General features: G+C 34.9%; 2 protein-coding genes and 1 long non-coding RNA gene across 3 annotated transcripts; 2 read left to right on the plus strand and 1 right to left on the minus strand.

Moving 5' to 3' along the window:
- Positions 1 to 6,639: 6,639 nt before the first annotated feature.
- On the plus strand, positions 6,640 to 7,363 carry LOC127096292 (major latex allergen Hev b 5-like). The gene is made up of 2 exons (XM_051034881.1): positions 6,640 to 6,914; positions 7,084 to 7,363. The coding sequence occupies exons 1-2, from the start codon at positions 6,640 to 6,642 to the stop codon at positions 7,361 to 7,363; spliced, it is 555 nt and encodes a 184-aa protein (XP_050890838.1).
- A 9,627-nt stretch (positions 7,364 to 16,990) lies between these two features.
- LOC127122882 (uncharacterized) lies at positions 16,991 to 22,288 on the plus strand. The gene is made up of 3 exons (XR_007803548.1): positions 16,991 to 17,271; positions 21,445 to 21,671; positions 21,755 to 22,288. It is a non-coding gene; the product is annotated as an uncharacterized LOC127122882 (long non-coding RNA).
- On the minus strand, positions 17,859 to 29,996 carry LOC127122872 (ABC transporter B family member 15). The gene is made up of 7 exons (XM_051053151.1): positions 29,546 to 29,996; positions 24,084 to 24,138; positions 23,822 to 24,000; positions 23,248 to 23,705; positions 22,593 to 23,133; positions 19,569 to 20,537; positions 17,859 to 19,441 (listed from the first exon to the last, which is right to left on the minus strand). The coding sequence occupies exons 1-7, from the start codon at positions 29,789 to 29,791 to the stop codon at positions 18,047 to 18,049; spliced, it is 3,843 nt and encodes a 1,280-aa protein (XP_050909108.1). The 5' UTR covers positions 29,792 to 29,996; the 3' UTR covers positions 17,859 to 18,046.
- Between the last annotated feature and the right edge of the window lie 42,093 nt (positions 29,997 to 72,089).

Genomic DNA, 72,089 nt, shown 5'->3' on the forward strand with positions numbered 1-72,089 from the left:
CTGACAATAATCAAACTCAATCAATTAAGAACAATATCCAAGTGGTCTCATGTCCATATCATCAACCAAATTTATTTCACAAGTCCCATAAGGCAAAGCATGCAAGTTCAAAGCTCATTGAAGCAAACAGAATGAACCAATCCACATCAACTCCAAAATGACTCAATAAATCTCAATAAAAATCATGGCTAAACAGAACACATAACATGATCATCATACCAAAAATCAAGTCATTTGGACAAGTGGAAGCATGGCAAATAAATTCCATAAGGCAAGGCAAGCACAAACAAGCTCAATTAGGGCACAATTTCATACATCAACTTCACACAAGCCTAAAACAGAATCTAAACATGATAAATGTCTCAAACCAAAGCCACAATAAACTTAAAAGTGTCTAGAATCAATGTGCAAAATTTCAAGTTCATATGATAAACATCAAGCATTTCAAAAATCATCTAAATTCATGATTATCCAAAAGTCCAAACATTACCAATCAGAAAGGAAAATCCCAAACAAATCAGAAATGAATCTAAAAATTCCATAAAAATTCACAAGCAATCCTAACATCCAGAAGTAGCATCATGCAAAAATTCACATCAATTGGCATTTGAATGGCATGGTAAAGAAATTCCTCAAGTCAAGCAAGCAAAGGTGTGACACACATTGTCACACCTACATTAACCAGATCATAACTCAACAACCAGAAATGAGAAAAATGCAAACTCTATACCAAAATGACCATTAGGATGTCTATTTTAAGCACACAAAATTTCAAGAGCATAGGATCAAAACTCATCATTTCATGAAGCAAATGGCAAGGCAGGTACAAGAAAGCATACATATGAACAATCCCTAAGCCAAAATAAATTCCAACCGTGCACAATTTCTGGAAAAAATCTCATAAAATACTAGAGATCATGAGGAACATCATGCAAAAAATCCCAGGTCAATTGGATTAATAATCATGGAGATATGATTTTTGAAATGGAGAAAAAATTAAAAATCACATGGAAGCATGTACATGAACATGGATGAAATAATGGAATGAAAATGCAAAGCAATATTTGGAACAGCCAGAGCCAGGAATCGAACTGGCTGCGCTTTTGAATTGAAGCGCCCTTAAGTGAAACGCACCGTTTCACTTAAGGCTATGTGGCAAAGGCGAGCAACCTGGACCAACCAATGCGCCACGCTGGATATAGCTGGACCAATGCATGAAGGAAAAACACGAAACACATGCATATTGGCGCTGGACGGATCAAACATATTTCTGGAAAAAAACCCTAGGATCTTCAACAGCCTTCATACGTGTTCATCATCTCAAGAACACTTTTGATCAGAAATTCATAAAACCTATACCATTGGAATCATCTTTCAGTGTACAACACGAATCTAAGCTTGGATTAACCTAATTCTCATTATATCACAGGATTCGATCAAAAGAAAGTTCATGCCTCAAACTTAGATTCAACATATCTCGCTCAGTTCTTGATGAAATTCCACGATACAAAGCTCAGTGCACTCTACATTCAAAGATCTACCACATGCATATCCTAATTTCAAGAATTGTTACATTCGAAATCTGACCTTAATTGGAGTGCAGAAACGAAATTGCAGCTTTCAAGCTTTGTAAGGTCCAAACAGATGTTCTTCAGCTCTTGTACAATGGAATGGATGAAGATTTAGAGGTTAAGCATGCACGATTTGGCTTGAATCTTCAACTGCCATTGATGAACCAAACTTCAACAGTTCCAAAAACAGCTCGAAAATGATGGATTCTTGCTTCCTACACACTCAATTATGCTTGTAGATCAAGGATTGATCAAGAACAAAGCAAGGTTTATGCAGATTTTTTGATGAAAAAGTGAGAGGAAAAATTGTGAAGATTTTGGAAACTAGATCTAGATATGAGAATTATGCAATGTTAACCACATTTTCTGTTATGATTTGCAATATATATGGTCTGCTAATCAAACTCTTAATCCCAATTAAGCCAAATGCAAGTGATTAATGAAAATGAAGGTGTAATGCCAAATTTGAACCATGCACCTCATGCATGCATGCCAAAGCTACAGTGCACGTTTCATGAGCTTACTTCAATTGAAATATGGTTTGGAGGCAAATGCAAGTGGTAGCAAGTGAATACAATGCTTATTTTTCAAATTGTAATTTTCCCTCCAAATTTCAAATGAAAAATGCCAAAATTTTGTAATGGAAATGCATGGTTCATGATGCATGAATTGGATAGTACACATCAAAACAAGAACGTTGCAAAAAGAACCACTTCATTTGGCCTTTTGGTTCAAAAGTTATGCACTTGTGAAGTTCAAATTTGCTTGACAATGATTGATCCATAATTTCTCAACCACACATGGGAAATTCATGTTCTTGGACTTTTTGGAAATGGGAGAACAAGATCTACAACTTTCATGTTGGACAAAATTTCATTTGAAGCATTTTTGGTCATGTAAACTTGAGGAGAAAACCTTTCCAGTTTTGGCAAATTTGAATTACAAGTCACTTTCTATTTTTGGAAAGTTTTGTCCTGACTTTATTTTCTTCAATGTTGATGTTTGAAATGCCAAATGGAACTTGTTTGAACATGAAGGAAGTGTTTCTAACACTCTCCCACCTCCAAATCCATCAGTTGAATGCACAGTTGACTTTGGTTGACTTTTTCAGTTGATAGATGACTTGGCCATGCACAGATGAATTTGAGCCTCAATCTCCTGATGAAATGGCTCCAAAATGAAACCCTAACTTTCACAAGCTCAATAAAACCATATGATGATCCCCATCTCCATTAAAGACCCCAACTCCTTGACAAGCCCTGACTGGCATAATGCAACTGATTAGGGTTAACCAGAGGTCAAAACCCTAATCCCAAGGAACCTGATCAAGCACAATGAATCTCTTGGTGATGATAAGGCCAATGATGATGATGATGTACCATTTCAACCAAGATAATGATCAATCTCCCTGAAGAACCAAGAAACCCTAATTGAAGCACAAACCCTCAGATGGCTAGTGATCAATTCAATGAAACCCTCAGGCTTGAATCTTTTAACCTCTTCATCTTCTGAGCAAGACTTAGGAGGATGAATTGCTCAATGCTTCCACATGATATGCAAATATGCAATGACTAATGCCCTAAAAGAGGAAATGCAATATGCTAAGCTAGTCCCAAGAGAGGAGGGCAAATTTTGAGGTGTTACACACGGTTGGTGGCATAAGGTTATAGTCAACAAGAAGAGATTGACTATAATGAAACCTTTACTTCAGTCGCGAGGTTAGAATCTATTAGTTTCCTTGTATCTTTTATTGTAAATTATTCCATTAAATTATATCAAATGGACGTCAAAAGCGCGTTTCTGAATGGTTACATTTCTGAAGAAGTGTATGTCCATCAACCTCCTGACTTTTAAAATTCAAAACTTCCATAACATGTTTTCAAACTTAAGAAATCTCTTTACAATCTGAAATAAGCTCCCAGAGCTTGGTATGAAAGACTTAGTTCATTTCTTCTAGAAACTGATTTTATCATAGGCAAAGTGGACTCCACTCTCTTCTGCAAAAACATCAAAAATGATCTTATGATTTGTCAAATTTATGTTGATGATATAATATTTGGTTCTACTAACCCCTCTGTTTGACAAGAATTTTCTGAGTTAATGCAGGTAGAATTTGAAATGAGCTTAATGCAAGAACTAAAGTTCTTTCTGGGCATTCAAATAAACTAAACATCAGAAGCCACGTATGTCTATTAAAGAAAATACATAAACGATCTTCTGAAGAAATTTGACATGTCATAAAGCAAGCCATCCAAGACTCTCATGCATCCTACTTGCATTATGGAGAAGGAAAATGTGAGTCAAAAGGTCTGTCAGAAACTCTATCGTGGTATGATAGGCTCTTTCCTTTATCTGATTGCTTCTCGTCCTGATATATCATTTAATGTATGTTTGTATGCTAGATTTCAGTCAGATCCAAGGGAATCTCACTTAACTGATGTTAAGAGAATCCTTAGGTATTTGAAAGGAACACCTAACTTCGACTTGATGTATAAGAAAACATAAGAGTACAAGATTTTTGGGTATTGTGATGCAGATTACGCTGGAGATAGGTTAAAACGTAAAAGCACATCTGGGAACTGTCAGTTTCTGGGAGGAAATCTCATCTCATGGGAAAGCAAAAGACAATCAACCATTGCATTGTCAACTGCAAAAGTAGAGTACATCTCAGCATCACTTTGTAGCACTCAGATGCTATGGATGAAGAATCAACTTGAGGACTTTCAGATCTATCAGAGTAACATTCCTATCTTTTCCGATAATACTGCTGCTTTTTCTTTAAGTAAGAATCCGATTTTATATTCCAGAGTGAAGCACATAGAAATTAAACACCATTTTATTATAGATTATGTTCAGAAAGGGACAATTATTTTAAAATTTATAGATATAGACCATCAATAGGCTGATATCTTTATAAAACCCTTAATTGAAGATAGATTTCAAGTCATTCTGAAAAATTTAAATACGGCAGATTGCCCAGAATGACTCTGAACTTGTGCTTCTCATCTCTAAAGTAAAATTAGATTTTGACTCAACCTTATGATGTTTATCTGATTCTAATTCTTATATTTCTACAAGTTAAAAGATATCCCTATCAAAAACCTCTCTAGTCATAAGCCTTTTGATATTCTTAACTCCAGAAACATCAACACGTGGTCCCTTAAACACGTGGCTCTGGATCTTCTAGACACATGTCTAGATCAGAACTTAAGCGACAAACTGTTGAGATCCTATCGAGCAGTGTGCAAGTATTAAGATTAGACACCCATCATTAGTTACATTTACTTCTTCTCACGTTTGTCAAAACTCAGTTTTAGCAATAATAAAATTTTCTATTCCCTCTCAACTAACACTGTCGTTTGTGCATTATTTGAACTTGTGTTTATATACTCCCACGACTACCATATTCACACTTTCACTACTTACAACTTACACAAACCCAAAAACCTCTAACCTTATATGCAACTTCTCTTCATCTCCTTCACAACAACATCATGAATCCTCAATAACAATAAGTCTTTGAATTCTCTCAATAGATGAACGTCACTGAGAAACAAGTTGAATCCCCTCTACAAGCTGCATCCACTGTTGCTACTCCAACAACAACTTCCTATCAAGAACCCCATGTTCTTGATCGTCCTCCCCACATAAAAATTTCAACTCCCTTTGAACAACTTGAGCTTCTTTGTGAGTTACTGGTGGATTTTGATAACCTCAAGGAAAATGGCATGGATTTAACACTAGAACTGAAGAATAAAGGTGGCTCACTTACTTCAACCGTCTCTATGGCCCCATCTACACAAACCTGGTGAAGGAATTATGGAGATTTGCTGACTGCGATTATCAATATATTGTGTCTCACGTTATGGGAATCAAGATGGTTATCGCCGAGAAATCCATAGTTGTGCTCTTGAATATGGAAAAGGTTGGGGGAAGAAGAATTTACAACATAAACCCTAGGGCTAAGTACATGTCACATGAAGTTATCCCCACCATCTTCTCTCAGAACCCAAAAGGGAAAACATCAAAGAATCAAAAGCTTTAGAAGCATTTGAGAGTGTGGCTCAAGATCATTCTGGGATGCATTCACCGTCGTCCTTCATCCAACTCCTCTGATTACGTCAACACAGATCAAAAGTGCATTCTTTATTTTCTACATAAAGGTCTGAAGCTGAACCTTCCTTCTCTCCTCTTTAAATGTCTTAGAGATTCTGTCAGAGACACAAGGAACAACATGAAGCCAAGGAACTACATCCCTCTGGGCAGATTAATCTAAAATGTTCTGATTGAGAGTGGTCTGGTGGATCACCTTATCTCTCTGAATCTAATGGAAGACATCACTGTGGACGTGAGGAAACCTCTCAAAGGGAGGAATTTGAAGAGCGAGGGTATGATTGACAAGGTCAAAGTCAAACCCACCTGAATTACCTCTTGGGCAGCTCTGAAGGACCAGAGAGAGAGAGAGAGAGAGAGAGAGAGAGAGAGAGAGAGAGAGAGCGAATAAGGTGTATCTCTTCTCAAAGATTGATCCTCAAGAAGTCATTGCTTGTTACTTGAAAGATATAGAAGCTCAAGGCTTCAACATCTCTGGTTTCAGCTTGGACTGGCTCCTAGATCAGCCTCCTAACTTCCTGAAGAGAAAGAGGGAACCTTCTCAGAAGAAGAAGAAGAAGAAGAATCTCAAGCTGGGAGAGTCTTCAGTAACTCAGAAGAAGCCAATGCCTCTAAGTTCTTCAGCACCTTCAAGTAAGTCACCTATCTCAGAAGCTCCACTTCCTTCTGGTTCTAAGCAACTTGCCTCATCACTCCCTCTACCACCCTCACACTCTAAACCACTGTTAATACTTCATCCACCTCACTTTCCACACATACTATAGCTCCCAAAGCAAAATCCAAATCTAAACACCCAACAACCTCACTCCCTTCCTCATCTGAACCAACACCTTCCATACCAATCCTTTCTGAACCAAACCCATCTGAACCCTTAACCTCTGACCCCATCATATTTTCACCTCCATTACCTCTATTCAACCTCCACACAACATTCATCCCCCTCTCTAAAGCCATTATGTTCAATGAACCTTTATCATCATCCCTCTCCTCTAACCCCAGTTCCCCTCCTTATTATGATCTTACTTCTAACACTAAACATTCTGGTTTAGATAACCCTGACCCAACCTCCCCAAACCATGAAGAACTTCAGGCCACAACTGACTCTGAAAAGACTCAGTCTGTACCAGAACCCTCTAAAACCATACCTGAACCATCTGAACAAATTCCAGAACCCTCTGAACCCATTCCCGAACCTTCTGAACCTGACCTCACTATACCTACCTTTGATGAGTAACTAGACAAGTTCTTAGAGATTTATACTTCCAGATTCAAGAAGCTCTCTGTTGAATCCAACGTTAGTGACAATCCTTCTGAAGTAAGGACTCACTGGAACATGTTCATCAGATGGATGCCTTCTTAAAGACTGCTTATCTGAACAAGTCATAAATGAGTTTATCAGAGGTACTGAGGAGAAGCTGGAGGCTCGTATGGAAAAGGAAGCTTTTAAGAAGGCAGAAAGGGAAGCTACTGCCAAGAAGGCAGCTGAGAAAGCCGCTGCAGAAGCTGCAACCAGAGAGCAAGCTGAAGCTAAAGCAGCATTGGCCACTGAAGCTGCTCAAAAAGCTGCTGAAGATGCTGAGAAGACAACTGAGGTTGCTCTGACTCAAGGAGAGTCATCAACAAATGACCTTGCTCATCTAGTCATCAAGATTTTGGAAGAGCTGCAGAAGGAACAATAATTGGTCAGAGCCAGACTCGACAAACATGACTAAATCAACTCCAGCATTCAAAGTCTGTTAGCTGAGCTACTTTAGAGGATGCCTCATCCACCAAACCCTTAGACACTATAGGATTTCTTTGTATTTTTTTCTATGTGTTTTTGGCTCTAATGTTTTGCTTCTCTTGCTTCTTTTCTTCTGTACTATGTAAAAATTTTCTCTTATCAATGAATTTCTGAATTATTTACTTTTTGAGTCTAACAAAAAAGGGGAGAATTAAATAGAAGTCTTTTGATGAATTAATTTATCTAACTCTCAGAAATGCACTGCTTATATTCTGACATAAAATTATTACGAGTCTAAGTCATTTTTCAGGATATATCTGAACCAAGGGAACCTAAATCTTTATCTGAGAAACTACTAAATCAAGTCAAGCAACCTAAGAAAATCTGGTAAGAAATGCTCTACCACAGAAACCCATATCTGATACTAAATATCTTAAAAAAAATTCCAAGTATCAGACATAGGGGGAGATTGCTAATCTCAGGGGGAGTCACTTTCTATTTGACTCTGATTATTTTCAATTTAGTATCTCTGAAAGTACTTATTGTTTCATCAAAATTCTAAGTTTTATCATCATAAAAAAGGGAGATATTGTTAGAACAAGATTTTGATTCTGCAATACATCTCTAAGTTTTGATGATAACAAAGAATGAAACAATTTGATACCCTAATAATTTTTCTTAAGTGTGCAGGATTCTAAGTTAAAATGATTATGATGAAATGAATATCGGGAATTTTTATTAGTCCAGAAACGCTAATCAAACACAAAGAGAAATCAGATATGACTCTGAACAAAATACATATGAAAAGCAATCTACTAAAGAATCTGACTCTGTAGTTCAAGCTCTGATTCTGAAGACTCTGCGAGAAGATATCCGGAGACTCTGACTCTGAAGACTCTGATCATGCTCACTTTGACACATGCTCAGAAACATGCCATCAGATATCACATGATCAGAAACTTAGGCTGGAAGTATAAAAATTGTAGTATAATTCCTTTTAAGGAAACAATTGATTATGTTCCAAGATTGATAGGAAAATGACAAGAAATTTACTACCTTTAACTCCAACAGTTGGCACGAAATCTCTATTGATTTCCCCAAACGATATCATCTCAAGTGCTATATAAATGACTCCTTATAATTTGCTGAATACACTACTTTGACACAACTTTGATACAACAACATTCTCATACTCGAAATATTTTCACCTTCATTGTTGTAAGAAATAAGTTCCATACAAGAGTTGTTGCTCAATATTGTGTGGTTGTCTCTTCTTGTTCTTAAAGTGTGTTTATACTGCTTATCTAGAAGCATCTAAGTGAAACACTTGTAATTCTTAAATTTGGTTGTAATTTCTCAAGTGACTTGTTTAGGTCTGTAGACTTGAGAGGGCTAAAAGATTGTTAAACTCTTAGACGAATTTTGTAATCTATTGAGATTAGTGGACTAAGTCCTTATTGAAGGTGAAATCAGCTTGGCCGAGTGGACTGGAGTAGCTTTGAATTTCAAGCGAACCAAGATATATTCTTTGTGTTGTTAGTTCTTATTTTGTGTGTGTGGTGTTGCAAAAAGTTTTTAATTCTTGTGAAAACAATTCAAACCCCCCTTTCTTGTTTTTCTCCACCTTCAAAACATAATAGTATCCAGAGGTGGTTCTCTGGAATTTAACCGATAAGATCACCTTAGAGAAAAAAAAAAAAGTAAAATATACAAGTGAAATAACATGGTTAACAATCTCATTTTTGAAAAATAATACATAAACTCTAATTTTTTTCTTCAAACTAGGAACCTCAAACTCTCCCCATACCATCTCATTAAGTCTTCAAATCACCTATTGTCTACGCCTTACTGAACTACTAATGATAATATACTTAACTTCCATACAACCACTTCACAAGGCCCTTGAAAATGACTTACGATTGTTCTAAGCTTAACTATATGAGGTATACCATGGAATCCTATTTTAATTTGAGATTGTTGGTTAACTTAATACTTATATTTTAGATAATTGAATGTGAGGATAATTCAAGAATCTAAATCTATCTAACATATGAACAAAAGGGAGCCTAATAATTAGAATTACCTTTACAAGTCTCTTTTGGGTTCGTAATAATGTGTTCGCCATCATAAATTGGATACACATTCTATTTTGATAAGATTATAGATATATTATCTCCGCAAGAGGTGACTAACTTATCATGTATTACTCCTTCAGCCGTATAAACAAAAAATCCACTTAACTATGATGATCCTTTATTCTCACTTAGCCTTTATTCAACGTCTAATAATATATATATATATATATATATATATATATATATATATATATATATATATATATATATATATATATATATATATATATATATATATATATATATATATATATATATATATATATATATATATATATATATATATATATATATATATATATATATATATATATATATATATATATATATATATATATATATATATATATATATCCTCACTTAATAAAAAGAGTACAACAAAACAATTGAGAATAGTTTTTACTTTAATTTTTTTATTTAGTTTCATTAACATATTGAAAAAGGAAGAAGAAAATTAAACCAAATAACATTTTGATTTAAAACGAAATCCTTTATCATATTTTTTATAAATCAAACGCAAAATCTGATATGACCTTAAAAGTCGTATGAATATTCAATTTTTTGATTTTTGATTGGTTTTCGATTTAAATCTATTTTTTTTTTTGCATGTGGTAGATTTCGATTCCAAATTTAACCAATTGAACCGACCTGATTATCGTATTTTCAACTATCAATACATTAAAAAAAAAAAAATAGTGTTCCACTTTTCAATTTTATACAAAACACTTAGTAGTTAATTTAAACATTACAACATCAGAATATATATACAAGCAACCATCACTTGACTATGTTCAGCTCATCTAAATATAATACATAATACATATATGTCATTCATTAATATAAAATGATAATATTAGTATTGTTAGTCGGATACTTTGTCCTCAATTTAATCTGAACCTTACGATTGTGAGTGAATTTCTGATAGTTATTATAATTTTATTTACCAACCAAAATATTACAATAAAAATGATAATATGTATAATAAATTAACTGTAATTTATAATAAAAATTATACACGGGACATGTATTTGTAATTAAATAGTTAGCATCTTTTAACAGTATCAAAGAATGACTATATTATATTAACGATTATTTATACTTTTTCAATCTATTTTTTTTTCATAAACAATCATATGTGTTGGTGCAAAGGTAGAATAAAAGATGAATATTCTATTAAGAGAATGACGGCTACAAAACATGATAAAAGTTACAATGATTGTCACCCTATTTATAAGCTAAAACTAGGGTTACTAGAATATAATAAAATACTAAAATACCCTCTAACAAACTTAGGGGCTAAGAAAATAGTAAAACTAATAAATATGAATTACTTCTAATACCATCCCTTAATTCATATTCCATCAAAACTTGTAACACCAATTCCATCCCTTAATCTGAGGAATTGATCAGTCTTGATAGCTTTCGTCAGAACATCTGCCAACTGTTTCTGAGTGTTGCAGTGTACAACTTCTAACACTCCCCTCTGAACTTGATGTCTCAGAAAATGATACTTGGTCTCAATGTGCTTGCTTCTCCCATGCAACACTGGGTTTCTAGCAAGATTGATTGCAGACTTGTTGTCAATCATCAGCTTCAGAGGTTTGTTTACTTTAATCTTCAGATCCTGCAATAGATTCAGAATCCACACAGCTTGGCATGCAGTAACAGCACCTGCAATGTATTCAGCTTCACAAGTTGACAATGCCACAACAGGTTGCTTCTTGGAACACCAAGAAATGGGACCTCCCAGAAATTTGAATAAGTACCCAGACGTACTTCTTCTGTCAACTCTGTCTCCACACCAATCAGAATCTGAATAACTCAGAAGTTCTGACTCATCCTTTCTTCCAGAAGGAAATAATACTCCATACTTCAGAGTTCCCTTGATATACCTCAGAATCCTGACAGCAGCTTGGTAATGGGACCACTTAGGTTTACTCATGAACCTACTAACCATCCCAATTGAATAGCAAATATCAGGTCTGGTATTGCACAAATACCTCAGAGAACCAACCAACTGTTTGAAGGTTGTAGCATCCACATCCTTTCCATCAGAGTCAGAATCCAGTTTCTGATTTGTATCAGAAGGTGTGACAGCAATCTTACAATTCTCCAGTTCAAATCTCTTCAGAAGTTCTAATTCATACTTGAGCTGATGCAAAATAATACCTTTCTCAGAGTATCTGAATTCCATCCCTAGAAAGTATGTCATTTTGCCTAGATCAGTCATTTCGAATTCATTCATCAGAACTTTCTTGAACTTGGCTATCTCCTGTTCAGAACTTCCAGTCAGTAGTATATCATCAACATATAAACATACCAGAGTCATATTTCCTTCAGAAGTATGCTGAACATAGACACCGTACTCCATCTCACATTTCTGAAAGCCTTGCCTCTTGAAAAATGAATCAATCTTCAGATTCCAAGCTCTGGGCGCTTGTTTCAATCCATATAGAGCTTTGTATAATCTGTACACTATCCCTTCCTAATTCTTTTTCACAAATCCAGGAGGTTGTGACACGTAAACTTCTTCTTCTAATGGACCGTTCAGAAATGCAGATTTTACATCTAAATGCATCAGAGGCCAATTCCTGTTAGCAGCTATTGCAATCACCATTCTGATTGTTTCATGTCTTGCTACAGGTGCAAACACTTCAGAGTAATCCAGCCCAGGTTTCTGTAGAAATCCTCTGGCTACCAACCTTGCTTTATGTTTGCCAATTGAACCATCTGGCTTTAACTTCTGTTTGAAAACCCATCTGACGCTGATGGCTTTCTTGTCTTTTGGAAGTTCTGTCAGCTTCCAAGTCTTGTTTCTCTCTATAGCATCAAGTTCTTCTTTCATGGCCTTCAACCAGAGCTTCTGCTTAAGAGCCTCTTCTGTACTTATGGGTTCAGAGTCTACTAACATGGCACACTGAATAACTTCTCCTTCAGAGTCTACTTCAGTGTCTTGCAGCATGTCAAATTCTGCATATCTTCTGGGGATGTTTCTGATTCTTTGTGGTCTCTGAACTTGTTCAGAGTCTTGAGCTTTAGAGTTTCTAGCTTCAGATGGTTGACTTCCTCCAGAGCTTTGACCATCTTCAGAGGCTGGCATATTTCCAGAGTCTGAATTGCCACCAGAATCTGGATTACCATCAGAGTCTGGGTCATCAGAGTCTGGATCATCAGAGTTTGGATCATCAGAGTCACCTTCATCTTCTGAGTCTTCTCCAGAGTCAGAATCACTATCAGAATCAACGTCAGAGTTTACTCCAACTTCAGAAATTCTTAATTCTGACCTTTCTTCAGAAGTTCTAACATCAGAATCAGATTGAGACTTATCCCAATTCCAAACTTCTGATTCCTTCACAATCACATCTCTGCTGAATTCAATTTTGTTGGTTTCTGGACAATAGAGCTTGTATGCACCTGTACTGTGGTACCCTATCAGAATCATCACTTTACTTCTATCATCCAGCTTCTGTCTTCTGGCTTCTGGAACATGTTTATAGCAAACAGAACCAAACACCTTCAGATGACTAACACTTTGCTTATCTCCAGTCCACTTCTGTATTGGAACTATTTCCTTCAACTTCTTCGTAGGACATCGGTTGAGTACATACGTTGCAGTGGCAACAGCTTCTCCCCAGAGCTTCTGAGGAAGCTTCTTCTCCTTTAGCATGCTTCTTACCATATCAAGCAAAGTGCGGTTTCTCCTTTCAGCAAGACCATTGTGTTGAGGGGTATAAGGAGCAGTAACCTCATGCTCAATTCCATTCTCCTCACAAAACTTCTGGAACTCTTTGGAGTTATACTCACCTCCACCGTCAGTTCTAAGAATCTTCAACTTCTGACCACTCTGATTCTCAGCCTTCATTCTGAACTTCTTGAATTCATCAAACACCTCGTGTTTAAACTTAATAAGGGATACCCATGTCATTCTTGTGAATTCATCAACAAATAACACAAAGTATTTATTCTCTCCAATCGATGCTACTGGAAATGGACCACACACATCAGAATGTACAACTCCCAAGGCATGTTTTGCTCTTGGAGCAGTTTCTGACGCAAATGGCAATCGTGGTTGTTTTCCTTCCATACAAACTTTGCATGACTTTTCAGGCTTCTTAATTGCAGGAATTCCATGTACCAACTTCTTTGAATTCAGATGTTTTAAGCTTCTGAAATTCAAGTGACCAAATCTTCTGTGCCACAGCTCACTCTCCTTCTCAGCACTTGTTGCACTAAGACATTCTGAGTCTGCAGTTCTGACATTCACCTTGAATGTTCTATTCCTTCCCTGTTCTGACTCCATAATCAACTTCTGATTGCAGTCATACAGCTTCAGAAGATTGTCCTTCATGGTAACTGAGAAACCTTTCTCAATTAATTGTCCCACACTCATCAGATTGCTTCTGATGCCAGGTACATACCACACGTTCTGAATCAATGTTGTTTTCCCATTGTTCAGAATCACTCTGACATTTCCCATACCTTCTGCATTAAGATATTTGTCATCAGCACATCTGATCTTTGTCCTCTTTTCAGAGTCAAAGTCAATCAGCCATTTCTTGTTTCCAGTAAGATGATTTGAACAGCCAGTGTCCATATACCACCAGTCTATCAGATCCATATCATCAGATTCAGAGGCCATCAATAGCACAGATTCGTCATCAGAACTTCTGGCTATATTTGCTTCTTCTGATTTTCTCTCCTTGTTTGACCAACAGTCTCTAGCAAAATGACCGAACTTCTTACAGCAGTAACATTGGATTTTCTTCTTGTCATACTTCTCTTTTCCCTTCTGAGCATTCTTTTGTCTATCAGAGGTTGAGCTTTCTGACTTCTGACCACCATCAGATCTTCTCCTGGCTTCTGACTGCTTCTGATACCTCCTATCAGAAGTTGCTTTCAGAGCCTGCTGCTCTACTTCCCTTTCAGAAGTTCTCTCAGTTAAACGCAACTCTTGCGCTTCTAGACTGCTCTGCAGCTCTTCAATTCTCATGGTGCTCAGATCTTTGGAATGTTCTATTGCTACCACAATGTAATCAAATTGACAGGTAAGGGATCTCAATACCTTCTCCATGATTGTTTCTTCAGAAAGAGTTTCTCCACACGCTGTCATTTCATTAGTGATCAGAATCACTCTGGAGATGTATTCAGAAACTTTCTCATTATTCTTCATGTTGAGATTTTCATATTGCTTTCTCAAGGACTGAAGCTTCACCTTCTTCACTGATGCGTCACCACCATAACATCTAACCAGTGTGTCCCACGCAGCCTTTGCTGTCGTTGAATCTGCAATCTTCTCAAACACATTTACATCAACACATTGATGAATGAAGAACAATGCCTTCTGATCCTTCTTCCTTACTTCCTTCTGCGCGTTTTTCTGTTCATCCGTCGCATCTGCTGCTACCGGAACATAACCATCAGTGACAAGATCTAGAACATCTTGAGCACCGAACAGTACACGCATTTGGATCATCCAACGATTCTAGTTTTTACCGTCAAATACTGGAAGTTTGGTGTTCATGTTGCCGTTTCCGTTCATCTTTCTACCTTGCACAGTACACTCAGATTTCTCACACAGTGTTTCCCAACCCACAGAATTAAAATTCTGATCAAATTTTGTTCAAGATTCAACACGAATCTAAGAATCAAAATCAAACACACACAAGACCTCACGTTCACTCGTGTTTCCCGTGTTTCCCTATGAATCCGAACCGGAGCTCTAGATACCAATTGTTGGTGCAAAGGTAGAATAAAAGATGAATATTCTATTAAGAGAATGACGGCTACAAAACATGATAAAAGTTACAATGATTGTCACCCTATTTATAAGCTAAAACTAGGGTTACTAGAATATAATAAAATACTAAAATACCCTCTAACAAACTTAGGGGCTAAGAAAATAGTAAAACTAATAAATATGAATTACTTCTAATAATATGAAAAAATACCTTATCACTAATCAACTAATTAAACTAAGTTTTTTCTAATATTTTTGAAAAATATTAGTTAATATTAAAAAAAAGAGATGTGTATTTATTACTAATATTTGAGACTGATAGATTGAAATAATATGTAGCAAATATTTGTTATTAAAATAGTAAACAAATATTTACTAATAAAAATATAAAAAAATGTAAAACAAATATTTGTTATTGATAATAAAACATGGGATACAAAAATTTCATTGATAAATCTGTAAAAGAAATATAGACACATATTTATATTTTATAATATTAAAAGAAATAAAATTTTGTTATTACGAAACAAATATTTGAATAGCAAATCAATTTTTTAATTGGTAAAAATTAATTTTATAAAGTTGATGCATATTTTTAAAAATGAAACTATAATAACTATAACTATTTTATTAAATCATGCTTAAAGTGTCTGACTATTTAATTAAATTTTTTATTTATATTATTTAATTTTTATTATATTAACTAAATTTTAAGATATTTAATTTAATCAATCAAATAAATTATCCATTTTATAATTAACAAACATTTACCTGAGAATGATATTATAGTATTTGTAACCGTTGAGATCCTCTCTATTTCTCAAAATAAAAAATAGTGAGGACAACTACTAAAGTATTAACACATAAATATATATATATATATATTTTGTATAATTTAACTGGTATACAATTAAAACTTTAGTAATATGTTTTTCATTTTTTTAGAAAAATGAAGACAGTTAGTAATAATCCTACATGTGTATCGCACGAGGATTTTGCACTCCTTCTGTTTCTTTTTAAGTGTTATTTTTTAGAAAAAAATTTATTTTTTAAGTGTCATTTTAAAGTTCAATGTAGTATTGATTGAAGTATTATCGAAATTATCCCTAATCATTTATTATATAAAGAGAAAAAAGTTAAATAAATTACTAAAAAATTAAGAGTATTATAGAAAAAAAAATAATCATTGTTTAAAAAGTAATAATAATTACTCCCTCCGTTCCTTTTTAAATTTCATTTTTAAGAAAAAAATTTGTTTCTTTTTAGGTGTCATTCCAAAGTTTAAAGTAATATTGAATGTTCTTTTGTCAAAAGTATCCCTAGGTAATTATTATAAAGAGAAAGAAAAGTCAAATAAATTAGTAAAAAGTTAAGGGTAAAATAGGAAAAAAGATGATGATGGTTAAAAAAAAAACGACACTTAAAAAGGAACAGAGGGAGTAGTTCCTAAGGCTATGTTTGAATAACGTAAAACAAAAACAAAGAAATGAAATAAAGTGGAGTGGAATGAATATATCATTCAATTGTTTGAATATTTCATGACTTTCACGAGGGAAGAGAATAATTTTATCATTCCACATAAATTAAAAAATACAAAAAATGATGAAAAATGATAGAATAAGATAAAATGCATTCCATCAGACCATTTTTAATTAATCTAAATAACAAAATTTAAATTTATTCCATTTCATCTGATCGAATCCAATTTCATTCTATGGGTACAAACATACCCTAAAATCCATAAACTCTTTTAAACAATAACAAAGAAAAAGAAAATAAGAACACAAATCCCTGTTTCCCGCGCACTGCCTCCACTGCGATTGCTGGCTATCACCATCTTAATCTGCGTCGGCTGTGTTGTCACCGCCGCGACGGAACCTACGATTACCACTGCGACCTGCGGCGGCGGATCTGCGAGACCACTGCAATCCGTTGCGCGGAAACTTTTCCTGCTCGTGACTGACTCAAAGGCGCCAAAAAAACTGTTTGAAGGTAAACACTGTGTTTGTTCTTATTTGAATTTGTATGAATGTTTCTGGTTGTTATCATTGGGAAATCCTACATTCGAATTTTGAAAAATATGAAAAAAAATTGAATTATTCTGAGTTTGTGATCTTGATATTTTGAGTTCTGAGTTTGATATAATTAGATTGTTTTGAACATCTACAACTATATTTTGGCTTGGATTGTTTATGCTTATTTTCCAAGTATAAACTCTTATATGTTTACGTTAGCTAGTGATCTATTTCATACAACCAACACCTCTGGAAAAAGGTGTGGCCGTGTCTGAAACCAATATCAAGACTTGTGATTATATTTAATTTATTTATTTTTTCAAATTATTATCGGTGTCGACGTGTCGACGTGCAACGTCGGTGTCGTGTTTTTGGGTGTCTGTGCTTCGTAGACCAAAATTGATAACTTATATGCTAGTGATAAAAGAAATCACTAATGATAATTTTGAAGAAGATTTGATGTAAACATCAGTAATCATAGGAGAAATAAAATTTTACACCAAGTTGTTAGGAAACATGCTACTTCAATTGTTCTACATCCATAGGTAATTACTTATAGATGCATTTAACCAAAATTGACATTAACCATATATCAATATAACTTCCAAACAAGAGGTAGAACGGGACTTATCTTTATGTAAGTGTCATCTCCTTAACTCACTTTATTTTCAAGGTACAACTATATTGCTATATAATAATCAACATAGGAATTGGGCTTATGTTTGAGAAACCACCAATTTTAATGATTGTTTTCATGGAGAATCAACAATTGTGTTGGTTGGTCTTCTTTGTAAACTCACCAAAGAGTAATAAGCTCCACTTGGTCCCTTAGCCAACAAAGATGAATGTGTTCCTTTCTCAACGACACTTCCCTTATCCAAAACAGCAATCAAATCACAGTTTTGTATAGTACTCAACCTATGAGCCACAACCACACTTGTCCTTCCAACCATAACCCTTTCTAAAGCATCTTGCACTAATTTCTCTGATTGACTATCAAGTGCACTTGTTGCTTCATCCAAAAGTAATACCTCTGGATTCTTCAATATAGCTCTAGCTATCGCAATTCTTTGTTTTTGACCACCACTAAGTTGAACACCTCTGTCACCACACAATGTCTCATAACCATCTTTTAAGCTTGATATGAAATCATGAGCATTTGCAGCCTTTGCAGCCTCAATGATCTCACTCTCATCAACTTTATCATCGTATGCTCCATATGCTATATTGTCCCTTATGGTACCACCAAACAATGTTGGTTCTTGACTCACAAGTGCAATGTGTTTCCTTAATGATCTTAGATTATAAGACTTTATGTCTCTACCATCTATTGTCACCATCCCTTCAAAAGGATCGTAGAATCTCTCAATTAGTCCTATGATTGTTGATTTTCCTGAACCACTTTCCCCGACCAAAGCTGTTGATTTTCCAGCGTCAATTTTAATCGAGAATCCTTGAAAGATCATCACATTAGGTCTAGCCGGATATGCAAAATGCACATCAAGAAATTCAATTTTTCCTATTAATTTTTCAACCTTGTAACCTTCTAAATCATTTGGCTCAATTTTTGTATACCTATCGAGGACGGCGAAAACCGATCCAACGGCACTAGAACCTTTAGCAAAATCATTGGTCATACTACTAGCAGCATCAGCAATAACTTTTCCAGTGCTTATCCAAATCATAGTAGTCTCAAAAAATGCATTCTTTGTTATATATCCTTGCGACACAAGTTTTCCTCCATACCAAAAGTTTAAGGCTCTAGTGCAAAAAATGAGGCTTTGTGAACATGCAAGCCCAATACCCGCAAACCATGATTGTCTAATATTTTCATGACTTGGGCCTTGTTGGGATTTTTCAAGCATTTTAAGGATTCTATTTTGTGATGAAAAAGATGTGATGGTTCTTAGATTTGAAACAGCTTCAGCAGCTATTTTGCTACTTTCATCTTGGGCCTTAATGGCTTTGCTTGACATGTTATTAAGAAGGACACGCCTTATGTAGAAACAAATTATGGTAATTGGCTGAACTGCTATCATAACAATGGATAGTCTCCAAGTAATGATTAGGCCCATTGCGAATGTTACTGCGACTGCTGATATAGTTTGTATTATTACTGACAATCTATCCCCCACCAACGACCTTACCTGTATTATTAATTTGAAAAGAAAATTAAAACATTTTATGTTTGTCTTCTTAATATATAGTTTTTATATCATATATTATATATCTCTAACATAACATGCAATTTTTTAAAAATGATTGAGAACATACCACATTGGCTTCTTTGGCAAGTCTAGAGCAAACAGCACCTGTAGAATTTTGATCCTCATCAAACCAACCAACTTCAAAAGTGAGTATCTTGGAAAACATTCTTTCTCTAACCCTCTTAGTCAAGTACTCTCCCATGTAAGCAAAGCTATAATGTTGAAGCACATTAAAAAGCATTGTGGACAAAGCCAACCCTAGAAAACAAAGTGCATAGATCCTAATTTGTTTCTTGATCTCATCATGGTCCTCCAGAAAATAAACTGATGCAAGTGACCCTGTTGCAAATGCTGACACAGGTTGAACCGCACTAAATAAAACCGCGTTCAAACACCCCAAACAGACTTGCTTCCATTCTGGAAGATTCATTGCCAACAACCTTCGAAACGAAGGAACCTCTACCTTCTCCTTCTTCTTCCTCTCCTCCTCGTCCTCATTATTATTATTATATATATTATTATTATCATCAAATACCACAACATTATTAGCGATATCTCCAACGACATTTTTATCATTAACAATATCACCACCACGACCACATGTCATTGAGTCGAAAGAGCTAGAATGAGTCGCGAGTCTACAACTACTCGTGTTTTGCATGTGATCTATATTAGTGGTAGGTGGAGTATCGTCGTTTTGGTCATTTTTGGTTTGTTGGAGACGTATGAGGGAAGTATAAAGAGAACTGTCATTTTGAATGAGGCTCCCGTGAGATCCCGTTTCCACGATCTTACCATTTTGAACGAATGCAATGATGTCTGCATTTTGGATGGTGGATAAGCGGTGAGCGATGATGATGGTGGTGCGTCCAACCACGGCTTTGTCTAGAGCTTGTTGGACAACTCGCTCGGATTCAGAATCGAGTGCACTTGTTGCTTCGTCTAGCAATAGAATTCTTGGCTTTTTTATTATAGCTCTTGCAATGGCAATCCTTTGCTTTTGTCCTCCTGACATTTGTATTCCCCTCTCCCCAACCTGTAGTAGTAAAGCATACAATTAACATCTTAGGTTTAACCTAACATTATTCTCTAATTTAGTGGAATTAGTTTGATTCATGCAATTTGAAAGAGAAAGATAAGGTGCTTCATGTAGGTGGACCACCATATTAGTGGGTTTTTTATTTTATGAAATTATTGTAACAGATTTCACATGATTAGAATAACATTAAAACAGAATTATTCATGTTCTCCATGATATCTTTGTCATTGATTCTGTTAGCAATATCTAATATACTATAAGGAATATAAACTATTGTTTAAGTAATTGAAAATAAATTTTAAGTGAGAATGTCTAAAAACCATTTTGGGTTATTATATAGTGGCATATTATCATTATTGGAGTAGACACATGATTGAATAACACGTTTCTACTTGTTTGTGCTGATTAAGTTGCTTAAAGTGGATGAATATGATATGAAGCACTTACCAAAAGTTGAACATTACGTGATAATATTTGAATAATCATGTTATCTATAGCCATCTTGTTTGTGTTGATTAAGTTGGTTAAAGTGGAGATATGATAGCACTTACCAAAAGTTGAACATTAATAATATTTGAATAATCATGTTATCTATATGCATAATATTTTTGGCTTAAATGCATTTATTCCCCCTATTTACTTGAAATTAGATTTTAGTCCCCTGATAGTAGTAAGTCTTAAATTTTAGTTCTTCAAGTTTCACAAATTTTAGAGTTTTCCTTCACAACCTAATTTTGGACTTACTTTTCATGACATGTCGTTTTTTTAGTGAGAAATTATACTTGATGATGTTATATTGCTAATTTGGACTGAAAAGTCCTATTACAACCTTTTTATTTTACAGTTTGATTGATCAAATATAAACTAATTATTTTGAAATTAATTGGTTTCTGATCCAAATCAGTAGTGTTAGATGATCAAATATACTTCCACACTAGGTTGTTGATAGCGAGCTATAGCGGCATAGCGCAGCAGTACAGGACCTCGGCGCCACACTTTTGGGCTGCTAACCACTATCCACGATAGTGGAAATAGCAGCCGCTATTTGTGGAGTCATGGCGGCACAATAGCAGCACAATAGTGATTTTGTAGCGGTTTATAGACCGCCATTGTGAAGATGAGGGCAATATTGTAAGTTTGAGTATTTTTAACAGCAAATTGGTACTTTTTCCCCTTTTATTTGCCTAATATAAAAGCTGTTAGTGGTGTTTTAGGTCATTTCCAGTTCTCTCTTCACTCAAATCAGCAAGCAGTGATTCTTTTGACTTAAAAGTTTATAGTTCTCTCTCTTCACAAATTTTCTTCTTCCACATTCTTCTCAAATCAGGAAGCATCCATCTTTCTCATCCATTTTTCTTCTCAAATTAGAAAGCATCCATCTTTCTCATCCATTCTTCCTCGTTTATCTTCACCTATTCATCTTTTTCTTCACTTTCTCATCCATTCACATCTATTTTCCCCCTGATTTGCTGATTTCTCATCTATTAGCAACTATGGCATAATCTTCTGCATGTTTAACACAAACTTCCAACACAAACTTCCAACACAAAAGTTTTTTTAAACCTATTGGTGACAATATTGACATAGGGTGACAATATTTGTTTAGGTTTGTTTACATTTAGAATATTGTTTAGTCATTTTGAGTTCATTTATAATTTGATTTTGACGGGAATTTTATTGTGGTGCTGTTGGAATGTATGCATGTTGTTACTTCTGTTATTAAGGCATTATATATGTTGTTGGAATTTATTTTAAATATTTATGTATTAATGTTAAATGTTTACCTTAGTTTTTAAAGCTCACAATAACGTTCATCCCAGGATCCGCTATGCTGCTATAGCATTTTGGAGGTCCGGCGCTACGCGCTGCTATCCGAGATTAAGAACCTAACTTCCACATTAATAAGGAATATGACAAGTAAAAAAATAAACTTTATAACTAGTGTTATAATTTAGAATCATATCTTTAATCTTTCATTATTTTATTAGAATAGGAAAGTTCCACTTAATTATATTTGGTTCATAGCATAATGACTAAGCAATTAGCACTAACCTGAGTATCATATCCTTGTGGCAACATTGAAATGAAATTATGAGCATTGGAAGCTTTAGCAGCATCAACAACATCTTCATAGGTAGCATCCTCTCTTCCAAAAAGTATATTCTCTTTAATACTTGTTGCAAACAAAGCAGGTTCTTGACTCACCAATCCCATTTGAGACCTAAGCCATTTCAGTTGCAACTTATGAATAGCAACTCCATCAAAAAGAATCTCTCCACCAATTGGATCATAAAACCTTTGCAAAAGCGATATCACAGTCGATTTTCCCGAACCACTTCCTCCTACTAATGCAACTGTTTTACCTGATGGAACCTTTAGACAAAAATCATTTAAGATCACACTTTCCGGCCTTGATGGATACACAAATTCAACATGGTTGAATTCAACTTCCCCTAACACTTTCTCTAGAACTTCACCTTCCATGTTTTCTGAATCAATCTTTGGAACTCTTTTTATCACCTCCATTATTCTTTCTCCTGCAGCACTTGCATCTGTGAAGTATCTCACATTTGCTAAACTAGATCCTAAAGCCCTGTCACACAAGAAAAATAAATCAACAAACAAAAATAACTTACTCCTACCACTTAAGCAGAGTTTTATTAATAAAAATTAACTGAATGGAGATAAAGGGTATTTGGGTAATTACGATCCACCGGTTCCGATTAATGTTCCAACTGCAAATACATCACCACCTTTAGCACCATGATACATGACCAATATGCTACCATAATAGGCAATTAAAGACCATACAGCATAATTAACACCACTGATTCCAATGGCTAAGCCTTTAGCTAAACCTTGTTTCAATCCCAACTTCACAGATCCTTCTAAAGCGTCAGAGAAAGCAGCTATGGTTTTGGTTTCTCCTACAAAAGAATAAACAGTTCTGATAGAAGATATTGTTTGTTCTACTATTGTACCAGCTTGATTATACTCTTGTCTGATTTTTCTAGCCAACCCCATCAAAGTCCTCTTATACATGAAACCAGGAACAACAAGTAGAATTGTAAAAGGGAATCCAACAAGGGTCAATCTCCATAATGATATAAATGCCACTATATAGCTCCCAATGAATTGAGACACATTCTTCAAAAAATCTGGAACCTATAGGTTTCAAGTTAGAAGAAATGAACTAATTGTTAATGTCACAATTATAGTTAAAAAAAAACATAGAACTTTAACATATAACTTGCTAGACCTGTTTATTTTGTTTTTGATACCTTGTCACTTAGAACATCTTGAATTACTAGACTGTCTGTAGAGACACTAGTGATGACTTCTGATGTACTTGTAACATGCAAATCAAAGTATGCTACTTCTTGTCTTAGAATTGCTTTTATGTACCTAGCTCTCATTCTTGCAGCTTGTCTTTCACCTGTTCTTGTCCAACAATAACCCTCTAAAGAGGATATGATGTTAGTACTTGTGTATCATATACTAAACAAGTTAAAACTAAAATTAGCAACAAAATTGAAAACCCACCTAGGAAGCAAGCAACAAAAGAGGCACAAGCCACATATAACACAACAACTGCATTCTGCATCACAAAGTTAATAAAGTCAAACCAAATAAGTTATATGTGAAAGGAAAGTCTTGAAGAAACACTTATGGATTTTATCTTCATTGAACCAGTCATACCAATGTATCATATGCATTTCCTCCCTTCTCTTTTACCAACAAATTAGTATCATTACTCCTATTCTAGGTATTCTAGGAAGACATTATTGTTGAGATACTTATAACTATATAAGCATAAAGGCTTGCTCATTGATCTCATTTTTTGGTCACATCAACTCATATCATTATTTTTCATTTCAATTAAGTGTATACGATTAATCAATCCTACAATCTTGGTATGTAAATTGATGACTATTCACGACTTATAAACATACATTCAAACTATATTTTATATAATGAGGGACTTCTCAACACACTCTCTCACACCTAAAATTTGACATCTAGAGTGTGACTTGAGTGGATTGATAAAAGGTAGTCGAATGAGTATTTATTAAAGTTTAGTTCAATTTTACAAAATTGGTTTGTAAGGTAAGAATTATCCCACTTGTAAACACATATTCATGACATTTAATGCGAGACTTCTCAACACATCCACGTATTTAAGATTAAACATTGAAATCATAAATCGAATTGCTTGATAATAGTCAGGCTAAGAGATCTTTGCATAGACTTTAATACAATTTTATAATTAGAATTTCACAAAAAATAGTTTACTTGTTAACAACTATTCACCACTTATAAACATATATTTAAGACACATTCATCTAATCTCCTAACTCTTTATAAATTTTTATACTCACATTAATAAAAAATTGGATTAATTGAATGTAGAATGTTTTAGAGTATTTATTGGTTTTGACTAAATGTAATTAGTTTTAGGGTAATGCTAACTTGTGCCCTAAGGGCAAAGAGATAAATATAGTAAAAAAGTTATTGGCAATTGTGCCTTAAATTTAATAAAATTTAATAATTAATGCTTTTATTGTTTTTTTCAATATGAATTTTATATTTATGTGTTTCTTAACATGTACTCTTGGGGCACAAGTTAACATTACCTTTAGTTTTATTAACATGTCATTACTATAAGCCACTATTGGATTTGAAGTGTGAGCGATTAGTTCCCCCATTGACTATAATTAAAAGAAATATTAAATATAATGTCTTAAGATTTTGAGTAGAAATATGATTTCAAGGTCTCGAATGGGTCTTGAACATTTAATTTATTGCAACTTCTGGTCTCTCAAAAAATTCTCAAGTGATATTAGAATTATGATTCGGCTTTGACGGGAAGTAGATGTGAGGTTCTAGTGTAAATCAAGTCTAGTAAAATGGAAGATTCACACTTGAGGGGTGAGAGAGATTATTGGAGTTAAGGGTAAGTGATTAGTCTCACATCGACTAAAAATGAAAGAAATGTTGCATACATAAGAGATATGACTCATATAAATAATAAATGATTACAATTAAGACTTTGAGTTAAGATGTGATGTCAAATTCTCTTATGGGTCCTAGACATTTAATCCATTAAAGTTTTTGGAACTCTTTGACAAATGGTATCACATGTATGCTTCAATTTGGTTAGAAAGTAGGAGTGAGGTTCTAGTGTGGACCAATTTTAGTGATGTGAGTCTTAAGATTCTATACACCACTTGCTCAATCAAAGAAGTTAAACCCAAGCTTTTAAAATGGGTCGTGGTCAAGTTACGAATTTCACGATTTCGGTCGGTACAAGGGTTACGTTGCAAATAACGACCATCGTAGTGTGAATTTCTCACACCATTGTACAAAAATAGAATTCTTATAAAAACAATAGGATTCCTATGAAAATAGTGTGATTCGAATTTTATAATATTCTAATTCATGTAAAAGTCATTTGATTTATACTTTTAAAATAAAAAAATTCGTAAATATTGGTGTATAAAACGGTGGTAACGGTGTTTTGCGGGTGAAACGACATTTTGTTGCAACCGCAACAACTTTTCGTAATAATTTTTTTCTCATTTTTAAAATGGTGAATAACACTATCGAGAAACTCCAATACCGTCTTGTTACGGCAGTCGTTGTCCATTTTTTAAAACTTTAGTTAACCCTTTAAAAATCACCATATTAAGAACATTTCAAATATATAACTCTACCAAATACGAAATCTTATCAATCCCATTGAATCACACTTACACAACTATTGCAGACGATTTAAATATATAAGACTATTGAATGCCAAATAATTTTCAGCACCGGCAAATCACACTCATCTTCCCCTTCACACAACAACTCAAAATCTTCAAAATGAGTGAAAATAGAAAAAAAAATCATCTTCTTTAACCCCTAAAAACCTCTCTCTCTCTCTCTCTATATATATATATATATATATATATATATATATATATATATATATATATATATATATATATATATATATATATATATATATATATATATATATATATATATATATATATATATATATATATATATATATATATTCTGTTTATTGCGAATGCAAGTTCGATCCTACAAGACAACAAGTTAAAAAATTTGTACTTTTCTATTTTTTTTATTTAGATTACATTATAGCCTATGATATTGTTTTTCAGTTATTACATTTTATTTTTCTATTGATAATAAATTTCTACATTAATTTATTTTTATACATTTGAAAATTTCCTAACAAAAGTATAGTTAGTTTTCTGATATCTTTTATTTTTATATATTAATCTTTTTGTTTATATAAAAATTTAATATTAACGTTTGTTTTAAATCTCATTATAATCTAATATTTTGAAATGCGAAAGCTTTTAAGGTTAAAATTCAGTCTCCTAATGTCTCCAAAATTTTGGAGATGATTTGAAAGCCGTCTCTTATGATTGGATTAAAATCAAATGTGATGGAGCGTCTATAATTAATCCAGAGTATTCTGTTTGCGGTTGCATTGTTAGAGATTTCAAATTTAATAAATAAGAGATTTTGAGTTACAAAAAATTGATTTGTGACGGCATTTGCTTATTTTTTATCTCTTATTGCCAAACTGTCTGATGTTATGTCAGTAATTGAGTTCGATAATGAGAAGGATTTGCATAATTTATAGTTGGAATTGGATTACGTCGAAGTGATATAGGCTTTCAAACCTCCTTTCAAGATGCCTTAGGTTACATATTGTAGATATTTGATATAGGTTTAAATAATTTTTTTGGTTTCTATGAGTTAATGATTTTTTGATTTTCTAACCATTGATTTTCTTTTGGGATTAGTCCATGACGTTACCGTTTAAAAATAATGATGTGACCAATGTTGTAGACATTTTTTTATTTATTTTTCATTTATTTGCAATAAAATAACTATCATTCCACTTTACCAACAATTGCATTTGGAATATATGTTTCATAAGTGATTTAGTATTTAATAAATTCCTTAATATTTCAATTATTTATCATTAATTAATTTATTTCAACTATAAATTATTTAATATTCCATTGAGCATTATAATTTTATATTATTTAATTAATTAATTTTTATTTCATATTAATATTTATGGTTAAAATAACTGTTTAACTAACTATTTTTTTCATATTATTTAATAATTATTTAATATTATATTTTACTTTTACTTTTACAGATATTATGAAATAATATTAATCTTATTAAAAAGTTTATTAAATATTTCAACGATTATATATTAAATAATTATGTCATATTATTTCAACTAATAATATTCTAGCTATTAATATTTCAACTATTTAGTTTATTAAATATATATTATATTAAATAATTAATTTATTAAATATTAAATATTTAGTCTATTAATGATTATTTTATTAAATATTAAATATTTAGTCCATTAAATATTTAGTCTATTAATAATTGTTTTATTAAATATTTAGTCTATTAAATATTTAGTCTATTAATATTTAATTTATTAAATATTAAATATTTAATCTATTTCAACAATTTAGTTTATTAAATAATTATTTTATTAAATATTTTAATTATTTAATATTTCAACCATTTAAACTATTTAATATTTTAATCATAAATATATTATTTAAAGTTTTAATTATAATTGTAATATTTCAAATATTTCAATTATATAATATTTCAACCATAAATATATTATTTAAAGTTTCAATTATATTTAATATTTATTTAATATTTAATAATTATTTAATATTTATTATTAAATATTATTTATTAATACATATAAAAATATATTTCAAAAATAGAGGAAAGAATATGAAATAATTCTTTACAGTAATATTTTTAACAATACATTTGCTGCAAAATTAAATATGAATGAATTGACTGAACTAGTGGTTAAGGATGACTTCAGTAATGTTAAGGTCATGGGTAACTTTTTCTTTTAAGATTATAAGAGAACAAAATCAAAAACTTACTAACTTAACTTAAAAAGATCAACAGATTATTTAAGCCCTCCATATATTACCTTTCTTCCTTTATATAAAAATCTAAAATTAATTATTTTGTTATTATGAGATATGCATGACATCATTTTGATGCATCATTTTCTAACCTTTTCACGTGTTTGGAAAATTTATAACTTTTAATATTTTAAAATTTTAATGAAAAATAACCACACTTTTAAAAATTAATAAATAAATTTAGATTTTTTTAAAATTTATTGACACTACAAAATAATTAATTTTATTATTTTCTTAAAAACCATGAATAAATAAATAATTTAATTATAAATGATGTGAATGAAAAAATTACTATTACAAAATTATATTTAAATTAACATTTTCATTTTTAAGTTATAATTTTAAAAAATAATAATAAATTAGTTATTAAAATTTTAATTTAATATCAAATTTATTTTTAAATTATATAGGGATAAAACAATAATCTATTTTCTTAGTTTTTAATCTAACTCTTTTTTTACGAAAAATTATACACAACATTCAAGTTGGAAAATATCTTTTTGTCATCTCAAATATTTTTATATACAACATTTTTGATATATCATATATTACATAAGTATATGAAATCTGTATCTATAATATTGTGTTAAATTCTTCATTTTGTTTAATGCAATAACACACTATCAATTACAAAACTTTGATTATATAAAAAGAATAGATATATTCAGATTCTCATACCAATTGAAAGATTCTGTAGATGTTTGATAAGCAAAATATTCTTCGATAAAATCTCCACAATTGAATTAAATTAATCCAACTACTGAGAAGTACTCTCAACCATCAATTGAACTAATTTAGATGTTGATATTTGAGTAGAGAAAGAATTTATAACCTCTTTCTATTTTTGTCTTTATAATAACTAAATGTATAAAAACTTCATATATATGCTACTAGTTTTAAATATGATTTTATACATAAAAACCAAAAAAATAAATAATATGATTTTATCCCCTTAAATTATTATGTTAAGCTAGAGAGAGAAAGAGTGATAACCTCATTGATGCTATGAACAAAGCTGTTGCTTGTTGAGGCAGAAAAACCACCAATAGAGTTCATAATTTTGCTTGTGATATACAACACCAAAGGTATCATTATGCCATCACAAATTGCCCCCAAAATACCAAAAACCATGAAGAACCAATCTAGAATATCAGCATGCATGAAAATTGACCTAAAAGAAACCTTTTTCGTTTTCTTCTTTTTAACAATGGAAACATTTTTCTGATCATCATCGCCCATTTCAGGTACTTTTCTTATGTGATGAATATGATTTTTTTAACAACTATTTGTGGTGGACAAGAGCATTATTTCAATGGTATTGTTTGCTATAGAATATGATTTTATAGGAAAAGAAATAGTGAGAGAGAGTGTGAGTGGTGGTGGGGACAGAAAAAGAAAATAAAAGTGGTTTGAGTGATTCATTCATGATAACACTGTCTTTTATCTATAAAATGCAATTTTCTTACAGATCTCTTATATCCAATTAATAAAGTGTAAAAATATATAGTTAACCAAATTCAGTTTGGCACACTACCTCTAAATAAATAAGTGCATAGAAATTCTAAAAATTCTAATAAGCTTAGTCTAATTAAAAATGTTAAACACAAATAAAAAAGCTTTGTGCATAGCGAATTCAACCAAACTTAATTTAACTTTAAATAGAAGTGTGACTAGACAGAATCAAACTCAAATAAAAACCTTTCCGAAACAACCAATAAGCAAAATCGTATACATATCTCATTCTCTCATTCTTTTTATCAAATCTTCTTCGAGAAGTTTTAAATAGAGGCTCATATATTAATTAACTCTTCTCTAAACAATTTAATTAATGTAATATATGTGTATAAAGATTAGGGATGTAAATGAATATATGTGGAGACTGATAAATTGCTATATGTGTTTGTTTCGTTCGATAAATATAATATCTACATCCGTCATATATCCGCGTGAGTATCCACTAATCGGATAATTCGTTGATTTTAAAGTATCACAAATATTTACGGATATCAATGAACAATATTTAATAAAAAATATTTTTAAAAAAATAATATTTTCAGTTTATTTTTAAGATACAAAAAATTATTATCACATATTTATATAATTTGCTCTCAATTTAACAATAAAATTTTATAGATTAATTTTTTTTTCTTTTTACCAAAACATAATAACATTCTAACGTAATATCAATACATTTTATTTTTAATCAAATCAAATAGAAGATATTGTGATAGTGAATTATAGAAGAGAGTTGGAAGGGGAACACTAGTTGAATACAAGAAGGGTTGAACTAGTTAGTTGAATGATAAAATTGTTAAAATGAAGTCAAGAGTATAGGAAAAACTTAAATATGAATAAATTATCAAATAGAATTGTATGGAATTTAAAAGGTTTTATTGCAAAGAAAATTTTAAAAAAAATGAGAAAACTATTTTTTTTAGAAAATAAAAAGACAAAGTATAATACATTAAGAATATTTAAATAATTTTATAATTTATAATTTTCTCATTCTTTATATATATATATATATATATATATATATATATATATATATATATATATATATATATATATATATATATATATATATATATATATATATATATATATATATATATATATATATATATATATATATATATATATATATATTATATATATATATATATATATATATATATATATTTATAAAATTTAAATTTATAATTTTATTTGTCAATCGTTAATTATTTCTTAATTTTATTCATCAGTTCAACTTCAACATTGTTTATCTAATTCAAAATTCAATGTATCAGAATTGATCTAAAACACTAAAAAAAAATTTAAGGTTTTAATTTTTATTCTTTATTCTATTCTTTCTCTATGCCTCTAAATGATGCATCCAATTCAACTAAAAAAAATTGATGAATTAACTCAATCTCAAACAAAAATTCATGATAAATTTATTATTATTTTAATATATTTTTTTGTCCCGTATTTCTTACTCGAGATTTATATTGGTCCCTTAATTTTAAAAATGATCATTTAGGTCCCTCAACTTTACTAACTATTTCAAGTTAATCTTTCTAGCCATTTTCCTTAAACGTTGCTAAATAATTTAACGTTTTGTCATTGTCAACAAAACATGACATCCACGTCAGATCACATGTTATAAATCCCATCATTGATCGGTAAAATCCTTCAAATGACTTTGTGAAATTGGAGTTCATAACACTTCTTCTCCAACCTTGCTAAAATTAGGGCATCTCCATTCCGAAAACAAAGAAGAAGAATGCCTTTAAAAATTTGTCTCCCTCTCAAAAAGTCTATGGTAATGATGGAGAAGACAAAAACAATTCCGAATCAAGGGTTTATTCGTTTTCTTTGAAGAAGCAATTGATACCTAATTGTTGGTGTGGTAACTTAGTTATGCTTAGAAGGGCAGCAACAATTAATAATTTTGAGAATCAATTTTAGGGATGTTCACGATGTAAGGTGTGATCTTTCTTCTTATTTTTCAATTTCAACGTGGCACAATGGATAATGTTTTCCTTAATTTGCATAGAGGACTATAAAAAATGCATGAGACTATTTTGTTTGGTATTATGATGAAGTGAAATATGATAAGGTCATATTTATCATGAAGCAAAAAAAGAGGTTAGAATTTTTAGCAAAAGAAAATGAAGATCAATATCATAAATTGGTTCAATGTGAAGGAAGGATTGAAAGATAAAGAGACAAAATTGATGCATAAAAGCAAGAGTTAGAAAAGCTTAAGGTTACTCTCAAGAACATAATGAAGTGGAATGAATTTTAGAAGAATTTATGTTTTATAGTTATAAGTGTTTTAATGTACAATTTGATATTGTAATTATGTAATTTTCCCCTGTTTGTAATATTTTCTGAGATGAATGAAATGGACTTCAAATTTGATTATGTATCTGTTAATATATGCCTTTCACCTACTCTACTTTTTTAGTTAAATTGGATGCATCATTCTCTAATTGGATGCATCATTCTTGTATCAATAATCATTAATCAATAACATAAAATAATAAGCACTAAACTTCATTCATTAATTAGCAACATTCATCATGGACAGAGTACCAAAAGATAACCTAATACATCAAAATGATACATAGTCATTAACTTAACATTACACTCATCCTAAACAAAAACAATGTTCCAAAAGGCATATAACATAACATTACACTTACCCTAAACTAAAACAAAGTTCCAAAAGACATCTAGTTTACCTTCTTGCTTGTTTGAGATGAAATGAGCCAGTGATAAGGCCTGTGACGTTCCTTGTTGCACTTAAACTAGTTGTAGGACCTGTTGATCAAGCACTTCTTGCTGGTCTCCCAATGCTCAACTTCTTGACAACAATTCTTGATACACTTGCTGGAGTTTGTGTTTTTTAAAAGGTCTTTATCCACTTGCCATAGCTGGAGTTTGACTTACCACAGTTGCCTGAGATTGAATTGGTTGAGGTTGAAATTGAGTTGCATGAGTTTCCTGTGATTGACTTGACTGAGGTTGAGTTTGAGTTTCATGGGTAGACTGGTCCTGACTTGCATGAGGTGGAAACTTAGAAGTTGCCTTGTTATAACCATTTTTCTTGAACCTACTGCATTTTGAAGGAGAATTGCCATCCAAGGCGCAACGGAATTTAAAAATTTCTCCATTTAGTGATCCTTACGAATGGGCATGATCAGTGATAGAATCATTACCTCTTGTGGCGATCACGAACGTTGAACGATGACAACGTCTCTACTCAGTCCACACGAACGGATTCCTTCAATCTCAGTGCTAGCTGCTACGAATGAAGGCTTTGATTGAGAGAGAGAAACGGAATGCAAGAGTGACAATGCTTCTATCCAAGGGTTCTATTTATAGAACCACTTGTGTGGGCTTCAAGCTAAAAAGCCCACTTAAGTGTATTTTGACCCATATCTTATAATATGCCCAAAATCACTTAAGCGTGTGGTACCTTACCATATTTCGTATTCCACTTAAGTGCACCGTACCTTACGGTGTTCCTTAGTTACTCTATTTCTCATCAATCCGTCCTTTGTGTGTGACCCTGTAGGTTTTCGCGACGTTGACAATTATATTAAATCACGCATTTAACATAATAAACAGTGAGCGGTATCTAGCAACACATCATTGCTACCCAAGACACGAAAATGTCATGTGATCTGACAAATCCTTCTGTGATAATAATTATGTGTATAATTACCCTTTTGCCCTTATGTCTATATTGAACACAAGGCATAGACCGTGTCATCCTTGTCCAGTTCAATATTGGGCCCATAGACATTTATCCTGTTACGCAGGATGGGCAAATTCCATCTAGGTCACTCATGTCCCTTAGCATGCTTCGTGGAGTACCCATCAACTGTCTTTATGGTTATCCAGTTACGGACAACGTTGGATCAGCAATAAAGCACTCGACTCTATATCTAGGGTCCATAGTGGTTTCAGGTCGAAGAGTGGTATACACCATTATCACCATGAGAATAACTTATGACACTTTGCATAACATTCTATATAGTATTCTCATAGCGGGTCAATCCAGTATGAATATTACTCTTAATATTCATACCTGTGTTTAAGACTTGATAACTCTTTATCCATGATCCATGAGACGTGATCATCAGTCTACAAACATAATAGTCTTCATGCTTTAATGTTATCCCACTTCACAATAAAGCTTGACTACGGATACTTTAAGAATAGTGTCCTTATGTTTAATGTGATCTCATGATTAAGTCATACTTGATACATTAAACGGACTATCTATTCCAGGGACTTTATTAAACAAACATAATAAAGAAAAATGCCTTTTATTATTAATAAATAATTCGATACAAGTACCAAAAGTATTGGCCTCTAGGGCTTACACCAACAATCTCCCACTAGCACTAGAGTCAATCAGGCATATCCATAATGCCCATAGATCTAGTATGGCCATCATGCTTCTGCTGCGCAAGAGGCTTTGTCAATGGGTCAGCAATATTGTCGAGTGTAGGTACTCTACATATTTTCACATCTCCTCTATCTATTATCTCTCGAATGAGGTGATAACGCCTAAGTATGTGTTTGGATCGTTGGTGAGATCTAGGCTCCTTAGCTTGTGCGATAGCACCATTGTTTCATAATAGAGACCAATGGGATCCACAATGCTAGGAACTATGTCAAGTTCACTAATGAACTTTTTGATCCAAATAGCTTCCTTTTCTGCACTTGAGGCATCAATATACTCGGCCTCGGTTGTAGAATCAGCAACTGTATCTTGCTTTGAACTTTTCCAGCTCACAGCGCCACCGTTTAAACAAAACACGTAACCAGATTGCGATCTAAAGTCATCCTTATCTGTCTGGAAGCTAGCATCGGTGTATCCAAATACAGCCAACTCTTCCTGACCTCCATATATCAATAATGAGTCCTTAGTCCTTCTCAAGTACTTAAGGATATTCTTGACAGCTACCCAATGGGCATCACCAGGATCAGATTGGTACCTACTCGTTGCACTTAAAGCATACGAGACATCTGGTCGAGTACATAACATGGCATACATGATAGATCCTATTGCAGATGCATATGGAATCTTATTCATGCGATCCCTTTCTTCCTCAGTTGAAGGGGATTGTGTTTTTGATAGACACAAGCCATGTTGCATAGGTATGAATCCTTTCTTGGAATCATGCATATTAAAGCGTCTCAGCACTTTGTCTATGTGCGTACTCTGACTTAGGCCAAGCAGTTTTTGTGATCTATCTCTATAGATTCTGATTCCTAATATATAGGCTGCTTCACCTAGGTCCTTCATAGAAAAGCATTTCCCCAACCAAGACTTTACTTGTTGCAGGGTAGATATATCGTTTCCAATGAGTAATATGTCATCTACATATAATACCAGGAAAACGATCATGCTCCCACTAACCTTCTTGTAGACACAAGGCTCATCTTCGTTCTTGATGAATCCATATTGTTTTACTGTTTCATCAAAACGAAGATTCCAGCTTCTGGAAGCTTGCTTCAATCCATAGATTGACCTTTGTAACTTACATATCTTTTGGGCTTCTTCTGGTATGTCAAATCCTTCAGGTTGTGTCATGTACACATCCTCAAGAAGATTCCCATTAAGGAAAGCAGTTTTGACATCCATCTGCCATATTTCATAATCATGATATGCAACGATAACAAGTAAAATCCGAACAGATTTAAGCATTGTAACTGGTGAAAAGGTTTCATCATAGTCAACCCCATGAATTTTTTTATATCCTTTTGCAACTAGTCTTGCCTTATAGGTATGTACCTTACCATCCATGTCAGTCTTCTTTTTGAAGACCCACTTGCATCCTATAGGGTTGACTCCTATAGGAGGCTCTACCAAGGTCCAAACTTGGTTTGTGTACATGGAATCCATTTCAGATTTCATGGCTTCTAGCCACTTCTCAGACTCGGGACCAGTTATGGCCTCTTGGTAGGTCACAGGCTCATCTTGATCCATGAGTAATACATCACCTTGATCTGTTATGAGATATCCATATCTCTCAGGTAGGTGACGTATCCTGCTTGACCTACGTTGGTCTTGTTCTACTTGAGCAGGTTGCTCTTCCACAACTACTTGTGTTTCCTGCTCTAATTCCTCCATAGGTGTATCGATGCTTTGTGATTCTTGAATTTCTTCAAGCTCTACTTTCCTCCCACTGATTCCTTTGGAAATAAAATCCTTTTCTAGGAAAACTCCAGTTTGAGCGACAAACACTTTGCCCTCTGAAGGATTGTAGAAGTAATACCCTTTTGTTTCTTTAGGATACCCCACAAATAAGCATTTGTCAGATTTGGGCTCAAGCTTAGTTGAAATTTGTCGTTTCACATAAACTTCGCAACCCCAAATCTTCATGTAAGACATATGTGGTTTCTTACCACTCCATATCTCATATGGTGTCTTCTCAACCTTTTTGGATGGAACACGGTTAAGTGTGTAAGTTGCTGTCAATAGTGCATGTCCCCAAAAGGAGTTTGGAAGATCGGCGTGACTCATCATGGATCGGACCATGTCTAACAGGGTTCGATTTCTTCTCTCAGATACACCATTCCATTGGGGTGTTCCAGGAGGAGTAAGTTGGGATAGGATCCCACACTCTTTCAGATGGTCATCAAACTCTAGGCTTAAATACTCACCACCTCGATCTGATCGAAGAGTTTTAATATTCTTACCTAGTTGGTTTTGTACTTCATTCTTGAATTCCTTGAACTTTTCAAAGGACTCTGATTTGTGTTTCATTAAATACACATAACCATATCTACTGAAATCATCAGTAAATATGATGAAGTACAGAAAACCTCCTCTGGCTGGTATGTTCAGTGGTCCACATACATCAGTATGTATGAGGGCCAAAAGATCATTAGCTCTTTCACCTTTTCCTGTGAATGGAGACTTTGTCATCTTTCCAATTAAATAAGATCTGCATGTCTCATATGATTCATAATCAAAAGAGTCCAACAGTCCATCTTTATGGAGTTTGGAAATGTGTTTCTCATTTATGTGGCCTAATCGACAATGCCAAAGGCAAGTTAGATTTAACTCATTAGGTTTCATCCTTTTAGTATTAATGTTATAAATAGGCATTTCAAGATCAAGGACATATAGTCCATTGTTCATTTGTGCAGTAGCATAGAATATATCATTCAAATAAATTGAGCAACAACTGTTCTTTATTATAAATGAAAAACCAAACTTGTCCAAACAAGAAATGGAAATAATACTCCTGCTAATTGCAGGTACATAATAACAGTTCTCTAACTGAATTATTAAACCACTAGGTAAAGTCAATACATAAGTTCCTACGGCTAAAGCAGTAAACTTTGCTCCATTGCCAACTCGTAGGTCAACTTCACCTTTTTCCAAATCTCTACTTATTTTTAGCCCCTACACATTGGTACAAATGTGAGAACCGCATCCAGTATCTAATACCCGTGATGCAGAAGTAGATAAATTAATTTCAATAACAAAAATACCTGAAGTTGAAGTATCTACTCCATTCTTCTTATCTTCCAGGTACTTTGGGCAGTTTCTCTTCCAGTGTCCGGTCTTACCGCAATGGAAGCAGGTGCCTTCTTTTGCTATGCCTCCACTAGGCTTTAAAGCAGCAACGGTGGGTTTGGTTTTGGCAACTTCCTTGCCTTTCCCTTTATCACCCTGCTTAGTGGGCCTTTTGTTCTGTCTCTTTCCATTTCCGATCATCAGAATGGACTTCCCTTTTGACTTCAGATTCTGCTCAGCAGTTCTTAACATGGCGAGCAGTTCAGGAAGAGATTTGTCCATATCATTCATATTGAAATTTAGGACAAATTGATTGAATCTATCTGGCAACAATTGCAAGATCAAATCAGTCACAAGTTCCTTTCCGAGGGGAAAACCCAATCTCTCAAGGTTTTCCACATACCCAATCATCTTGAGCACATGGGGACCTACAGGGGCTCCCTCAGCTAACTTGCCTTGAAAAAGGGCTTTTGAAACTTCAAACCTCTCATGCCTCGCTTTCTCTTGATAGAGCATCTTCAGGTGTTCGATCATATCGAATGCTGCCATGTTCTCATGTTGCTTTTACAATTTTGAGTTCATGGTAGCTAGCATGAGACAAGCAGTTTCATTGGCATCATCGACATGCTTCTTATAAGTATCTCTTTCTGCCTTAGGTGCAGAACTAGGAGGTTCCTCTTCAGGAACAGGTTTCTCCAAGACATACAGCTTTTTATCATGTTTGAGGACAATCCTCAGGTTTCGGTGCCAATCCAGAAAATTTGTCCCAGACAATTTTTCTTTGTCAAGGATTGATCGCAAGATGTTGTTAGAGGTGTTTGTTGTCATGGTAATCTACATAAGAATTAATGAAAATATAAGTATCATTGACATATTTAATTAGGCGTTTAATTAAATATGCTCCCACTATTTTACTCAAAACAAATGACCCTCATCATTTGATTCGGAAAATCCCGTTGGAAGATTTTCTAGTGGGTTGAGATCCATATTTCACTTCGTTCTAAGTCCGCGTAGGCGGATTACACAAAACTAGGTTATTTAGGTAGGAACTCCTTCCAATTGTATCTAATACAACTCTCAAATATTTTAGTTGGGTGAATAACTCCTTATTTCAATCCATCACATGGATAATTCCCAACTCTTGCTTCTAAACATATATAATCTTATTATAATTTGTTTAGTCAAGTTTGACCCATTGTTTTAACAATTGGATATTACAATTATCCCATCGCACCTTACTAATATAGAACATGCACCTCACGTAGGCGAAACCTACATTATCCGATACTAGTCTTGATGAGTGTTAAAACTTGGAAAGCATAAACTTAATATTTAATTTGAGGGAATTTGCAATTATTCTGATCTCACCGGCTTATTTATCATATAAATCGTCTCTCACATGCATCAACATACATACACATGCATCAACATACATATATAATGAAACAGTTATGGCCCCTAGCACAATTGTTCTCCCAAGCCAATGAGAGAACCTAAGCTAACCTAATAACGATCTAAGCTTCTCCAAGCAAGATCTTCAAGGTTGTCCTCCTTTGGCACTGACTTCTTTGCTTTCTTCATAACATTACATTACATAAAGAAACTCGTTTTACATACGAGGGAGTGAGATGAGAAAAGAAGTTACATTGAGAGATTAAAAGAGAGGCACGACACGCAGGTTGTATTTTAAAACCCAAAACAAAATAAAGGAAAACTAAGGCCATAACCGATCACCACAAGACAATAATAAACACATTATTATTAATTCTTTTAATTAATTAAAACCAAATTAAATCTCGACGACTGATCATATTACGCAGAGTTAGCCGAATGGGTGAATTTTGCCTTGCGTTAACCGGTTAACACTGTTTGAAAATCTGTTCATAATTTGTATTCTGTTTTGCGTTAACCGGTTAACCAAATACGTTAACCGGTTAACACTGTTGAAAAACTGTTAGAAAGCTGTATTCCGTTTCGCGTTAACCGGTTAACCATATACGTTAACCGGTTAACACTGTTTGAAAATCTTTTAGAAAACAATATTCCGTCTTGCGTTAACCGGTTAACCATATGCGTTAACCGGTTAACACTGTACGAAAATTTGATAGAAAGCACAACTCTTGTGCAGTCACAACCCCAATCACATAACTCTCTGACAACACAACCCTTGTATCGTCACTAACCCTGATGCACCAATTTCAGACCGTCAAACCACATCTCGATTGTTGATTCAGTATGATTGATCAACACATCATTGCTTCACCATACTAATGTCGGATCAAGAAGCAAACGACCATTGGTCGCTCAAAGGAAAACAACCATTGAGTGTTTGAATGAACGAAACAAGAACACTATATCATATATAATGTATTTTGCATCAGGATTACTTATATCATATATATAATTTGATCGATCTCAATTTAATCTTTTATTCATTCTATTTTAATCGTATTAATACAGAAAAATAAACAGTTATCAGATTCATGGTTTCGTAAGTGGCTCTGATACCACTGAAGGAGAATTGCCATCCAAGGCGCAGCGGAATTTAAAAATTTCTCCATTTAGTGATCCTTACGAATGGGCATGATCAGTGATAGAATCGTTACCTCTTGTGGCGATCACGAACGTTGAACGATGACAACGTCTCTACTCAGTCAACACGAACGGATTTCTTCAATCTCAGTGCTAGCTGCTACGAATGAAGGCTTTGATTGAGAGAGAGAGAAACGGAATGCAAGAGTGACAATGCTTCTACCCAAGGGTTCTATTTATAGAACCACTTGTGTGGGCTTCAAGCTAAAAAATCCACTTTAGTGTATTTTGGCCCATATCTTATAATATGCCCAAAATCACTTAAGCGTGTGGTAGCTTACCATATTTCGTATTCCACTTAAGTGCACCGTACCTTACGGTGTTCCTTAGTTACTCTATTTCTCATCAATCCGTCCTTTGTGTGTGACCCTGTAGGTTTTCGCGACATTGGCAATTATATTAAATCACGCATTTAACATAATAAATAGTGAGCGGTATCTAGCAACACATCACTGCTACCCAAGACACGAAAATGTCATGTGATCTGACAAATCCTTCTGTGATAATAATTATGTATATAATTACCCTTTTGCCCTTATGTCTATATTGAACATAAGGCATAGACCGTGTCATCCTTGTCCAGTTCAATATTGGGCCCATAGACATTTATCCTGTTATGCAGGATGGGCAAATTCCGTCTAGGTCACTCATGTCCCTTAACATGCTTCGTGGAGTACCCATCAACTGTCTTTATGGTTATCCAGTTACGGACAACGTTGGATCAGCAATAAAGCACTCAACTCTACAACTAGGGTCCATAGTGGTTTCAAGTCGAAGAGTGGTATACACCATTATCACCATAAGAATAACTTATGACACTTTGCATAACATTCTATATAGTATTCTCATAGCGGGTCAATCCAGTATGAATATTACTCTTAATATTCATACCTATGTTTAAGAATTGATAACTCTTTATCCATGATCCATGAGACGTGATCATCAGTCTACAAACATAATAGTCTTCATGCTTTAATGTTATCCCACTTCACAATAAATCTTGACTATGGATACTTTAAGAATAGTGTCCTTATGTTTAATGTGATCTCATGATTAAGTCATACTTGATACATTAAACGGACTATCTATTCCAGGGACTTTATTAAACAAACATAATAAAGAAAAATGCCTTTTATTATTAATAAATAATTCAATACAAGTACCAAAAGTATTGGCCTCTAGGACTTACACCAACACATTTAACATGTAATCACGTCCTCCTCATTTTGTGATCAGAGCCATCAATTTCCCCTTGCTCAAGATTCCTCATTGATGCTACGAACACAGTAGTTGCTTATTGAGCCATAAAAACCACCGATAAAGTTCATAATTTTGCTTGTGATAAACAATACCAAAGGTATCATTATGCCTTCCCCTTGTATAATTCCGCCTTCTTATATTGATATCTCCGTATCCACCAAAGACTTCAACACCAAATATTTAGCCACACTCTTCTGCAAAGGTTTGGATTAAAATTTTTGGTCTCACATAAGAATATTAGTGTCCAAAAATTCTATTTTCTATAGGTAGTAGTGTGGGAACACCAATTTGTATAAATTAGTTCAAAAAAAAATCAAAGTTTGATAGAGAATTTGGACATTTTGTTAGGATTCTTGTTGACATTGATCTTAGAAAACTTTTTATTTATCATGTCTTGATTGAGAGGATTGACTTTTCATTTTTTGTGGATAGAGATTATGAAAGCATGCTGGATTTTTGCAACTTTTGCAATTGCATTGTGTAGCGGTGTATTCATCACCTTTAGATTTATTGACTAAATCAAAAACAAAGCATACAAAGATAGAGTCGCCACCGCACTTCTATTTATCCAAAGGAATGGCTAGAAAGTGAACAAAAGCCTAAGAAGTTTTACAAAGAAAACTAATAAAAGGGGTACAGAGATCTGGGTAAGGGGGTAATTATGCAAAGGGAAGGTGTTAGGCACCCAATGCATCCTAGGTACTCCTAGGGAACCCTTTTCACAACTTGTTGTAAAAAGTATTGTTTATGAAAATATTTATTGTGCAAACATGAGGGAAGAGGTGAGAAAAGAATGTACAAGTTTATAATTTTTGTGTTTGGATGGATGAATCCATTGCCTACGTGCCTTTCATGAAAGATAAGGATCAAAACGCCGTAGTTCGGCTAAAAGATTTCCAAAAGTGAGTGAATTGATTTTAAACAAAAGCCCTAAGGTCTTTCATTATCAACGGGAGAAAACTCAACCTGAACCAACAATCCACCATGTGAGAACAACTTCAACACGCTAGTGAGGGGTTAACCCTATAATAAGCATGGAAGTCTTACAATTCAATCACTAAGGATGTGGTGAGATTTACATCAACCACTATGATAATTCAGATCTATAGCTAATGCATGAAAACTTGATTAACAAGTGGACAAGGGCCACAAAAGCAATTGAGTGGGTTGAATTAACCAATTTAGAAGTATTTCACAAAAATGAAGTCAAAGTTGACATTAAAATTTATTCACAATGAGTATTAGTGAAAAGAGATTTTGAAAATCAAAGGCTTATGGCCTAGGTTTCTAGTTTTGGAAACGAGTGAAAATGTTTGCACAAAAGTTTTCTGGTTTGGGTTAAGAATGAAAAAGGTTAAGGTTAAGCACAAAAGGGTGAGGGTTAAGGGGCAAAGCCACAAATAGGAGTTCCTTTCTCAAGATCATAGAAATGATCCAAGGAAGTTCCTTTGGAATTAGGCAACACAAAGTAATAAGCAAATAAGCAGTGTCTCATAAGAGAACAACAAAAGCTGGAAACGGAGTGCCAATCAATGGTCTTACATCCAACTCCACAAAGCAACATGGGAAACAGATAGCCAATCAATGGTCTTACATCTAACTCCACAAAAGAAATAAAACAGGAAATGGAGTGCCAATCAATGGTCTTATATCCAGCTCCCCAAAAGAAATAAAATAGGAAACAGATAGCCAATCACTGGTCTTACATCCGACTCCACCAAAGAAATAAAACAGGAAATGGAGTGCCAATCAATGGTCTTACGTCCAACTCCACAAAGCAACATGATAGGAAATAGATAGCCAATCAGTGGTCTTACATCTGACTCCACAAAAGAAAATGAAATAGGAAACAGATAGCCAATCACTGGTCTTACATCTGACTCCCCAAAAGAAAACACATAACAAATGCAAAGCAAACATATGAATGATGCACAAATAAGCAAACAAGCAATCAGTTATCACACGCTATACACAACCAAGAGGCTCATACAAGGCTGGGCTTTAGTCAAGGGGTCATATCAACCTCGACAAACAAGCCAGATATGTAAGGGTGTTTAGGCTCTTAACCTCTGACATTGACCGTCAGGGTGAGCAGATGAAATGGTAAATGAGGATTAGACCTCATAGCTCTTAACCCGGGCCTAGGTGAGCTTGAATCAAAGAAGGTGTGGGAGTCCAGAATGAGGAACTCTATTCCACATGACTGACTCTATATACAAGATTTTGGGTGTTTATTCAAAATGCGTCAGCACTTAGTGCGAGCAAAGTGAAAGACTCAACTGAATAGCAGGGGATGGATTGCACATCCCTTCTATCTGCCAATTGCCTCTTCACTTAGGAGGACTTGAAGTACATGGCACAAATATAAACAATCACAGACATTGCCTCTTAAGGAGGACTTCAGCCAAATGCCTGCCAAACAGAAACGACAGGGCTTCCAGACTACATGGAGTTAAAGAGATTACCTAAGTGGTATGCCAACCACAAGCAAAGAAAAGCAACTCAAGTAATGAGTTAAAGCTACTAAAGTACCTGTAAGAAAATCAAACAAGTCAATATTCACATTCAGACAAACAGTCAACAGACAAACAACAGTGGTTTCCAATATACACAACATGCAAGTCAGAAAAGGCACTCATTCAAGTGAGTCCACCACCAAAAGACCTACAACACAATCAACATTAGTTAAACAAAGCAAATTGTATCTCAAGCAAGGAGATCACATCATCCATTAGAACTTATTGCTTGAACCTGAAAGGCAAAGCTCAAATTGTGAGTACAAACCCCTAGGGCAAAGCCTAGGGTCAAAGGCAAAGCAAAAAGTCAAAACAACAACCAATATTCAACATGAAGCTCATTTAAACAAGTGAGAGCATGTCCTAAAAAGAACCAAGTCTAAAGCATCAAGCAAAGTCATTATATGAGCAAGATATGGCAAAGGCAATTTCAAAGCACACAATTGGTCATCAAGAATGAAAATTCCATATTAAAACAGAAATGAATCAAACAATCATGAAAATTTGTATGTGCACACAACATGTCAAATACAAGCATCATGCAAAAGATTGGAATCAGAAGAGATCAATTGACCTAGAAATGAAAATGCACAAGTATGACATCAAATTGTGTGACACACATTGTCACACCATACAATCATGTGCATAAAACAGAGATGGAAAATGAGAAAAATGCACAACCAAGCCTCAAAAATCATGCAACATGTTGGGAATCAGCATACCAAATTTCAAATCAATTGGCCAATGTATGAGCATTTCACAATAGAATGAATGAAGCATGTCACATTTGCATACATGTCCAAAGAAGCAATCACATTTAAAATTCCAGAAATGATAAAATCATGAAATCACAACCACAAAATAATAGCCATTCACATGATCATGTAGAAAAAAATTGGGAATTAATTGGATGCATATTCAATTTTTAGTGATTTTTTTGAAGTTGGAAGAAAATATTGCATAAAATGAAAATCATGAAATAAAATGAAATGAAAATGAAATTTGCACAATGCAATAGGCCAGATTCGAACCGTGTTCATGCAAAAATGCGCTGGAAAAGAAAATAAAAATCACAAATGCTGGAGCGGAGGATCGAAGGAGGTTCAAGCGCTAAGATCAAAACACGGTCGTTTCATTAAATGAGTTGGCGTGCCAAGTCAGAGTCAAGGCATATGTGGCGCGGGTCAAAGGAATGGGAGCCAATGGAATGGCCACGAAGCGCTTGCGTGGATGCACACGCGGATAAACCCTAGCCAACTCACATCAGTTGCAGACGGTGGCGCTAGCGGTGGTTTCCACCGTCTTCTTCATGAAGACGGTGGCGCTACAGTGAAGCGTATGATTTTTTTTCCAGATTTCACCAACAAGTACACCATTCGAAAGCTTATAACATGTAGAACACAAATCTAACATCATTTTGGCCTAACAGTCCATGGATCATGAGAATCGAAGGAAAACATTTTCACATCCAAAACTTTAATTCAAGATAACTCAGTCAATTCTTCACCATTTCAAAAACTACTTATATCAGTGTGATCAGCAATCAAGGATCTACAACATTATGTGCATAAAGTGGAGAATTAAGAGATTCGAAAACCTAACCTCTTGAAGAGCAGTCACTGAAATCAGCGTGTTCAAGGCCTTGCAAGTGTGTAGATCCAATCCTGAGATGATATTATGAAGCTTTATGCGTGAATTGAAGCTTGGAATGGCTTAGATCTAGCTCAGATTTCAATTTCCATCTTCATGTTCTTGAGCTTGCACAGCTTGATTCTGACTTGAATTCTTCAATCAAGAGCTTGATCTGCACTCAATGATGATCAGAGAACAAGAATATCCAATAAAATCCAAGTGCTATGTGGAAAAATTTCAAGTTTCAATTGAGAGAAAAATTTGGAGGGAAGAGAAATTTGGATCTAGAATGTTCAAAAAACTCTGAAATTCTGTTATGATTTGGTTTATATATGGTCTCTTAATCACATCCAAATCAGAATTAAGCATGAGTTAATTATGATTAGTGAAAATGAGGTGTATGGCAAAAATTGGACAATGTGAGGTGCATGGCAAATCTACACGTGAACAGTACCACATGGGGGTGTAAACTCACTCAAAATCATCTCATAAGCATAATGGCAATGGTATTTTGTTCATATGATGCACCAATTTTGAATTTCCAAATTTCCCTCCAAAATGTTCATGAATGAGCAAATGGTCATGTGATGAAATTTCATGCAATGCCATGAATGATTTGGAAAATATATGTCATGAGGAGCATAATGCAAAAAGAGGCACTCAAATTGGAGCTTTGAGTCAAAAGTTATGGCTTGTTGAAGTTCCATGCACACTTGGCAATCATTTGACCATATCTTCTCAACCATTCATCAGATGCTCATGATCTTGGACTTTTTGAAAATGGGAGAGAGAGATATTCAACTTTCATGTTGGACAAAAATTCATTTGAAGCTTCTTTGATGTTGGAAAGTTGAGTTGAATTTGATCCAAAAACTTGCTATTTTTGGAAACTTGAAATTATAGGTCACTTTCCATTTTGGGAAACTTTTGACTTGACCTCAAAATCTTCAACATAGATGTTTGACATGATGAATAGGCCTTGTTTGAACATGAATGAGATGAAGAAATTCAATCCCATACCTCAAAGCCTTCAGTTGACTTTCAGTTGACTTGCATTGGGCCTTAGATGACCTGAAAATGTTCTGATGAACTTGAGCCTCAACCACTTGGGGAATTTGCTCCAAAATGAACCTACAACTCATATAAGCTCAATATAATGATCACATGATCCATATCTCAATGGAAACCTCATCTCTTGCACAAAGGATCCACTTGAATTGCCTTGACCTGTTGACTGTTTAAGCTGCAAGTAACAAAGGTTAATGACATATTTTTGTACATTTTTGGTTAGTGATTAAAAGAAAAGCAATGATATACAAATGCAAGCAATGCTTGGTGATCATGAATCACTCTCAAAGAAAGATCCCACCCACAGGAAAGGAAGCTAAGGTGTTCAATGATCCTTGAGGCTATGCAATGCTATGGTATGATGCCATGAGGGATCTTAGGGACAAAATTGGGGTCTTACACATTGGATACACACAATCGGGTTGTAGAAGAGCTAATACAGGAGTTTCAAAACCTTTTGAGCCTAACTTGAAAAGAATATTGCAAGAGTCATCAAATATATGTCCTTCCTCCAAATTTCTTTGGCCAACCTTGTCGACATGGAGCCTAACCCTCACATTGATGACTTCGAAATTGATACAAGAATTAACTCATCAGATTCCTTCCAAGCATCTTTGCAACTTAATATTCTTTTTTAAAAATGAAATTCTATTCCTCAGAGAACAGATGTTGGACACGATGTTGGAGCAACTAGTCTAACAAGTTAAACCAAGTTTTATACACATATGTATAGTAATACATAGTCAATGTAAAAGAAATAAACAACACAAGATATTGGTAAGCCAGTTCATTGAAACCACACCTACATATGGGGACACTCTAGCCAAGAAAGGAAATCTACTAATTTGAATTAGAATAATTATTCTTATAAGAACCTTCAACCTCTATGAATTTCTATGCCACTCCCTAATCTTAGTGACTTTCTATTTAGGTCTCCCTCTAAATATGAGAACATGATCACTTTCTTCTATCACTAAACCCTAATGATCAACCTCAGTAACAAGTTTCTTGATTGTTGAGTTTACAAATCAACTAAGATAAATCAACTATGCCAAGTTACTAAAACAAAGTGGTGTACAATAATAGATTCAACATTAATTCAGTCATGGAATTAGCATGAAATACAAGAAACAAAGACTCAAACCCTAGCACAAAGAACTCAGTTCTTGTGCAGCAAAATCCATTCCTAAGCATGAGAATTGAGCCAACTTATATATGTTAGATGATAGGCTTAGATCTACAGGGGGGGGGGTGAATAGATCTTGAGTTAAAACTTTGACAAAAAATAGTTTTGAAAATTTATGACACATAAGCAAATTAAAATATCCCGGATCAAAATCGTCTAACCGAACCTGCTACAAAAAAGCTCAGATACACATAATAGTGACAAAAGTATAATAGTGAGTAGCCAATTGATCGAACACAATTAAACACAACCAGTTAAATGCAAAGCAATGGGGAAAGTCTACTTCCAATGGTAATTCACAAAAAAAAATCAATTAAAGCAATTTGCTGAACACCTAGTGTGAAATCAATATTGTTTGAAATTTTATGTAGTATTGTTGATATTAAAACCCAATCACAACCTAAGTAATTTTGATCAACTCAACAACACCAATTTCAAAACGTAATAAAAAATTATTATCCAAACAGTTTGATCACATGATCAATGAAATTGACAATTTGCAAACCAAAAATAAAACACACACACACACACACATATATGTATGTATGTATGTATGTATGTATGTATGTATGTATGTATGTATGTATGTATGTATGTATGTATGTATATATATATATATATATATATATATATATATATATATATATATATATATATATATATATATATATATATATATAGAGAGAGAGAGAGAGAGAGAGAGAGAGAGAGAGAGAGAGAGAGTACACAAGGATTTGTTTAGGCAGTTTCTCAATCGACCTCGCTATGGGTATGTCTACCATCAATTTAAACTAGAATTGAGATAATGTAATTAACCTTACTTCACAAAAAGCATATATAAGAGAACTGTAGCAATCCAATCACACAAACCCTAAGCTTGATGTTAATTATAAAACTTTCTCTTCCCTTGATCAAGTAACCCAACAATGCCGATTTGATTTACCGTCTCACTCTACTTCTTTGCAAGAAACCTCTTGTTCTTCCAAGCTTTCACTCGATCAAATCTAAAATGCGCAATTGTTGAAACCCAAGATTTACCAATATGATCCACCGTCCCACGCTACTTCTTTGCAAGAAACCACTGTTATTCAAAGCTTTCACTTGATCGGATCCAAATTGAGTAATCTTCTCAAAAACCTTCAAAGTAGTGAAATTAAGTGTTTTAAGATCATTCACCTCTTTTATTGCGGTGACCTTGGGTTTTCATTCCCTATTAATACACCTCAAAACTTTATTAGTATCAATATCATTGGAAATAGGCTTAACTAGAGCATTCAACCGGTTTATAAGATGTGTGAACCTCTTTTGCATTTCGACAATGGTTTGACTGTGCTTCATACAAAAGAGTTCAAACTCTTGATTCAATGTATTGATCCTAGCTTGTTTAACCTCATTAGTTCCATCATGGGCAACTTATAATGCATCCCACATAGCTTTGGCGATTTCAGAATGGGAAACACGATAAAATTCATCAACACCGAGTGCAGATATGAGAATGTTTTGTGCTTTCCAATCATAAGACCACAATTTCTTATCATTATCATTCCATTGATTTTCCAGTTTTGGTACGACGACGCCTTCACCATTGGTCATTGTAATTTCGTTTGGACCATTGATGATGACGTCCCATACACCATTATCAATCGAGTTGATATGGACACTATAGCGGTAAATTCATGATCATCAAGCTATGGATAAGCTAGACATCAAATAACAAGAGTCGCCACTGCACTTTTATTATTTCCAAGGGAAAAGGGAAAAGTACGAACAAAACCCAAAAGATAAGAAGTTTTCAAATCAAAACTAATAAAATGCCAGAGATTACATGTAAGGGGGTTGGTTACACAGAGGGAAGGTGTTAGCACCCAAAGTGTCCTAGGTACTCCTAGGGAGCCCTTTTTTGTGTGCATATGTATTATGTACAAAATGATGTTTGCAAATAAATAGAATGGGGGGATGAGAAAAGAATTCAATAATTATATTTTTGTGTTTGAAAAGACCTTCGGACTTGTGCCTACGTACCAACATAAAAATGAGGGATCAAAACCTCGTAGTTCGTGGTATAAATTTCAAAGTGGATGTATTGCTTTTTTAACAAAAATTTAAGTTTGAAAGGCACAAAGGCCTAAAAATTGTTTGAATGAGTTATTTCTTTTTAGCTTTTGAAATTTTTTAGTCAAGTATGGTTAAGTTTATTTACAAGTTTGATTAAGAAAATGAGTTTGAAAATGCAATGGCTTAAGGCCAAAGTTTCTAGTTTGCAAAAGTGGTCGAAGTTTTAAAAATCTACAAACACAAGCAAATAATATTTTTGAAAGGAGGGAGAGATTTTGAAATTAAAGAAGTGGGGATGAGATGAAGAGACTAATCCTAAGAAAAAATTTAAAAGTTAAGAGTTGAAAAGATCTGACCAATGGGCTGCAATCCAATAGACACGAATGTCATATAGAAACCCAAATTCCCTTGGACTTTTAGAGCCAAGCAACAAACAATGCACAAAATTTCAACTTGAAGAGAAAGGCATCAAATAAAGATAGCCACGTCCAAGCTTAGCAACTCCATGATCTTCTTCAAATTTGCCCATGTAGCAGATGAATTTCACAATGCCGCAAGTCACAGGTTCAAAATAACAGCTTCACAATGATTATGTTGCAGATGAACTCAAATGGATCTTCAATGATGTATCATATGAAGTTTAAAATCACAAGTAATTGGTTCCATGAAAGTTGGCATTGGCCAAGTCCTTTTGCATAGGGAGTATTGCCTAAATTCTAAGTCCAACAGTCTCAGATCAAACCAACAGTCCACATGTGTTTTTTTAGGGTTTTTATTCTTATTATGTACATTAATGGTCAAATACCACACAATCAAACACAATATACAAAAACAAAAAGTATATTACAAAATATGGTCCAAGTGGACAAAGTAAAAAAATGACATTAACATAAACAATTAGAATGGTATGAATAATGGCAAATGAATAAGGCTTAAAAAATAAAGTGCATTAAAGTAAATGACTTGAAATTAAATGTTAGTTGTTAATGAGTTATAAGTTAGTATTGCTTTTGCTTTGCTTTTGTTTTAAGTCATTCTTTGGAGAATACTCAACCCACTTAGCGCTATATTAAGCAATCTTAATTGGACTTATGTAGAAGTCACAACTATTTGAGGTCGGGCAATAGAATTTTGGTGTTAATGCATGTTAGAGACACAGTATTATGGAATATGCTCATGAAACATACCACACACAAAAAGAATATGCAAAAGTGGTGACCTAATCTCATCCATACTTATGTTGATTTTGCAATCAACTAGCCTTAGGATATAGAGATATCATAGGACCATGACATGAATACATAAAGAAGGGGAATGAGATGAAGAGAGAGGGGAGGTAGATCAAACTCAAATTGGACAAGGGAGGACTTTTACCAAATTAAGATCATTCATTCATTTTGGTAGATGTGTAATACCCTAATTTTGACCCTAAGATCCCTCATGGCATCACATCATTGCTCAATGCATTTTGCCTCAAGGATCATAGCATCTTGGCTCCTTAACCCTTGGGTTGGGACTTGTGTGAGTGGTTTGAGACCACCAAGCATGTTTGAATTGTATATTATTGCTTTTCTTATTTTTTTTTACTAACCAAAAGCACAAAAATATGTCACTAACTTTATTTGTTTTGAAGCTCAAGCAGTCATGTGATCCAAGGCTCCTAGGAGGCTCCTATGCCCATTGAAGTGGCCAGATGAAGATGAAAGAAAACATGACAATGGTTCACCAAGCTCTAAATCATCATATATGCCCCCAAGTATCTCAATTTGTAAATTTGATCAAGATAAACCAAAGGGCTTGAGGATTGTTTCCCAAGGAAACCCTAATTCAACTATGCATTGACTGTGCCTTGCTCATGAAGCAACCTCAACCTATGATCAAATACAATCAAGGGAAGTTATTTAATTAATCATTTTATGCATGCATGAGCCTATGTGAGTGTCCTCAATCATTTATTCATCAAGATTTGAAGTTTGGCCTTGAGAAGTTGATCAGTAAATTCATCTGACTATTTTGAAATCCACTGAGACCTAACTTTTGATGTGTTTGTCAAATGATGATGAACCAAAGAGAAAACATGTTCTTAAGAACCATATGAACAACTTTCATGTTCATAAAAATTTCATTTGAAACTTGGAAGGTCATCATTCATTTCAAAACATTATAGGTCATTTTGACTGAAACCCTAATTTTGGGTCAACTTCACAAGGACCTAACTCCTTCATATTTTATGATTTTGAGGTGAGACCAAGTGCATTGGAAATTTTAAGATGTCTAAATAAATTGTAATGTTGGACAAATTTTCATAATCCTAAAATAAACACATGTGATAATACAAAACATTATAGGTCACTTTGGACTAAAGCCATTGAAATGTGAAAAAGTCCAACTTCAAGTGCCCATAACTTTCTCATAAAAAATCCAAATGATGCAAAATTTAAGTCCAAATTGCTTTCCTTGAAAATATCTACAACTTTGATGTTTAAGGTTTTGTCATTTGAAGCTTGAATCATTGAAACAGAAGGGCTTGAAGTTGGTAATTTTTGGCAAAATTTTCAAATACATGTTTTGTACCTTGAACTTCATGGCCAGTTTTCAATATTTTCCAAACTCCAAATGAATTTTTGTTCAACATAACATTTTCTCCTCATGTCAAGACCTTTCCAACCATTACCCACATGCTTATGTTTCAATTTTCCAATTGGCATTTTCGAAGAGGTGAAGCTTTATGATAAATTATGCATAACATGTTAAATCTTCTTGCACACTCCATTGCCTTGCCATATGCATGTCCGAACTTCATCCATTAGGGTTCAACATTCATTTGAAAGTGGTTTTGGGCATCACATGCGCCTGTACAGGCCTACACATGGAGGACCCAACTTCACATGCACACGAGTTTTCTACTTCCTTGCATCAGTTGTGGCTATAAATAAAATGCCTTGCCTTGATCATTTCTCAACCTGAAGGCGCCTGAAACTCTGCTGAACTAATTCCCTAACCTCTCACTCAAAGGAAATTTGAAATTTCACTTCACTTTTTAAGCTTAAATTTCAACTTCCCTGGTTGATCTTTGGCTTCTAATTCCTTAGCCTTGCTTCATTGTTACTTCAAGATCAAGCTGTACTCAAGGATTGGATTGGATTGGATCAAGCTCTTAAAAGCTGCACTTCAAAGGTTTATCTCATAACGGTTTTGATTCGAATCTCTCTGATTAATGTGCATCGCTTGATTTGATTGGTATTTCTGAAGTCCTCATGTGAGAGGCAATTGATTGGTGGTTTTAATTTTGAGAATCAGTTAACTTCAGATTGAACACCTCATATTTCAACCTTAGATTTCTTCCTCCATAAGAATCTTGAGAAGAAACTAAGGTCACAGGGGTGATGTACATCACCCCAGCTTTCGAATGGTATATGGATCACGTGTTTTAGTTGAGGTTTCAAAACCTGCAACTGGTGGCCGGAGAAGGCCTTCTCACCGGAGAAGACGGTGGTTTCCACCACCGTCCCCACGTGTCCAAACCTTGGCCCTTGGATGATGATCTCCAAATCTAATCTTGGCTGTTGAATGTTATGACTTCATTTAATCATGTGTGTTACGCGTTTGACTCGTCCATACCATACGCGCGCGCTTCTTGTTCCTTGGATCAGCCACGTCAATTAATGAGCGCTGATCCAAGCATTGTGGATTTTTCTAATTTCTGAATTTCCATTTTATTGTCTTTTATTCCAATTATTTTTAAAAATTCATAACTTCTTTATTTGAAATCACAAAAATATGGGACCAATTGCAAAAATTTTCTCTTAAATTCTAGTTTCTAAAAATGATTTTTAATTATTTTTGTGATTCCATTTAATATTTTTTGTGAATTATTTCTTTTCTGATTGTTTTTAATTCATTTAAAATACTTTTTGATATTCAAAAATACCAAAAAATATTTTCTTAACATCTTTGGATGATGATGAATCTATGAAAAATATTCTCATCAATTTCTTAACTTATTTGAGATTTATTTGAGATTTTAGTCGAATTATATTATTTTTTTTTCATTTTTAATTGTTTAAAATTGGTTTCTGTTTTCAAAAAGTGTTGAGAAAATTTGTCAAACCTTGTTTGACCATGTTAGACTTATGATTATCCAATTGGACTTATCCAAGTTGATTTGAATTGGATTTGAAGTTTGACCTTTGTTTGTTCTTTTTATTTTATGTATTATTTTAATTCCAAAAAATACCAAAAATATGTTTGACCTTTCTTGACCTTTAAGCTTCATTTCACTTCTGTTTACCATTGATTGATGTTGATTCCATTCATGTTTGATCAATGTGCTTTGGTTATGTCTTTTGAATTTCAATTTTGTATATCCCATTTCCATCTTCATCTTCTTCTTTTTCTTTTGACCAATGAGTTAATGATTTGTGGTTAGCCTTGACATATGAGAGGCTTAACCTTCTTTGATCCATATCAAATTCATCTTGATCAAAGATCAAGTGAATTGCTTTGTGTCCAAGATAGGTTGCTTCTTGGTCAAGCAAAAAACCTAAAGTCCATACAAGGTCATTCTCCTTTTCTTTTGGCATGGCAAGCTGTAGGAGCTTGGCTTACTAGTCATGGTCTCTAACTTGTGTTTAATTGCCTATAGTTTTATTGACCGACCTCAGATAGGTGTGACTACTACATTAGTCCACTTACGATTGCTTAACATAGCGCTAAATTGCCTTATGGCACACTAACACTAACTACTAATTACTAACTTTTAATTCAAGCATTTAATTCTTGCGATTTACTTTAATGCAATTTAATTTCTTGCTCATTAACTCATATTGTCTTTTCCCTTTGCTCACTTGAGCTCATGTTTATGTTTATGTCATTTGCCTTTTGCTCACTTGAGCACATTATTGTGTATATATTATTGCCTTGTGTTTGTTTTGTTTTGTTTGTCTGAACCAATGCAAAAGGAGAAAGGACTTAAAATTAGGACCTTACCTATGCTAAATGGAGTTTCAAGAGCAACTAGGCCCCATGCCTTTAGAATGCTTAATTTTGAAGATTGAATTGAAAGGACCCCTAATCTAAACCCTCTCTTTGTCCATTCTTTCTATTGCATTGTGGAACTCTTTGATTTGTTTGTTCTTGTGTGATAGGGATCCCAAACTTGAGCTAATTAGAAGGACCATTGTTATGCGCATATAAGTTGAGAAAGACCAATCCAAATTGGAAGATCCTAGGAGCTTGATTGCTTGAGTTATTTGCTTACTAAGTCCAAAGGAAAGGAGTAACTTGGATCATCTTTATGATCTCAAGAAGGGAACTCCAAGTGGTTTTATTTCTCTTCTCTCATCTTTGCATGTTTAGGACCTAGCCCTTCTCTTCTCTCCATTGTAGCCCAAGCCAAACTTATTTTGTGCAAGCATTGACATTGTTTTCAAAATTAGAAACCTAGGCACTATGCCTTTGATTTTTCAAACTCTTTTCATAATACTTATTTTGAATTGAACCTTAAGTCAACTTTGACTTTATTTTGTGAATACTTCTAATTTGTAAATACAACTCACTCAATTGTTTTTGTGGTTCCAATGGCCATCTTTGCCAAAGCTTTTCATAAACATTAGCTATTAGGTTTGAGTTATCATAGTGGTTGATATAAACCTCACCTGTATCCTTAGTGATTAGACTATAAGTCTTCCATACTTATTATAGGATGGATCCCTCACTAGTATGTTGAAGCTCTCCTCACATGGTGGATTGTGGTTTAGGTTGAGTTTTCTCCCTTTGATAACAAAATACCTTAAGGCTTTTGACCAATCAATTCACCAGCTCATTTTGAGATTTTTACCCCGAACTACGAGGTTTTGATTAGGGGTGGCAAAATGGATGGATTGGATGGATATGGATTGGATCGTTAATGGATGGATCAAAACAATCCATTATCCATTAACAATCCACTAAAAGTTTTTTAAAAATATCCAATCCAATCCATCCATTAAGAATAAAAATCCATCCAATCCATCCATTATCATATTTTTAGTGGATGGATATCCATCCATCCATTTTTTTTTCCTTTAAAATTTTTCTTTGAAATTTTTTTTTTTTAAAAGTTTTTTACTTTTTTTTAATAAAACAATATCAGTTTTTTTTTTTGAGAAAAATTATTTTTTTTTCAAAAAAAAATATATTTTTGTATTTTTGAAAAAAATAATTAAATTTTTTTTTTATATTCGTAAAAAAAATAATTAATTTTTTTTTTATATTCGTAAAAAAACAATATCAGTTTTCTAATTTAAAAATAAGATTTTTTTTATTTTTAAATTTTTGGAAAAAATCGATTTTTTGTATTTTCAAAAAAAATTGATTTATTTTCGAAAAAAAAATTGATTTTTTTTCGAAAAAAAAAATTATTTTTTATTTTTTATAAAAAAAATTTAATATTTGAAAAAAAATATTTTTTTAAAATTAGATAAAAAAATCCATTGGATCATTAAAATGTGTTGGATGGATTGGATCAATCCATGTTTATAAATGGATGGATTGGATCAATCCATTAACTTAATTTTTTATGTAGTGGATGGATTGGATGGATTTTTTGATGGATGGATTGGATGGATTTTCTCTTAATGGATCTAATTGCCACCCCTAGTTTTGATCCTACCTTTGTGATGGTACGTAGGCAATGGATTTATCCATTCAAACAAAAAAATTGTAAATAATTTGTATATTCTTTTCTCATCTCCCCAAGCATGTTTGCACAAATATTTTCACAAATACCAACCTACCATACAACATTTGTAAAAAGGGCTCCCTTAGAGTACTAAGGATGTTTTGGGTGCTTAAAACCTTCCCATTGCATAACCAACCCCCTTACCCAGATCTCTGACATTTTTATTAGTTTTTGATTTGATAAAACTTCTTGGTTTTTGTTTGCTTTCTAACCTTTCCTTTGGATAAACAGAAGTGCGGTGGCGACTCGAATTGTATGATTTACTTTTGATTTAGTCAATAAATCTAAAGGTAACGAATACCCCGCTACAGAAAAGTGGCGACTCTGTTGGGGATTATTGGTTCCTAGTGGGTTTAGCCTACTTTTTACCTTTGTTGTATTGTATGTTTATACTTTATTGTGACATATTTTTGTGCAAATTTGGGATGACTGTATTGTTTGTAATGTATTAATTGCTTGATATATCAATTGCTTGTGTGCTTGGTGGTCTCTTGTGAGATGAGTTCTATACCCGAACTCGAGTGCACTTGTGATAGGAGAATGGCATAGTCTTGTTAGCTTGTGTGGAGTTATTCCTTAGCAAGTTGACTTGCAAGCCCATTCACTTGGTGGAGGTTATGTTGGGATCAATAATGTCACACGAGTAGTCGTGGTTAGGCATTACTCTTTCCAATATATGCCTTAGAAGCCAAGGACCTTAGATTACCTAGCCCATTTTGGCCTATTTTAGGACGTAGTGCAAAGATCGTTCAAGTGTAAGATTTGATACGATTGTTACGCGATACTACACTCATAAGAGTCTCTCTTGAGAATATTTTTGGAATATGAGTAGTCGTTTATCCGATAATATCCGAAAGATGGGATGATGACTATGGGAACCTCTTTTAGAACATGATTGTCAGGTTTAACCATAGTACGTTCCCTTTGGGTGGTTCTTAACCGAGACTCCATTCTCGTGACTTGCAACAAACCCTTGATTCGCGGTTGATCCGTTCTCGTATATCCTTAATATCAATGGAACTTGGGTGTTGATAAGGTGTAAACCATAATCCACCAAAATGGATGATTGATATTAAGGATGACTTGATCCATCCCGTGACCTTTGTGTGGTGTGACTTGCTTGATCCTTGAGTGTGATTGTTGCATCCATGCATTCATACGCATCCATATCATCAATAATGAGAAAACTTTCAAGGAACTTAAGAGGTCTATTTGCAAATTTTTAGACATGGATAAGCAAAGAAGGAATACAAAGAAGTACAGTTTCAGACAACCCGACTTGAAAGAGTTAAGGAGTTTGACATCCTATGTATTAGATCCCTTGGAGTTCAAAGCTCGCCATGGGAAGCTTCTACCTATTCTTTCTACTCAGGTGGATGAAGGTCTGATGAGTGTGTTGGTACAGTTCTATGATCCCTTGTACCGTTGCTTCACTTTTCTGGATTTCCAGCTTTTGCCTACACTTGAGGAGTATGCCTATCTCGTGGGTATACCTATCCTAGATCAGTTACCGTTAAGTGGCTTGGAGAGAGTTCCTTCTTCCCAAGAGATTGTTGATCTGTTGCATATAGATGAATCTGATCTTGGTGCTCATATGACTACCAAAGGTGGAATTCAAGGTCTCCCATCTGATTTCCTTATTGCTCAAGCTACTTATTTTGGGAAGGTCATGAGTGAGGACGCCTTTGAGGCCATATTTGTACTTCTCATCTATGGGCTAGTGTTATTCCCCAACATCGACAATTTTGTGGATGTGAACGCCATTAGGATTTTCTCTACTCTTAATCACATTCCTACTCTGTTGGGTGACACTTATTTCTCTTTGCATTTGAGGAATGTAAAGGGTGATGGTACCATTGTGTGTTGTTTGCCTCTGTTGTACAAGTGGTTTATTTCGCACTTGCCACAAACGCTCGCCTTCAAGGAGAACAAAGGATGTCTACGGTGGTCCAAGAGACTTATGTCTCTCACTAATGATGATATCTTTTGGTATAACCGTGTATATGATGGTGTGGAGATTATTGACTCTTGTGGTGAATTCTCCAATGTGCCTCTTCTTGGTACATGTGGTGGGATTAACTACAACCCTATTTTGGCACGTCGTCAGCTTGGGTTCCCCTTAAAGGATAAACCTAATAACATTTTGTTAGAAGGTGTGTTCTTTCAAGAGGGTAAAGATCCCCAAAACTTGAAGGGCAGGATGGTCCGCGCTTGGCGCAAGATTCATAGGAAGAGAAGGAAAGAGCTTGGTCAAAAGAATTGTATTGCTTTGGAACCCTACACCTCGTGGGTAAGGAGGAGAGCTTCTGAGTACCGCATGCCCTATGACTATCCGAGACCTACACCTATGGTTATGGTTGGGCCTTCAACCCTCCCTGACTAAGGAGTATAGGAGTTGAGAGATGAAGACCGTTCACGTGCTTGGGTCCTTGAGCGAGAGGAGCTACTTCAGCAGCTTAGAGATAAGGATGCCTTGATAGAGTTTCTGGAGCATCAGGTTATCGACGAGCCTGATGATGTGGTGACTTCTCTTCTTCCTCAGTCATCCAGGTTTTGGAAGAGGAAGTACGATCGGCTCACCAAGGAGAAGACAGATATGGAGGCAGCCTATGAGAAAGAGGTGAAGAGGCTTCGTGCAGCTTATCTTCCGGTCTCGAGAGCTTTGGAAGATTGTTTCTAGGGTTCCATAGGACGTTCATTTTCCTTCTCTCTTGTATTGTATTTGGTTACCAAAACTATACTTCTTTGGTGTAATTTTTTTTCCAGATATTATTGATATGAGCATTTCCATTATATGTCTAAAAATGATTAATATTTCCAAATATTTGCAAATAGATCTCTAAAAGTTCCTCTAATAAAAATAAAATCATATGCACAAGCATTGCATGCATCATGTGCATAAGTAGGTTTTGTTCAGGGCTTCTTGATCAGTGGTCTAACTCTATGTTCTTCATTTATTTTGAAGACAAGCTGACGCACCAGTACTACACCAGAGCCAACTCTTCAAAGCTAATGGATCACCTTGAATAAGAGAACAGGGAACTCAAGGAGGAAGTGGCTAGGTTGACTTCCCTGATGGAGTCATTCCTGGCCGCCCAAAGCCAGTCTTCTCTAACGCCTTCAACTCCTCCCCAGAGGACGGTCATTTCAGAGGTAGCTTCCTCTACCGTGCCTGCTGCCAGTGCTCATTTCGCTCCGTCTGCTATGCCAGCCGGGTTTCCCTGGGGGATGCCCGCTAATTTTGTTCTAGAGGGTCTCGCCCCTACATTTTCTTCTCTGCCGACATCTAGCCCGGTCCTTGTTGTGCCACCTCCAGTTATGCACACTTTGCCGAGAGTTGACGACACCATTTATCACTCTGAGTCATCTGAGGGCCCAAATGTGTATGATAAAATGGATGCTATGAATGACCAATTCCTTGAGCTGCGCAAAGAACTAAAAACTCTAAGAGGGAAGGACCTCTTCGATAAATCTGCTGTTGAGTTGTGCCTCATGCCAAACGTCAAGATTCCTATCAAATTCAAAGTGCCTGACTTTGAAAAGTACAAGGGGAACACTTGCCCTCTCAACCATCTTGTGATGTACGCATGCAAGATGTCAACTTAGACTGACAACGATCAACTCCTGATCCACTATTTCTAGGACAGCATGTCTGGTGCCGCATTGAGATGGTATATGGGTCTGGATAGTGCGAACATCCGCTCCTTCAATGACCTTGGCGAAGCTTTCGTCAAGCAGTACAAGTACAACGTTGATATGGCTCCCGATAGGGACCAACTGAGGGCTATGTACCAGAAGGAGAAGGAAACGTTTAAAGAGTACGCCCAGAGGTGGCGTGAATTGGCTGCACAGATTGTGCCCCCGCTCGAAGAGAAAGAAATGACGAAGATCTTTCTAAAGACTTTAAGCTCTTTCTACTATGAGCGGATGATCGCTAGTGCTCCCTCTGACTTCACCGAGATGGTGAACATGGGGATGCGACTAGAGGAAGGAATCAGGGAAGGACGCATGACCAGAGAAGAAGGCTCTTCTGCCAAACGTTATGGGGCGTTTGCCAAGAAGAAAGATGGAGAAACACATGCCGTGTCTTCCCATATTAAATAAAGAAGACCCTCTATGAAGAGGAAGACTGTGCGCCCGGCCAATACTCAGCACTAGGTGGCTCATATATCACCTGCCTTCAGGGAAAATCAACATTATCAGCATCAGAACCAGCAACAGCAACATCAACAATATCAACAACAACAACATCATCCGCAACAGCAGGCCTACCAGCCCATTGCTCTCAAGACCAAGGTGCAAGACCTTGTTAGAAGCGGTATTTTGTTTTTTGAGGACGTAGGTCCTAATGTTAAGAAGAACCCATTGCTCGAGCATGGGAAGGCTGCAGTTAATATGGTTCAGGGTTGCCCTGGCAAGTACAAGGTCCGGTATGTTAGCCATATCAGACAATCATTGGTCGAGATGCACAGACTGTTATGTGGATACAATCATTATGAGCATGACCATGACTGCTGCCGTGTATGCACTGTCAACGAGAGGGGATGTCGCCAAGTCAGGAAAGATATCCAAGAAATGCTGGAGCAGGGTGTGATCGAGATACTTCAAAATCGTGATAAGAACGAAGTTAATGTCATATCCCCTGTGTTCAGAATGCCCGAACCTGTTGTCGTCAGATATGATGGCAGCAAGAAGAAGGCCTCTCCTACTCTCGTTATCAAGCCAGGTGACCCTGTTCCATACTCTTCAGACAGAGCTGTTCCCTACAGATATAATGCGGCTGCATTAGAAGATGGGAAGGAGGTGCCTTTGCCCTTCACTTCTATTACAAGTATTTCTGATGTTAGTGGATTGACCCGTAACGGTCGTGTTTTCTCGGCGCTGCCGAAACCCCAGGTTAACATGAGAAGAACTGATGTTGTTGCTAATGCTGCCCGTCCTGTAGGGACTTCTTCTTCTTCTCCGAATCCGGCACTTGCTGTTGATAGACCTGCCATTGTTGCTAGAGCTCCTGTCCCTGTTGGCCAGAATGGCATATTGAGAGAGGACTGTGATGAGATGCTAAGGCTCATCAAAAGGAATGAATATAATGTTGTCGATCAGTTGCTTCAAACTCCATCAAAGATATCTGTATTGTCTTTATTGATGAACTCCGAGCCACCCTGCGAAGCTTTGCAGAGGGTGTTGGAAGTGGCATACGTGGATCACGATGTCACAATAGAGCAGTTTGATAGCATTGTTGCAAATATTACTGCTTGTAACAACTTGAGCTTTTGCGATGCTGATCTTCCCGAGGAGGGAAAAGACCACAATTTGGCACTACACATTTCAATGAATTGCAAGGATGATGCCTTGTATAATGTGCTGGTAGACACAGGATCATCGCTAAATGTGTTGCCAAAACCCACTATGGCGAAACTTTCATATCAGGGGCCTCCCATGAGGCAGAGTGGAGTGGTTGTGAAGGCTTTTGATGGATCCAGAAAGACTGTGATTGGCGAGGTTGAGCTAACAATCAAGATAGGACCTAGTGATTTCCATATCACTTTCCAGGTCATGGATATCCACCAATCATATAGTTGTTTGCTAGGCAGCCCATGGATTCACGAGGCAGGCGCCGTGACATCCACCCTACACCAAAAGTTAAAGTTCATGAAGAACAAGAAGTTGGTGGTGGTAGGGGGAGAGAAGGCTCTCTTGGTAAGCCATTTGTCTTCCTTTTCTTATATTGATGTTGAGGATGAGGTTGGGACGCCGTTCCAAGCCTTGTCTATTGCTGAGCCTTCTAAGGAAGGAACTTTTTCATTTGCATCCTACAATGATGCGAAGTTGGCCATTGAGCATGGTGTAGCGGGGTATTCGCTACCTTTGGAGATATTGATTAAATCCAAGGTAAACCATACAAGTCGAGTCGCCACCGCACTTCTATTTATCCAAAGGAATGGTTAAAAAGCGAACAAAAACCTAAAAGTTTTAACAGAAACTAGTAAAAGAAACAGAGATCTGGGTAAGGGGGTTGGTTATGCAATGGGAAGGTGTTAGGCACCCAAAACATCCTAGGTACTCCTAGGGAGCCCTTTTCACACTTGTTGTAAGGTTGGTATTTTGTGAAAATTGGTTTGTGCAAACATGATTGAAGGGATGAGAGAAGAATATACAAGTTATTTACATTTTTGTGTTTGAATGGATGAACCCATTGCCTACGTACCATCTTAAAAAAGATTAGGATCAAAACCTCGTAGTTCGGGGTAAAAATTTCAAAATGAGTGAGTGGATTGATTGGTCCAAAAGCCTTAAGGTCTTTTGTTATCAAAGGGAGAAAACTCAACCAAACCACAAATCCACCATGTGAGGTTAGCTTCAACATGCTAGTGAGGGGTTAACCCTATAATAAGCATGGAAGACTTATTGTCCATCACTAAGGATATAGGTGAGTATTACATCTACCTCAAGGATAACTCAAACCTAATAGCTAAAGGTTATAAAAAATTTGATTAAGAAAGTGGCCATTGGAACCACAAAAGAAATTTGAATGGGTTATATTTACCAATTAGAAGTATATACAAAAATGATCAAAGTGGATTAAAAGGTTCAATTCAAAATAAGTATTATGAAAAGAAAGTTTGAAAATCAAAAGCATAAGGCTTAGGTTTCTAATGTTGAAAACAAGTGAAATGTTTGCACAAAAAGTTTTGGCTTGGGTTAGAGTGGAGAGAAGAAGAAGAAGGGCTAAGTCCTAAGCAAAACAAAAGGAGAAAGGATAAGGAAATGAACCACATTAGGAGTTCCTCTCTTGAGATCATATTGATGATCCAAGTAGCTCCCATCCTTTGGAATAAGCAATCACAAGCAAATATTTTAAGCCATCAAACACATAGATCATGCTTCTAAGAATCCTCCAATGGCTTTTGTATCTCACACTTTGGATGCTCATGGTAATGGTTCCTCAAAGTTACTCAAGTTTGGGATCCCCTAGCACAAGAAAACACACATCAAAAAGTTCTATAAACAAATCAAATAATGGACAAGAGGGAGTTTAGAAGATAGTCCTTTCAAAGTTCATCTTCATCATTAAGGTCCATTTACTCCAATTTTGCATAAGGAAAGGTCCTAAGGTCTAAGTCCAATTCTCCATTTCTTTGCATAGGGAAGGTCCTAGAAACTAAGTCCATTTCTTTGCATTTTGGTTCACCACAATCGAAGCAAAATAATATATACACAATTATAGACCCAAGTGGGCAAAAGGTAAATGGCATTAACATAAACATGTGCTCCAATGAGCAAAGGAAAAAGCAAATGAATAATATGTGCAAGAATAGTAAATTGCATTAAAGTAAATTGCATAAAGTAAATGGCATAAAGTAAATGTTAATTGTTAATAGTTAGTGTTAGTAGTTAGTGTGCCATAAGGCAAATTTAGCGCTATGTTAAGCAATCGTAATTGGACTTATGTAGAAGTCACAACTATCTGAGGCCGGTCAATAATAATGTAGGCAACAAACACAAGTTATGAGTCTTGATTAGTGAACCAAGTCCCAACAACTTGCCATGCCAAAAAGAGGAAGAAAATGATCTTGTATTGGTTTAAACCATTTGCATGATTTAAAAGACAACATATCCTTAATGCAAAGCCATTCACTTGATCAATTGATCAAGATGAATTAGATTTGAATCAAGGAATGTTAAATCTCCCTAATCAATGCTAACTTATCAACCTTCAACTCATTGATCAAAAAGAAAAGAAGTAGAAGAAGAAGAAGAAGGAGAAAATGGATAATGGAAATGACAAAATAAAATGCATTAAATGGAATATCATGTACCAATCCTCATATGTTGACCAATAACATTGAAAGTCAAGGTCAAACAATCAAAAACAGAAGTGAGATGAAGATTGGAAGTCAAGAAATGAATAGAATATTTTTGGCATTTTTTAATATTTAAAATAAACTTGAATTAAAAATAAATGGAAAGGTCAAACTTCAAAATCACTTCAAATCAACCTTGAAAGGTCCAAGTAATTTATCCTAAGTTCAACAAGGTCAAACAAAGTTTGACAAAAAATTTCAGCATTTTTTAAAAGTCAGAAACTATTTTTAATCAATAAAAAAATGAATAAAAATAACCTAATTGAACTAAAATCTCAAATAAATCTCAAATCAATTCAAAAATTGATGAGAATATTTTTCATAGATCCATCATCATTCAAAGAGGTTAGGAAAATATTTTTGTATTTTTTGAATATCAAAAACTATTTAAAATGAATTAAAAATTACCAGAAAAGAGAAAATTCACAAAAAATATCAAATGGTGAAATAAAAAATATTAAAAATCAGAAATAGAAACTAGAATTTATTTGAGAAATAATGCAATTGGTCCCATATTTTTTGGACCAATAATAAGAGAGATATGGATTTTAGAAATAACATGGAATTAAAAGAAATAAAAGAAAATAAAATCAGAAATTAGAAAATTGGAAAAAGCGTGAGCCATTGGATCATCCTTCATTAATTGACGTGGATCATCACATGCCTTAGAAGCGCGCGTTCACCAAACACGTGAGTCAAACGAGATACACCCAGCCTTTAATGAAGTCATAACAATGGATGCACGAGATTCAATCTGGAAAAACAAATGGAAGGTCCAGATTGCATCTGGAGACCAGACGGTGACCAGCGCCACCGTCTTCTCCGGCCAAACTCCGGCCACGTTCAAAAATTGCAGAGCAAGAAAAGGTAACCAAATAACACGATCTATACATCAATCGAAAGAGGAAGTGATGTACATCACTCCTATACCATGCACTTCCACTCTAGATCTCTATAAATGGAGAAATCAGAGCTGGAAGTATGATGGTGTTCATCATGAACTTCATGTTTTTGCAAAATTGAAAGCACAAATCACATGCCTCTATTGAGAGGACTTCAGCCAACATTAGATCCAAGCAAAAAGGTCCATGGATGAAGAGAATCGAGGAAATTACCAGTTGGAGTGCAAGCTTGAGTTCTGGTGAATTGAGCACGAAACCTTGCTTGCTTTATCAAAACAGAAGTCCAATGGATCAAGGTGAAGAGGTCTAGGAACTTTTAGATCAAAGAAAACAGTCGAGGAAACTGAATTCTAGATCTGAAATTTTTGAAGAAAAGAGAGAGTTCCTTTGGTGTGAGGGTGTGGATTCAATTCAACAGAGTTTCAGGCGCCTTCAGGTTAGTGAAATGAAGCTCATATGCAATGTATTTATAAGCAAGGCAATGCTGAATGCATGATTTCAAATTTGCATGAATGGAAAGGGCCTCCATGCATGGGCCTGTACAGGCGCATGGAGGGCCCAATTCCACTTGGTTTTGGCAGCTGATCATCATCATGTACAAATTGGACGTGCAAATTGTGTATTAATGGATCATGCATGGCAATTGAAATGATTTTCACAAAATGCACTATTACATTGAAGCCTTCGAAAATGCCATGTCCAAAATCAAAATGCAAGCTTATGAGTAATGGTTGGAAAGCTTATTGCATAAGGAACAAATGTCATGTTGATCAAAATTTCATTTGGGCCTTGGAAATTAGTGAAATTTGAGCTTGAAGGGTGATGTGCAAAACATGTCAAGGCAAGGTTTCTAAAATTAGCCAACTTTCAAGCCCTTCTGTTTTGATGATGCAAGCTCCAAATGGAAAAACCTCCAACATCAAAGTTGTAGAGATTTTCAAGAAAATCAAAATGGACTTAAATTTTGCATCATTTGGATTTTTGATGAAAGAGTTATGGGCACTTGAAGTTGGACTTTTTTGACTTTTAATGCCTTTGGTCAAAAAGGACCTATAATGTATTGCATTATCACATGTATTTTCTTTGAGATTTTGAAATTTTGTCCAACATAAAATTTGAAGTAGACATCTTAAGATTTCCAATGCATTTGATCTTACCTCAAAATCATAAAAAATGAATGAGTTATGTCCTTGGGAAGTTGACCCAAAATTAGGGTTTCAGTCAAAATGACCTATAATGTATTGGAATGGAATATGGTCTTCCAAGCTTCAAATCAATTTTTGATGAACATGAAAGTTGTTCATATTGTCCTTAAGAACATTTTTTCTTTTGGAACCATCTCCATTTGACCAACACATAAAAAGTTAGGTCTCAGTGCATTTCAAAATAGTCAGATGAATTGACTGATCAACTTTCCAAGTCATGACTCATACCTTGATGAATTGATGATTGAGGACACTCAAATAGGTTCAAATATGCATGAAATGATGAACTAAAGAAATTCCCTTGATTGTATTTGACCATGGGCTGAGGTTGCTTCACGAGCAAGGCATTGTGATGCACAGATGAATTAGGGTTTCTCTGAGGAACCAACCTCAAATCCTTTGACTTGCCTTGATCAAACATGATGAATTAAGATACTAGGGGGCATTTTTGATGGATGAGAGATTTGGGAACCATTACCATGCTTGCTTTCTCCTCCTCTTGACCAATGTCTTTGTACTAATGACCTCCTTGAAGCTTTTGGCCTTGTGATTGCTCAAGCTACAACCAAAAGATGTTAGTGACATATTTTTGTGCTTTTGGTTAGTAAACAAAATGAGAAAAGCAATGATATACAATTCAAGCATGCTTGGTGATCTTAAACCACTCACAAAGAGTCCCACCCAAAGGCAAGGGGAACCAAGACGCTCAATGATCCTTGAGGCTATGCAATGCAATGTTATGATGCCATGAGGGATCTTAGGGGCAAAATTAGGGTCTTACACATGGCGCAACTACTGGTTTAGGACAAATGATTAAGCTGGAAGACAATAAATCCCGGGCTGGCATAGGGTACTCTTTAGGAACTTTCAATGAGCACGGTTTGTTCCAGAGTGGAGGTTTCATCCACGCTGTTGAAGACCAAGAGACTGCTGCCATATTGAAAGGTGATGGAGAGGAAGATTCTGGCAACTTTGTCATCCCTGGAGGAATCTGCAATAATTAGGTCGCTGTTGATGTTCCAACAGTTGTCCATAAGTCCACGTAATGTGTTCACTTTTGTTTGAAAACCCTTCTCCCATGCCAAAAGGAGAAGTGATGACATTGTTGGCACATTAATACAATGATATTCATTCAATAATTACATGTTAAATGTTTGTTTTTCCAAATTATTTTCACTTTTTGCTTTTTTGCATGAATTTGGCGATCACTAAAAAACCCTAAAAAAGAGAATAAAATCAACCTTTTCCTCTGCATAATGATTTACCTTGTTTGAATTCTAAAATCTCTTTTATATCCAAAATCGTTATGCAGGTTGATCAAACCCATTGAACATAATGATCCAACACCATCTCCCAACTTTGAGTTCCCTGTATTTGAGGCAGAAAAAGATGATGTTGAAGAGATTCCTGATGAGATTACCCGTCTGCTTGAGCACGAAGAGAAGATCATTCAACCGTATCTTGAGAATCTGGAAACAGTCGACTTGGGGTCTGAAGATTGTGTTCGTGAAGTGAAGATTGGGGCACTCCTGGAAGAGTCAATGAAGAAGGGGTTGATTGAGTTGCTACGAGAATACGTCGACGTCTTTGCCTGGTCATATGAAGACATGCCTGGTCTGGATACTGATATCGTGCAACATTTCCTGCCTTTGAAGCCTGAGTGTGTGCCAGTGAAGCAGAAGCTTAGAAGAACTCATCCTGATATTGTAGTAAAGATTAAAGAAGAAGTTCAAAAGCAAATTGATGCGGGGTTTCTGGTGACTTCTATATATCCTCAATGGGTGGCCAATGTTGTGCCCGTGCCTAAGAAAGATGGAAAAGTCCGAATGTGTGTGGACTATCGAGACTTGAATAAAGCTAGTCTGAAAGATGATTTCCCTCTACCACATATTGATATGTTGGTAGATAATACAACTAAATTCAATGTCTTCTCATTTATGGACGGATTTTCCGGTTATAATCAGATCAAAATGGCACCCGAGGATATGGAGAAGACAACATTCATCACACCTTGGGGAACATTCTTTTATCGAGTGATGCCCTTCGGTTTGAAGAACGCCGGAGCCACGTATCAACGAGCTATGACTACCTTGTTTCATGATATGATGCACAAGGAGATCGAGGTATATGTTGATGATATGATTGCGAAGTTGAGAACGGAAGTTGAACATGTAGAGCACTTGTTGAAGCTTTTTCAGCGTTTGAGGAAGTACAAACTCCGCTTGAATCCGAACAAGTGTACATTTGGAGTCCGTTTCGGCAAGTTATTGGGCTTCATTATCAGCGAGAGAGGTATTGAAGCTGATCCTGCCAAGGTTAAAGCAATACAAGTGATGCATGCGCCCAAAACTGAGAAGCAAGTCCGAGGTTTTCTTGGCCGCTTGAATTATATTTCGAGATTTATACCCCACATGACTGCCACATGTGCGCCAATATTCAAACTCCTCCAGAAAGATCAGCGTCATGATTGGACCGAGGATTTCCAGAAGGCCTTTGACAATATCAAAGAGTATCTGTCCGAGCCTCCGATTCTGTCTCCGCCTGTGGAAGGGAGACCCATGATTATGTACTTGACTGTTCTTGAAGACTCTATAGGTTGTGTATTAGGCCAGCAAGATGAATCAGGGAAGAAAGAGTATGCTATATACTATCTGAGTAAGAAGTTCACCGATTGTGAGTCTCGATACTCAATGCTTGAGAAAACATGATGTGCTTTGGCTTGGGCTACTAAGCGCTTACGCCAGTACATGTTGAATCATACAACTTGGTTGATATCCAAAATGGATCCAATCAAGTATATCTTTGAGAAGCCTGCTTTAACTGGGAGGATTGCCCATTGGCAGATGCTGTTGTCTGAGTATGACATTGAGTATCGAGCTCAGAAAGCTGTTAAAGGTAGCATCCTGGCTGACCACTTGGCACATCAACCAATTGAGGATTATCAGCCTGTTCAGTATGACTTCCCTGATGAGGAGATTCTGTATTTGAAAATGAAAGATTGCGATGAGCCTACGCTCGATGAAGGGCCAGAGCCTGGTGTAGCACCTCAAATTTGCACCCTGCATTTTGTACATTCATTTCATGTTAGGTCATTAACATAACATAGTCCACTGCATAACATTGCATTGTCCCTTTTGCCCAAGTGCAAGCCATTCAGAAGAATTAGGTCAAACTGGTCAGGAGATCAGTCCATCAAGCAAGCAAGTGCAATTTTCATTGAGCCAAGGCCCTAGGGTTGGTCCAACATGTTCACATGACCTAGGGGTCCTTTTGAAGTGATTTGGTCAAGGATTGGGTGCCCAGAAGTCATCAGTCATGGCTCAGTTCACCAGAAACCCTAAAAAGTCAACCATGGTCAACTGTGGTCAACTGTGCCTGATTTTATGGATTTCAAGGTGGGAAATGGTTTGAAGGGGTTCATTCATGTCCATATAGGCCTCATATAACATGTCAAACATCATCATGGAAGAATTTGAAGTCAAACAAGAAATTTCCAAAAATAGAAAGTTGACTTGTAATTGGAATTTGCCAAAAATGGAAAGTCTTGATCCTCAAAATTACATCATGATACAAGCTTCAAATGAATTTTTTTCCAAACATGAAAGTTGAAGATCTTGTTCTCCCATTTTCAAAAAGTCCAAGAACACTCAATTCCCATGAATGGTTGGCAAGTTATGATCAAATCATTCTCAAAAAATTTTGAACTTCAAAGTGGCATATCTTCCAAACCATTTGGCCAAATTGGGTGGGGTTTTTTGCTACAAGTCACATTTGATGCCCTCTTTCCAAATATGTCATCACAATTTACCAAAAACTCACCAATCAAAATGGCACTTTTTGAAGTGACTTGAATTATTTCAAGTAAGGTGAAAAAGTGATTTTGCAATTTAAGCCTTTCCAATATATTTTGCCAATTGAAATTGCTAAGAAATCATATTTGGAGTGTGTACAAGGCCCACTTTCGCAGCTGTAACCACAGACCTTGCCATTTGAGTGAAAATTGACAAATTAACCAAAACACCTCCAATTACAAAAATCCAATTACCACATAACTAACCAAGCTTAAGGACACTAAAACACAGTATATATTCTTCATTTTCTGCAGAAGAAACCCTAGCAGCCTCATTCACCAACAGAAAATCTCATATTCTCAAAAACCTTCATTTTGCATTCTAGAACTTTTCTCCAAAAACCTGCAAGAACTCGAGCCTTGGTTGGTTGCTGCACCATATATCATCATTCTTGAGCTCATTGGAAGCCTTGTTTCCCAACTGTGAGCAAGAAATCTTCAGCTGCCATTCAAGAACACTCCAATGGCAGATCGTGTTTTGAGCTTCCTTGAACATTCTTGAGCCAAAATCTTTTCTCCATTCAACTTTTGGAAGTTAGTAGGACACCTGTTTCGAGCATTTGAGGCTAAACAACCACTGCATTGCATTTGTTCCTCAGATTTGGTGAGTTTTTGAATTTCACTATTTACTAAACTATGATATGCATTAGCTAGGTCTTTGTATGCTGAGTTCAATGGTAGTTGTGGTTTTAAAAATGGTTAAGTAATTAGGGAGAAATGTGAAGTTGAAAGTTGAGGTTCAAATGAGTTTTGGTTTAATGCTTGCTGTGTAGCCCGATTCCATGAAAATGAATGTTGGTTTATTGATGCCTGATGTTTGCTGGTCCTATTGATGTATTTAATTTCCATTTCTGGGCCAAAATTTTTTCCATGATTGATGATGAAGATGAATGTACAGTAGCAGCGAAACCCTAATGTTCATGCTGCCCAGAACTTGTTTCACGTGTTTTGCATGAGCTTAACACTGTTTTATTAGCATGGGCCAATCACAACATTTCGTTCTCCTTTCCCAAACGCCACGTTTCACTAACACTTCACCAGAATTACAAATATGCCACGGCCTTATTTATTTGATTATTTAATCCATTATTTCTTCAAATATTATTTCATTTTGTTCCACAAACTTCCAAAAATCATAACACACTCATTTCTAATCCAAAATTAATGAGATTTTTTGCCAAATGTTCATCTCAACCTCTAGTTTTTAATCATGATTTTTACAGAATTTTTGGATGAAGGGTTTTTAAATGGTGCTAGGGTTTGTGACATGTGCTCATATTTTGTACACTTTGCCAAAACATTTGTGAAATGATGATGCTTTATCCAATGGCTTTGAAATTTTTTGTGCTTAAACTAGACACATTCATGGTGATTTTGGTATAGAGTTTGTGAATTTATAATCTCTGGTTTGTGATTTATGATTTTTTGAATTAGGGTCTGACAATTTGTGTCACACCATTGATGTGCAACTTCATGATTTTCAATACCATGCTTCTTGACCTCAAATTGCTTTGGATTTTTGCATGATTGAACTTATGTATGTCTAGTTTACATGTGATTTTTCTTGGAATTGTTTGTGGCATTTCCTAATTGTTTGGAATTTCTCCCCTGTTTTACCAGAATGTTGACTTTTGTGACACTTGTTCCCATT

This window comes from Lathyrus oleraceus, chromosome 1 (genome assembly GCF_024323335.1).
Source record: "Lathyrus oleraceus cultivar Zhongwan6 chromosome 1, CAAS_Psat_ZW6_1.0, whole genome shotgun sequence".
Lineage (NCBI taxonomy): Eukaryota > Viridiplantae > Streptophyta > Magnoliopsida > Fabales > Fabaceae > Lathyrus > Lathyrus oleraceus.

Bases quoted from the DNA above. Each gene is read 5' to 3' on its own strand.
- LOC127096292 (XM_051034881.1), top strand. From the start codon at position 6,640: ATGTTCAATGAACCTTTATCATCATCCCTCTCCTCTAACCCCAGTTCC. The intron at 6,915-7,083 runs GTAACTAGACAA...TGAGTTTATCAG, and splicing joins ACTATACCTACCTTTGATGA to AGGTACTGAGGAGAAGCTGG.
- LOC127122872 (XM_051053151.1), bottom strand. From the start codon at position 29,791: ATGGGCGATGATGATCAGAAAAATGTTTCCATTGTTAAAAAGAAGAAA. The intron at 24,001-24,083 runs GTGGGTTTTCAA...TATCCTCTTTAG, and splicing joins TTTTGTTGCTTGCTTCCTAG to AGGGTTATTGTTGGACAAGA. The intron at 23,706-23,821 runs GTATCAAAAACA...TGAAACCTATAG, and splicing joins AAGATGTTCTAAGTGACAAG to GTTCCAGATTTTTTGAAGAA.